Source organism: Podarcis liolepis (assembly GCF_965112155.1).
Source record: "Podarcis liolepis genome assembly, chromosome: 9".
In the NCBI taxonomy this organism is placed as follows: domain Eukaryota; kingdom Metazoa; phylum Chordata; class Lepidosauria; order Squamata; family Lacertidae; genus Podarcis; species Podarcis liolepis.
In genome coordinates, this window is record NC_139564.1 from 39,734,985 (window position 1) to 39,795,932 (window position 60,948).

At 44.6% G+C, this 60,948-nt stretch overlaps 2 protein-coding genes across 3 annotated transcripts; both read right to left on the minus strand.

Moving 5' to 3' along the window:
• Window positions 1-19,474: 19,474 nt before the first annotated feature.
• Window positions 19,475-49,654, minus strand: TMEM154 (transmembrane protein 154). 2 transcript variants are annotated; one of them, XM_083520164.1, is made up of 6 exons: window positions 49,502-49,654; window positions 31,940-32,257; window positions 26,681-26,708; window positions 26,222-26,307; window positions 23,300-23,357; window positions 19,475-20,224 (listed from the first exon to the last, which is right to left on the minus strand). In XM_083520164.1, exons 1-6 carry the CDS (start codon window positions 49,545-49,547, stop codon window positions 20,209-20,211), a joined length of 552 nt encoding a protein of 183 aa, XP_083376290.1. In that variant the 5' UTR covers window positions 49,548-49,654; the 3' UTR covers window positions 19,475-20,208. The 2 variants fall into 2 exon arrangements, with proteins under 2 accessions (XP_083376290.1, XP_083376289.1); XM_083520163.1 differs by lacking the exon at window positions 49,502-49,654 and adding an exon at window positions 41,022-41,310.
• A 7,104-nt stretch (window positions 49,655-56,758) lies between these two features.
• On the minus strand, window positions 56,759-59,806 carry TIGD4 (tigger transposable element derived 4; the record flags this gene model as incomplete). Its single annotated transcript, XM_083520059.1, has 2 exons — window positions 56,759-57,806; window positions 58,181-59,806. The coding sequence occupies one exon, from the start codon at window positions 59,804-59,806 to the stop codon at window positions 58,208-58,210; it is 1,599 nt and encodes a 532-aa protein (XP_083376185.1). The 3' UTR covers window positions 56,759-57,806; window positions 58,181-58,207.
• Window positions 59,807-60,948: the final 1,142 nt, after the last annotated feature.

Consider the following 60,948-nt stretch of genomic DNA (forward strand, 5'->3'; position numbering starts at 1 on the left):
TGGGGCCTCCCACTGCCGCACGATTTCTGTTCTCATCCTGAAGCAAAGTTCTTAACCTGAAGCACTATTTCTGGGTTAGCGGAGACTGTAACCTGAAGCGTATGTAACCTGAAGCGTATGTAAACCGAGGTACCACTGTATGCTCCCTGAGCGCCTTGTAGGAAGGGTGGGAATTTAATATAATTTTATTTCATTCATTTCTATTAGACCCGGAAGGATGGGGTAAAAATCCCTATAACAAATTTTAAAAAATTCTTCAGTGATACTTATGCTTGGAATGTTACAACTGCCTCCTGCCTTCTCAATGGGTTTTGCACGGGGGACAAGATCTGGATTTCTGCATGAAGAAAACCAGGAGGGAGAAATAAGCCGAAAGAAGGCTTCGAAAGCCAGTGTGGTTGTGTATCCTTCATAAATTATAAAGCAGCCAAGAGAGCATGGAGGAATATATTTGCCCTTGCAGGTCACTTAGGACAGCTGAGTCAATAAAATCAACGATCCTACAATTCCCTGACAAGAGGGGAGAGGAGGTGCTCCTTTCAGAGAGGCGGCATTCACGTTGGTTAATTCTCAGTCAGAAATGATCTCGCCTGCGTTTTAAGAGAACCGGCCCAGGGAGTTGAGTTTGGGACCCATTTCCCCAGCCGCCCCGTTAGCCGTGGGTTTTTCAGATGCCGCGTTGTTTTCTTCTCCCAAAGGGTCGCTGGATGTTTCCTAAGAAATGATGAATTATTTATGGCTTTCATAATTATTCCGTGGCTGCGGTTACTTCAGATGTTGGCCTTGCATTGTTCTGGCTTGTTAAAAATTTAACAGTGACAACAACAAAAAAGAAAGGCACCGGGAGTCAATTTCTTCTGCCGCGTAGTTGCGAGTTATGATTCCGCGAGGTGTTCTGTGAGGAGTCACCGACTATTTACACTGCTCCAGTCCCCTGAGACAACAACCAAAGGCTTACAATGCACCCATGCTCTGCTTCTTTTCTTAAAAAAAAATGTTTAGGGGTACTCTCATTTTCCTATTTGTATTGAAATACTGCCCCTCAATGAGGCCAAACTTAGATTCACAAAATGTTTAGGGGTAAGCACACCCCTGCGACCCCCAGAAAAAAGCACTGCACCTATGTGTGTGACCCATTCCATTCTGCACCTTCCTCAGCTCTCCTGCATACAGTGGTACCTCAGGTTACATACGCTTCAGGTTACATACGCTTCAGGTTACAGACTCTGCTAACCCAGAAATAGTGCTTCAGGTTAAGAACTTTGCTTCAGGATGAGAACAGAAATTGTGCTCCGGCGGCGCGGCGGCAGGAGGAGGCCCCATTAGCTAAAGTGCTGCTTCAGGTTAAGAACAGTTTCAGGTTATGAACGAACCTCCGGAATGAATTAAGTTCTTAACCCAAGGTACCACTGTAATCTGTTTGGGGTGTTAAAGCAGCTACATAGCTAATCATAAAAATAAAGAATAGGAACCCAGCGTGAGGCACTTTCCTGTCAGGGCACTGGTCTATCTAGCTCAGTGTTGTCCTACACTGACTGGCAGCAGCTCTGCAAGGTTTCTGAAAGAAGGCATTCCCAGCCCCACCTGAAGATGCCAAAGATTGAACCTGGAATCTTCTGCATGCAAAGCAGATGCTCGGCCACTGGGCTTGGACTTGTTCAGGTAGCCTGGATAACTTGGTTGGTTACAGCATGGTGCTGATACCAAAGTCCCGGGTTTCAAAGTCCCAGGTATGGGACAGGGGCATATTCTTGCATTACTGCATATACCAGAGCCAGAGACCAGGACAACATGTGCTTTCAAGGCTAACGTTCTAGGCTGCCATAGTTTTGCACTGCAGGTTTTTCTCTGAAATTCAGTTCCACTTGCCTGTGGCAGAGGCTTCACTCTTTAAACCTTATCAAGTCACAATAATTGCCGTTTGCTACTTATTGCTATATGGATAAGTAGTAAATAGCAAAGAAAAGGCACTTCCTGCCTATAAGGAAAAGGCGCTTCCTGCCAGATAAGACAGGATACAAAAAGAGGATATAACAGCATCTGGCTACAATGAATTGCTGAGCCTGTGCAGTGATTCAGGCATTAAAATCTGCCACTCTGGGCTTTAGGAAGGACCCAACCTGCAAACAGCATTCAAGTGCAGTTCAAATCTATTTTTATACAGCTTTATTTTGAAGATTTTATCTGGGTAATGTAAAATATAATGGAGTGGGATGGGATGTTTGAACCCTCCAAACCAACCGCAAGAAATAACATTCCAAAATATCATATATATTGTCTGTCATCCCAGTGTAATAGATTGCACCACCTAACTCCTCTTTCTATCTCGTTGCCTCTGCTTTGTGCTCTCCCCCTTCCTCTCCTCTATGCTTAATTTTAAACAGAATTTCTAGCTGTCACACCAAAATACCTACAGCACAGGAGCTGTCCAGGCCACCTAACACAGGATGTCTGGTTCTGAAGAAAGACTCCCTTGGCCCATCGGAGGCAGGGAGGAGTGGGGAGGCAGAATACCCCACAGGAGCCAGACCAGGTGGGTCAGAAGGCGAGAAGGCAAGCAAGTGGAGACCCAGAGGACGCCACTTCACGGCCCGGGGTCCTAAATATCAGCTTGTCTTACCAAAACATTGTGCTTGGACATAGTGCTTTTTTCCCTGGAGGGACGCAGGGGTACGCATACCCCTAAACATTTTGTGAATCTTTGTACTTTTGTCCATTTACTGTATTTATTTTCCCTGATTTGAACTATAAAATGGTGATTTTCTTGAGTCAAAATGAAAGTACCCCTAAACATTTTTTTAGGGGGGAAAAGCACTGGAGGTAACTTTTAACAGCTGTGAAGGGACAAAATGATTGCTGGAATGCTTTATTGTATTCATATGGAGCAAGTATGTAAAGAAGTAATGAGTCTATTTTCAAATATGGGCACTATTAAGGGCCGGTTGAGGGCCACATTTTTTGCACGTGACCCTGGATGTCCTGTGCCTTTCCATCTCCTTTAACTTCATTTTTTTAAAAAAAACAACACAAACACACAAGCACCTTTTTAAAGTGCAGTGCTGTTCACCCACCATCTTAATTTGCCCTGAGGGCCTATATATACAGCTTAGCATATGCAAATTCTATGCAAATTTGTGCCATTGGCCTTTGCCCCAAGCCCTTTACAGTACCTGGCAATCCCCCATGAATTTTAAATCCAGACGCTTCCTCTTATTTCTTTAAGCTCCTGAGGAAAAGTTGGTATGATCTAACATTGCATTTCTCTGTGGAGGAGTATCAGTGAAATAATTAATATAAGGAACATTGTACGCTGATGTAAAATCTACATGGATTTGGGGTTCTCATGTAAAGATTTCAGAGTTATTTCCCTAAAGAGTCCTGCTCGGGAGAGAAAGGTTTGTAGTGAGTTAATCTAGAGTTGCTAAAAACGTCTAACGAATTTTAAAGTGTTTACCTCTTTGACATAGTAGCTGCTTTAGATAATTATACATCAGATTAGCAAACAGCTGAATCATTTGTTTACTGTACCACAAAACACCCCAGTCCCAGGATCTGCCCTGGGACCCTCTGTTTCTGGCTGTGCAAACTGCTTAGATAGCTCAGTTGTTACAGCATGAGATTCTTAATCTCAGGATTGTGGGTTCAAACCCCACGTTGGGTAAAAAGATTCCTGCATTGCAGGGGGTTGGACTAGATGAACCTTGTGGACCCTTCCAGCTCTACAATTCTTTAATTCTATGATTCTGCATGAGACAAGGGTGCCCAACCTGAAGATAAGAAAATGTGACACTCCAGAACAGAGCTGCTTGCCATCTATACATCTCTAGCAACTGCACAGGTTCCTTAGCAACAGCAAAACTCAAGCACCAATTAGCGTGCCTCCATGTGATTATTCCTCAAGAGCACCTATATCTCTGATTATTATGAGGCATAAAAAGTAACCACCACAACAAATGCTCTTAAAACACACTGCTTCTCTTCTGCAATTTCCAGCTGAATGTATAAGACATATACAGTACACACACACACACACACACACACACACACTTTGGCACCTCAGGGAGACTTATTCAACCTGCAATCTCCATCTTGAAACTGGGTCTACAAGCTGACCTCATGACTTTGACATCCAGTCTAATATTTTGTACTCCGCACCCCCTTGTCTTCCCTCCCTGCCCCAAGACCTAGCTTGATGAAAAATCCCAGAGAGCTCAAAAGCATACCCCATTTTTGTGGTATTTGGTTGGTCCTAATCAGACGTGACCCGATACATTTTGGCACCTGAGGTGAACCACAAAATGGCATCCCCCTACCTGCCAGGGAAGAAGGAGGAGAGTGAAGTTCAACACCAGGAACAACGGGGAAATAAAGATCTGCCTTGGGATTTGCTTCCTCAGTAGATCATGCCACTTGAGGCTGTCATCTCACTTTGCCTTATGTGGGGAGGCCAGCCCTGGTCCTAATCATAAGATTGCCCAGCTGCATAGCCTCCAAAATTCCTCAGATGAATGACCTTTCTCACTCCCCCTCCCCTCATTGACCCTCCTCGACCCCCCATTTTTGGTCTCCTCCCTCGCAGAGCATTTCCTGTCAGAAGAAGCGCAAGTGGCACCGATACACAGCACACACAGCCTCCACCATCCTGAGAAAACCCCTTAATCCTGATTTTGTTTTATTCTTTGGTAGATTTACAAAAAGAAAAAACACACACCAATTGTTATGTAGTGTAGTTTCACCCTGGGCCAACAGGGGGATACTGTACAGTGGTGCCCCGCAAGACGAAATTAATTCGTTCCGCAATTTTTGTTGTCTAGCGAATTTTTCGTCTTGCGAAGCACGAAATCCCATAGGAATGCATTGAAAATCAATTAATGCGTTCCTATGGTCAAAAAAAGTCCAAACAAAGCCAAATTTGGTACAACAACAGTTTATTAACTGCTCTTTAAAGTCACACATACTGTAAAGAGCAGTTCAAAAATTTAAGGGAAAATAAATTAACTTTATAAACAAAACATGTCTTTGTTTTTAGTCAAAGAAAAAAAAGTCGCGAGACGTTTTCGTCTTGCGAAGCAAGCCCATAGGGGAAATTCGTCTTGCGAGGCAAATCGCGAACGGAAAAACCTTTTGTCTAGCGAGTTTTTTGTCTTGCGAGGCATTCTTCTTGCGGGGCACCACTGTATATAGTTTTCACTCAGGTCTGTAGATAGTTTTCACTCAGGTCCGCGTCTGTTATTTTAGGCGGGAACTCTGGGCTGTTGTGGTTACAATGTTGACAGCCGGCTGCCTATAAATACAGGCCGGCTGAGCTGTTCGCAGGCAGTTCTACTCCAGCTTACCAAAATAAAGAGCTACTTGAAGAAATCGCTGTGTCGGCTGCTATGTCAACCCACGACTTAACACTGGCGACGAGGATGGGATGGATGGACATCAGAGCACAGCCAGATGCGGCCAGCCTCTGAACTGAGCTGAATCACTGAGCTGAATCACAGAGCGAAATCACTGAGCGAAATCACTGGGCAGAACCAATTTAGAGCTGACTGTTCTGGCTAGAGCACTGTGTTCCATCCATCGCCCTTCACGCCGGCATCGGAATCATGGCTTCACTTGTGCCTCTACCGCCGTTTGCGCCAGCCTCTGAATCATGGGACTCCTACCTCGCTCGGTTCGACTGCTACCTCCAAGCCAACGAGCTGACAGAAGTATCACAGGAGCGGAAGCGGGGCCTATTCCTCAGCCTCTGTGGGCCTGAGGTGTTTGAGACAGCCCGAGCGTTGGTTGCGCCTGAAGCAGTCCAGGCAACACCATGGGACACGATCCAAGAGAAGCTCCGCAACCACTACGCACCAAAGCCGTCCAAGATTGCTGCCCGCCATGCGTTCTACCACCGGAACCAGGCAGAGGGGGAGTCAATCAACAACTACACCACCGCCCTGCGACAGGCTGCAATGCACTGTGAGTTCCGAGACTTAGACGATGCCCTGATGGATCGAATCGTCTGCGGGGTCCGGGACATCCATCTGCAACGGCGCCTCCTAGCCAAGCCAGACCTCACGCTACAGAAAGCCATTGAGGAGGCTGTGGCCTCAGAAGCTGCTGAACGCTCCGCCCAGGAGATCCGCAAGTCCAGCAGCCCGCATCTTGCTAGGGAGCCAGTTCCGGTGCATCATGAAGAGGCCAGCAGTGAGGAGGCATCCTGCAGTGAAGATGATGACGTGCACCAGACAAAGCGGGAGCGCAGGAAGTTCCAACAGAAGTCCAAGGGCCAACCGGAATGTGCTGGCTGCGGAGGCAACCATTCCCGTGCCAAGTGTCGATTCAGAGACGCCATCTGTAGGAAGTGTTCCAGAAGGGGCCACATCGCTAAGGTCTGCCGATCGGTTTCGTCTGACACCCCCCCTTCATCGACTCGCAAGTCCAAGTCTTCACTCCAGTCTGCCAAGGAAAGTTGTTTCGCTCTCACCAACTGCCGCTGCCCGTCTGGAACCACGATTGGCCAAACCGACTCGCCTACGCGACGCAAGCTGAACGTCACGGTGCTCATTGAAGGAGCTCCATGTGACATGGAGATCGACACCGGGTCTGCCCTGTCCATCGTGTCATGGAGCACCATCAAAAGACTGGTACCCAGAGTGTCCAAAAGGCAACTCGACTCTCACCGTGTACACCTGAGAGACTACCAGGGAAACGACATTCCCGTGGTAGGCGTTGGCCGGTTCCGGATGGCCTTCAAGGATTTTTCGGGCCTGCTCCGGTTGGTGGTGGTCGAAGGTCAGCGGCCAAGCCTCCTAGGGCTAGACTGGTTTGATGCCCTCGGCCTGGAAGTCACCGGCATCAACTGCATCTCTAACGCAGAGACTGAGGGTCTGGTCAAAGACTTTGCCGAGGTTTTTGACGGCACCTTGGGCCAATATACAGGTACGCCCATCTCCTTTAGCCTTGATCCACAAGTCGCCCCCATCAAGCTAAAGCCACGCCGGGTTCCCTTTGCTCTCAAGGCTAAGGTGGACGAACAACTGGACAAACTGATCGCCCAAGGAGTTTTGGAGCCGGTTGACCACGCAAAGTGGGAAACCCCCATCGTCACGCCTGTCAAGCCAGATGGGTCGGTGAGAATCTGCGCTGACTACAAGTGCACGATCAACAAGGCACTTCAGCAGCACGCTTATCCGGTTCCTGTTGTCCAACACCTGCTGCATTCCCTGGGTGAGGGTAAGGTCTTCGCTAAGCTGGACCTTGCCCAAGCCTATCAACAACTGCCAGTCGATGATGCCACTGCTGAAGCCCAGACGATCGTCACCCACCGGGGGGCTTTTCGTTGCCGCCGGTTGCAGTTCGGGGTGAGTGTGGCTCCTGGCATCTTCCAAAGCCTTATGGAGCGTCTCCTGCAAGGGCTTCCGGGCGTGGTACCATATTTTGATGACGTCTTGGTGTCTGCAGACTCACACCAGCAGCTGTTCGAGCGCCTCCGTGCCGTGCTGACCAGGTTCCAGGAGGCCGGGCTCAAGGTAAAGAGGGAGAAGTGCCAGATCGCCGTTCCACAGGTAGAGTTCCTGGGCTATCTTATCGATGCCTCCGGTCTTCATCCAACCACATCCAAGATCCGCGCTATCCAGCAGGCCCCCACCCCAAAGAACAAAACGGAGTTGCAGGCATTCCTGGGGCTGCTGAACTTTTATAACATGTTCCTGCCCCACAAAGCCACAGTGGCTGAGCCTCTTCACCGACTCCTTAGCACTAAGACGCCTTGGGCCTGGGGTCATCGGGAGACGGCGGCCTTCAGCGCGGTCAAGGCTCTCCTTTCTTCAGACAGTGTGCTGGTACAGTACAGTGAATCCAGGCCGCTGGTCCTTGCCTGCGACACCTCACCTTTTGGCATCGGTGCTGTCCTTAGTCACCGTTTTCCAGATGGAAGAGAAGCACCGCTCGCCTACTTTTCCAGGACACTATCTCCGACGGAACGGAATTACAGCCAGCTCGACAAGGAGGCATTGGCACTTGTGGCTGGAGTGAAGAGGTTCCATGAATACCTCTATGGCAGGACTTTTGACCTCATCACTGACCACAAGCCACTCCTGGGCCTCCTCGCCGGTGATCGTCCAACTCCACCGGTCCTCTCACCACGCATGCTGCGATGGACTGTTTTCCTGGCTGCCTACCACTACCGGCTCATCCATCGCCCGGGGAAATCGATGGGCCATGCCGACGCCCTCAGCCGTTGCCCTCTTCCAGCATTTGTGGAAGACCCGGCTCCAGCTTCATCGCTCCTTCTGATTGAGGATCTTCCGGCAGCGCCTGTATCGGCTGCCACTGTGGCCTCCGCATCTGCCCAGGATCGCACCATCAGCCGGGTGCTCAACTGGGTGTGGAGGGGGTGGCCACAAGGGCCTTTTGCATCGGAGTTCCAGCCCTTCGCAACCAGACAACATGAACTCTCAGCTCATCGCGGCTGCCTGCTGTGGGGAGACCGCGTCGTGATTCCCCAGGGACTCCGTCAGCGCGTCCTGGAGGCTCTGCACGTTGGCCACCCGGGAATTGTCAAAATGAAGGCGTTGGCTCGGTGTTACATCTGGTGGCCTAATATGGACGATGCCATCACTGCCTGGGTGTCCGCCTGTCAAGCGTGCCAGGAGTCGAGGCCTGCACCACCGGCAGCTAAGGGACACACCTGGGAGACGCCAAAGACACCCTGGTCGAGGGTGCACATCGATCTGGCTGGCCCCTTTCACGGCCGGACTTTTATGGTAGTGGTGGACGCCTATTCCAAATGGCTGGAGGTCGCCCTGATGCCCTCCACCACTACTGAAGCTGTCATCCGGGTGCTGCGAGGCCTGTTTGCAACGCATGGGTGTCCTGATGTCCTTGTCTCTGACAACGGACCGCAGTTCACGTCAGGCACGTTTGAGCGGTATCTTTTGGGACTGGGCATCCGCCATGCCCTAACGGCACCCTTTCATCCATCCAGCAACGGGCAAGCGGAAAGAATGGTGCGCTCGACAAAAGAGGCACTGGCGCGCCTGGACCGGGGAGACTGGCATGAGCGGGTCGCCGAATACTTGTTCGTGCAACACATCACCCCTCATGCGGCCACAGGGAGGAGTCCTGCTGAACTGCTTATGGGCCGCCGCCTCAGGTCACCGCTCGACCGGCTACACCCAGACTTTGCCGTGGCTGAACCCCCAGGCTGTGCCAACGCACCACGGTCATTTGTCCCAGGAAACCAGGTCTTTGCCCGGAACTATGTGGGGGACATCCCTTGGGTGCCAGCCACAGTAGTGGGAGTCACTGGACCTTGCTCGTACCAGGTGGCACTCGAAGACGGACGCTTGTGGCGACGGCACATAGACCAGCTTAGGCGCAGGGTTGGGGACTTGGACACTACCGAGGTGCCCCCAACTGCGCTTGCGGCTCCAGAAGAGACACGTACAGATGGCGAGGCCCCACCTACACCTCCCTCGCAAGCTGCCAGCGTGGAGCCGAACCAAGCCGTTTCAGAACAGACTCAGACCACTCCACTTGCGGAGGCTCCACCCACAGCAGCGGATCCAGGGGAGTTGGTTCCAACGCCACCTAGGGTCGCACCACAGCCTCAGCGAGAACTGTGTGGCCCTCCGGACTTGGCTACCAGTCCCCGGCGGTCTGGCAGAGTTTCCAAGCGCCCAACTTATTTAAAGGACTATGTTGTTGGACAGGTATCACTGTTGGTCTAAGTATGGGAAATGTAACCGATATGCTTTTGTGCTTAATTGAACCATTATGCGTAGTGCTGTATATAAGGAAACCATTACGATTGTAACTAACGCCTTATCTCGGTGGGGAGGGGTGTTATGTAGTGTAGTTTCACCCTGGGCCAACAGGGGGATACTGTATATAGTTTTCACTCAGGTCTGTAGATAGTTTTCACTCAGGTCCGCGTCTGTTATTTTAGGCGGGAACTCTGGGCTGTTGTGGTTACAATGTTGACAGCCGGCTGCCTATAAATACAGGCCGGCTGAGCTGTTCGCAGGCAGTTCTACTCCAGCTTACCAAAATAAAGAGCTACTTGAAGAAATCGCTGTGCCGGCTGCTATGTCAACCCACGACTTAACACCAATACATTTTAGAAAGGGTCAAGATTAGACGTGGACGCACAAAGCATTAAAAAAAAACAACCACACACAACGAGACTCCCTACACTCCACTGTGCTCCCTGTTATGTACTGAAGTTCTCACCCTGGGCCAACAGGCGGATACTGTAGATAGTTTTCACTCAGGTCCATATATGGAAATAAGGGATTGAAAGTGATGTTCAGGGATTGGATAGTTACAGAAAGTGGTTACTGTTGCCTTGTAGTGGAGTTCTATATAAGCAGGCTGGCTGAACCCTTCAGTTCAGTTCTGTTCTGGCCTGTGAATAAACAAGAGCTGTTTGAAGAATTGCTGTGTCATGTGATATGTTCACCCACAACTTAACACTCCCTCTTTTTTCTAGCCCAGGGCAGCCCTGCCCTCTGCCTGCCCCTCAGAGCCAGCACATCACGCGGGTCTGGGCACCAGCAGTTTCTTCTCCTCCGCACCCACATTCCAGGAGCTGCTACAAGTTGCCCATGGGTGGAGGCTGGCAGTGGCGGCCATGAAGAGGCCATGGGATGCTCCCTCACAACTGCCGTCACTCAGGACAAGTCCTGGGTCATCTTCCTCCCTTAGCTCAGCAGCAGCAGCACTGGCAGACAAAATAGGGACATCACAGAAGCAGAGACGGAGGGAGCAGGGCTAGCCCGCAGCAATGTCACAGCCCTCAGCGATGACACCCGGGGCGGACCGCCCCCACCACACCCCTCTTCCTCCACCAGTGCCTTTTGTAATTCCGGGGTTGTCCCTGGTAAATCAGGACACTTTGAAGGTATGCAGCGACTTATTCTGAAGTTATTTCTTATGGACTGTTTGCTTTTTGAACCTTGCAGTGAAGTGATTGTCCTTACTGATCTCTGAAACGGGAGTCCTGTTCAACACATTCTCCTGCCACGGCTTAGATATTGCAGGCTTCATTCAAGGCTTGCAGCCAGGATGGCAACAAGCAATCTTGCTGTAACAAGGATCGCCTTGCTGCGAGGAGAGAGGGTAAGATCACCAGGCTGCTGTCTCCCTGCCCGTTCTGTGTTTTTTTCTGTTTTTTGAATGAGATATGCACTAGAGCTCATTTTGCAAAGAGAGGGCGAAAGGAAGAAGAGCTGGAAGTGACTAGCCTCAAAGTAACATCTGGAGAAGCCTCTTGTCAGTTTCACTTGGCAGCCACTCAGGCTGAATCTGCAAACTTGCCTCTTCAAAAGCATCATCTATCTGCCCAAATTGCCTTGCGGCTAGTCAGTTTCAGGTCCTGGGTGAGCCCCATCTAATGAAAGATGCAGTTAAATCTTCTTCTTTTTTCTTCCCCTTTGCAAGCATAAGCCTCTCATTTACATTTGACTTTAGCAAGATTTTTCTTCCCCCCATCACCACACAGTTTTTTAGGTTTCCGAGAAAATTAATCAGCTATTGATTGCACCATCTTCCGCTTACAGTAAGTGACCTTTTGATATGTTATGTTTTAGACTGAATTTAAATGTTTCGCAAAACACATCACTCTGTTTTGTTTCTTCTAAGATTTAATGCAGACTTTTCTGCCTCTTATGCCTGCAATGTATCTACAGAAGTCTTTCTGTTTAGATGTGCAGTGCTTAATGTCAGGCTTTTTAGCAATATGGCACATTAGCTAACATTTTACATTTCATCACACTGAAACAAAAAGCTCATTTAGATGCCTTTCAGAGGCCCTTTTCAGTTGGCCTCTACTTTTAAGACTCTAAAGGAACAAAACCCCAGACACAGCCACTGAGGAAAGTGATGTTTGCTAAAGAAAGCTGCCCTTAATTTCTGAATGAAAGGTAGAGAAGTTCATGCTAGTCTGAAAGTCATCTCTTTTTTTATCCGAAAGCCCTTAGCACTAATAGTAGTGCTGTGGTAGTGCTGCTAAATTTAGTTTTCTTTGAATGTCCTGTTCATTCAAAACTTGTGTACACAGCGTAAATGCAGTGACCATAACAAAAGGATGCAATATTGAGAGTGCTCATAATGCTACATACTTATGCCTGTAATATGAGTAATGCATGAGTATGCAAATATATAATCAACACATGTCGGAAGCAAACAGGTACTCCTCTAGTACACAGCACTTCTGCTAACTTGCCTCAGATTTTGAGAGGGAGAATATGAACTATAAGGTTGACCTTTCATCAACTGCTGGCTTCCTCTTCCTGTCTCTTTTTTGTCAAATTTAAAGTGCAAAACTGCCTTCTATTTCTCAACCCTGCCTTTAGTTTAGAAGGCTGTCACTTTCCAAAGGCTGGAAAGTGGAACTGCCATTCCACTATATTGTTTGTTTATTCAGGCATTATCCCTAGCAGTAATCAATCAGACCTAACAAAAGAGCGTCTCCCAGCACCCAAAACAAATATATTTGTAAATATTTTTAACTTTGACTTCCATAGTTTCTCCTATGGTATTGCATAGTGCATTTTCTATTGAGACAGAGATGTGTCTATATTGCCTTTTTATATGATTAGAGTACAGTGGTACCTCAGGTTACATATGCTTCAGGTTACATAGGCTTCAGGTTACAGACTCTGCTAACCCAGAAATAGTGCTTCAGGTTAATAATTTTGCTTCAGGATGAGAACAGAAATCGTTCTCCGGCGGCGCAGCAGCAGCAGGAGGCCCCATTAGCTAAAGTGGTGCTTCAGGTTAAGAACAGTTTCAGGTTAAGAACGGACCTCCGGAACAAATTAAGTACTTAACCCGAGGTACCACTGTACTAAAAAATAACTTAATTTAAATAAATCCGTTTCTTTCAGAAGTGAGATGTAAATAGAAAAAAATAAATAAATCACATATGCTACAGTTCATATGGTTGCTACAAACACTTCCAGATGGCAGTCAAGCAGGCTGCCTTTATGCTGCGGCAGATGTTGCACACAATTTTTATTCTTTTTGGAGTAAAATAATTAAAGGTGCGGTTGAACTATCATCCCTTAAATAAAATGCAGCAGATCAGTGCATGTCACAGACAATTCAGGCATTTCTCCTCTCCTCAACATTTCAGTGAAAGATACACCTGATTTCCCCTGTCCTCTTAATATTTATTTGCCACATTTGTATGTTCCCTTCCTCCAAAGAGCTCGAGGCATCCTAAATGGGATTGTGCCATGCAACCAAACAATGAGTTTTAATTGAAAGATAGCACTTGCTGAAGGGTTACCAAGGGAGCTTCCTGGCTGCAGTTTTTAAACTAAATCTCTGTGATCCAGGTCTTGCATTCTTCCCACTAAAGGGGAAAAAAAGGTAAAGGGCCCCTGGACGGTTAAGTCCAGTCAAAGGCGACTTATGGGGTTGTGACGCTCATCTCGCTTTCAGGCCAAAGGAGCTGGCGTAAGTCCACAGACAGCTTTCCGTGTCATGTTGCCAGCATGACTGAACCGCTTCTGGTGCAACAGAACACCATGACAGAAACCAGAGCGCACGGAAACGCCGTTTACCTTCTTGCCACAGCAGTACCTATTTATCTACTTGCACTGGTGTGCTTTCGAACTGCTAGGTTGGCAGGAACTGGGACAGTGCAATGGAAGCTCACTCTGTCACAGGGATTCGAACTGCCAACCTTCCGATCAGCAAGCCCAAGAGGCTTAGTGGTTTAGACCACAGCACCATCCATGTCTCTATTCTCCTCACTGCACCAGGCTGACTACAGCTGCATGAATACTAGAAACTGAAAGCACATTTAAAGCATATCCCAACAGCCTTAACAAACTACAGTGCCTCAAATTCGTTTGGGGGGGGGATGAAATGTGCATTGAATATGCTTTAAAGGCATAGTGGAAATATTGTGGGAGTAAAATTCAAAGTTTGCTCCTCCTACAACTGCATTTAAGCAGCAAAACAAAACAATTAAACCTGCTGTGTGTAGCTTAGTCGAGGCTCCCTACTATGGGACCCATGGTGGGCCAAACAGCACTCCCAGTCACGTTGCATAATACCCACTTTGGGCCAAGTTGTTTTGGCGCCTGATACAGAAAATCCCACAAGCTTTACTGCCCGGGAGGTTAGAAAACATGCAATGAAATTATATAACTAGTTGTTTGCTGCACTTTCATGGCACCCAACATTAGCTGCTTTACTCTATCTGAGGGAAGGGCCAGCTCTGATGGGGCCAGAGTAGAAGGAGCACTTGAAACTGCCTTATAGCAGTTCGACATAGCCTAGTGTTGTCTCTTCCGGCTGGCTGGAGTTTTCCATGACCGTCACTCCACAGCTCACATAGACAAGTTTCGTGAGCTACAGTGGTACCTCGTGTTAAGAACTTAATTCATTCCGGAGGTTCGTTCTTAACCTGAAACTGTTCTTAACTTGAGGTACCACTTTAGCTAATGGGGCCTCCCGCTGCGCCGCCGGAGCACGATTTCTGTTGTTATCCTGAAGCAAAGTTCTTAACCCAAGGTACTATTTCTGGGTTAGCGGAGTCTGTAACCTGAAGCCTCTGTAACCTGAAGCATCTGTAACCCGAGGTACCACTGTATTTATTTATTTATTAGATTTCTATACCACCCTTCATCACAAGATCTCAGGGCAGTTCACAAGGCAAAAATACAAGGTAAAGCACAAATAAATAGTTGAAACAAAAACAACAAAACAATAACACACACACCCTCCCACAAACACGTTTAAAAGGCCATAGAATATCACATAATCAGTCAAAGGCCTGGCTGAAGAGGAATGTTTTCACCTGGCATCTGAAAGTATACAGTGGAACCTCTGCTGTCGAACGTAATCTGTTCCAGAAGTCCATTTGACTTCCGAAATGTTTGAAAACCGAGGATCAAAGGGCTGTCAGCAAGTTCAAGGGTGTGTGTGAAAAACTCGCCTCATAAGCTGTTCAACTTCCAAGGCACGTTAGAAAACGGAAGCATTCACTTCTGGGTTTTTGGCGTTTGGCTTCTGAAACGTTCAGCAGCCAAACATGTGGAAACCGAGGTTTGACTGTACAGTGGTACCTCAGGTTAAAAACTTAATTCGTTCTGGAGGTCCGTTCTTAACCTGAAACTGTTCTTAACCTGAAGCACCACTTTAGCTAATGGGGCCTCCCGCTGCCACTGCGCCACCACTGCATGATTTCTGTTTTCATCCTGAAGCAAAGTTCTTAACCCAAAATACTATTTCTGGGTTAGCAGAGTCTGTAACCTGAAGCGTATGTAACCTGAAGTGTATGTAACCTGAGGTACCACTGTATAATAAAGGCACCAGGCAAACCTCCCTGGGGAGAGTCATGGCAGAAAAGGCCCGTTCTCATGTTGCCACCCTCCAGAGCTCATGCGAAGGAGGCACACGAAGAAGGGCCTCAGCTACAGTTCCTTAATTCCCATAGACCAAGAGAGCAACAAGATGTGAACCTGAAAGTGCTGGGGTGAGGAATTGAATCTGCCCACCTGACTCCTGAGGTCCTTCAACTCCCACTGCTTTGACGGAAGTGTGGGGCTCCCTGCCTGTGTGTCATACGACATAAGGGCAAGGGAAGAGAGCTTGCAGCTGCTGCTGATCAGCAGAGGTGGAAAGCCCCACTTCCTATGCCTACACAGTTTGATTTCAGACCACATGGGCAAAGGAAGCATTTCCTGCTGACTAGCAGCAGCTGCAAACCTGTCTTCCTTTCCCCTGTACAATTTGATTCCATAGCGTACTGCAAAGGCAAAGAAAGCATTTTGTTTTCAAGGCTTGCAATAAACTCCATTCAGCTGATTGGTGCTGACAGCAAGACCTGCAGGGATTGATTGACTGTAACCAATCCCCGCTCAAAGGGGATCCGTGATAGCAAACCCCACTTTAGGCAGGGATTGGTTGCTTTCATTCAATAACTGTGGGCTTGCTGATTGGTGCTGGCTGCAAACCTCATTTGCCAAGGAACCATTGCAGCAAACTTGAACGCTTCCTCTTGTTGCAGCTGTGTCACATACGATGTCAGTTGTGGGGTGGGGTGGTTTGGGGAGAATACGACCCTGGCAATGCCATATTTGATCCACAGGCTGCAGTTTCTCTATGACAACATAAGTTGCACACACGAACAACAGTAGAATGGTAAAAAGCCTTTCCAAAAGTAAAGACAATATTACAAGATTTTAACACTTTATTCCAAAGTGCATAGGATATAAAATGGAAAGCGTAATGCTGGTGGTCAACAAAAGAGGTTTAAAGACCATCTCAAGGCAATTTTTAAAAAATGTAGTACAAACACCAATAATTGGGAAACACGTGCCTGAGAGCGCTCCAATTGTAGAACAGCCTTTACCAAAGGTGTCATGGGCTTTGAAGACACTCAAACTCAGGATGCAAGGGAAACATGTGCTAAGAGGAAGGCATGCTTGGCAAATCCACACCGTGAGCAACTCCCACCAATGTCCCCACTGTGAAAGGACCTATGGGTCCAGAATTGGCCTCCGCAGTCACTTACAGACTCATTGTTAAAACTGTGTTTATGGAAGACAACCTTACTCGGCTACAAAGAAGAAGAAGGAGGATATATTATTATTATACAAACTTAGAAATACTCTTCTGGAATATCCCTTTGCAACAAATTTCATGACCTATGCAGAACATTTTATGCTGTGTAAAAAAAAAAGAAGGGGAAAAGTAAATAATATATTTTCCATGGATTATTAATATTTTCAACACCATATAACATTTTTTGCTAGCTTCAATTTTTATTTTTATTTTTGCATTGCCCTCAAATCTGTAGGCAGGTATTCTGGATTGTGAATCTTCAAACACTGAAAAACAAATTCATCCTCTCTACAGATGCACTGTAAGGGAAATTAGAGAGATTATTCACTTAAATAAAGCCATTATTTACAGAACAAATATGCTGAGCTAGTATCCCTATATTTCAACAACACGTTTTTCGGGTTGTTGTTTTTTGCATTTTTCATTTAATAATGTACACCTGTGAGTTAAACCTCTATAGCTACACATTTTGGAGAGATGATTTTTTTTTTTAAATTCATATACTTAGTTTGCTATTATTACACAGGGTGGGTTTTTGTGTGAATAATATGTTTCCTTAATTTTATGGACCCTAATGTTGGGAAAGATTGAGGGCACAAGAAGAAGGGGACGACAGAGGACGAGATGGTTGGACAGTGCTCTTGAAGCTACAAACATGAGTCTGACCAAACTGCGGGAGGCAGTGGAAGACAGGAGTGCCTGGTGTGCTTTGGTCCATGGGGTCACGAAGAGTCGGACATGACTAAACGACTAAACAACAATTTTATGGGACAAGTAAATTGCTCGTATGAAAATGGACATTGATCCAATCTGATATCCAGAATTATTATTTTTTTTAAAGAAAGAAGAAGAAGCGGTATTTCTTGTAAACAGACCATGGAGTCTACAGTTCTAACATAATGTTTTATGCTAATAATTACTTTTACAAATTATAATCCTGATCATCCCCCAAAGCCATAAATATTTGCTGGAAACTCCAAAACTTTTAATAAGTAGTCCATGAATTCCCTGACGCTAACAGAAATTCAAATAATCAGAATTAATGTTACAAAAAAACCCAGTCACTGACACATTATGCTAAACTGGCAAGCCTTCTCGCTAATTATTACAGATACAGAAATGATATTCTGATGCTTCATGCTTGTAAGGTTTTTGGAATCTGCATCACTAATCATTTAATGTTCTCTGTGCCTTCATCCTCAAATGTGCTTTGCTAGTAGGAAAATACTTGCATACGGCATAATAGCAGATATGTTTTTGTTGGCTCATTCTGTGAGCAAATACCTTCCTAATTCCAATCAGCACTTGATCATATAAAAATTAAGCAGTAACCATAATGATGGGATAGTCAAGACACACATTCTCAAGATACACGATCTGCATGAATATCAGTGGCAAGTGGCAGGAAGTATAGCTTGTTGAATGGATAGCTAGATAGTGCAGTTGGTTAGAGCAAGGTGCTGACAACGCCAAGGCTGCAAGTTCAATCCCTGTATGGGGCAGCTGCATATTCTTGCATTGCGTGGGGTTGGAATAGATGACCCTCGAGAGTCCCTTCCACTCAATGATTCTATGTGATATGAAAAAAAATGGAGCAACCTTTGCCCACATCAGTAGTGACTTATTTAGAGCCTGAAAAGGTATCCTTTCAGTGGTAATGCTGGCATATCACATCTCTGTGTAGGACTGCCTAGTTAACAGAAAAGGTCTACACTTATTTGCACATGAATGGAAAGAATATAAATAGATGCTGAACTTTAAAAACATGGGGCAAATTAGCAAACAAAAGCAAAGAAGTTTTAAAACATGCCAGGTGGCCAATCTTTTTTTAAAAAAAGAGTCTTTCTCAGTAACAGGGCACTTAACATGAAATGCCCTCACTCCAGAAGTTCAGCTGGCTACTACTGTGTTATCCTTTCGGTACTTGTTCAAAACTTATTTAACTTCCTAAGCTTTTCAGGGTGGAGTTTTTATGGAACAACGCAAGGAATTTGTCGGCTTTATGGAATTCCATTGACCATTGGTTTTATCCGTTCCTCTTGTGTATGATTACGAGCTATATGTGTTGTTTTCAATACCTTTGCAACCCACCTTGGGATCAAGAATGGCCAAGGGCAAGATATAACAACAACAACAACAACAACAACAACAACAACAACAACAACAAATAATCAAGGAACTCTTAGTGTGTTGTCACCTGGCAATAGATTCCAAGCTAAGGAAGCTTTTCAAAATCGGGTCCTTCTCTTTTCTTGCCACCCAGACAGAGATGCACAGGTAGTCACCTGATGTTCTCTGTTGTAAAAGGAACCTTCCTCAGCTACTACAGAATCGCAATGAGGACCCAGTATGAGGAAGGCAAGGGGTCCTTTTTCCAAACTCAAGGTAAAGGAATGCTATGTCAGCTAGCATAGGTGCCAACTCCCCATGAAGGGGCCGGGCACCCACACATTTCAGTGCCAGGGCCATGCACGCTGCATGGCACCCACAGTTGTGGGGCCAAGTTAGCACTCCTGTCAGCTAGGGAGGAGCAGAAGGCATTTGGAAAGGTAAAAATGATTCACCCCAGGTATCTTGACACCACCTTTCCCCCCTGTGCTCTGGCATGTCCAAAGTTATGTTCAACCCTCTACATTTCTTCTAAGCAAGTAGTATTCAGAGGAAATATCCCACCATTGAAGCATTATTTATTTAAGGTCCCAGGCTAGGTTACAGCCTTAAAAACAATAATAAAAACAATTTAAAACAGCTTTCAAGAAAGTAAAGACAAGAGACTATCTTTCTCCGAAGGACTGGCAAGCACCATTGGAGGTAATTACAAGGTGGATAAACCTGCTCCTAAGATTTACAAGAGAAGCTTGGACTCCATGAAACCAAAAGTAGAACACTGTCATGGAAGACTTAGAGGGCATACTAGGAAGTTAGAAAAGAACTTTATTATATCACTTTAAAAAGAACAGTAACAGGAAATTCCTGGCTCGCTTCAGATACCAGTCCAGCACCATCTAGTGACTCAACTATATAATGACATCATCCATATCAACACAATACAAGCTTTTCAAATCTTGCAGTATTTCCTTGTCCCAAATCCTCCGACAGCTCCTGGTTGCTTGAAATGATGTCCATGCTACATTCATTTATAGAATGATTGCCCGTTTCTGTTGCCCTCATCTGTTCAAATCTGTGTGAGGTATCACCATCATTACCAGAAAGAAAATTAAATGCCAGTTCCTTGGATTGTATTTCAGAACTGTGATTTAAACACACAGGAGCAAAGAAATTCAGAACCAAGGACACAGTGTCCTTTGTACATAAAAAAAACATTAGTGTAATGGGCAACCTTACAAAATAATACCATAACGTGATTGATCAAGGGGGGGCGGGAATGAATTGCTCTGGGAAATGTCTGAAAGAGGATTGCACTCTTCCTATTCCTTCTGAATTTCACAGCAGAATTTTTTTCCCCAGGACCTTTGCTTTGCAGAACTGATGTCATCATGATGAGGAACAGAAGCAGCAGGGAAGGACAAATGCATTAGCATCCTTGACTGTTTCAGGTGAAGGAAACTCAAATCCAGATCATCCCAGATCTCAGGAATTATAAGGTTTGCTGTTTCTTCCTTCAATCCATACAATGCCTTCTTGATTTCAAGATTCGCAGTCACTGTGTAAACATTGTTTAATAAAATAATTAGCAGGTGTTTCCACATTTGAACATTGTACTTTCCTAACACACACAATTAGGTGGTTGTTTTTTTAAAAATGTGGTCAGTTCTTCCTTAGACCTGGGATCCCCAGTGTGACACCCAAGGGTACCTTCATATACCCTCTTGGCCCCCCAAGGCCCCCTGCCCTTCACATTTTTTATTTTAAAACTATTAAACCCCTGACCTAGATTGTTCCATTGCCACACGGTGTGCATAGAATGAGAAAGAGCACGTGTTACTATTGGACTCGCATCAAGCATTCAAATGTCTGAGTTACACAGAACCTAGTATCGTACTGAATTAAAAGGCTGTTAATTTTCTGCAAAAGTGTTATGATTAGGTTAAGACTGAACTGAAATTCGAATGTTTACACACTCTCATTGCAATATACGTTGGCACAATGAAAGAAATCCCCCATATCCTGATCTGTTGTGAGGTTGTTGTTGTTGTTGCCAATCTCTGATCTCTTCCCTTGCCGATAACCAGAAGAAACCAAGATTGATTATGGGCCAGCTCAAAACTCACAATCTCTGTGGGTCTGTGGCGCAATGTAATTAGCATGGGATTTCCTTCAAGAATCTATTGCCTGCAAAGTCTTTGATTTCATGTGCTGAGTGACTGATGATCTTTTCTTGCCAGCTTCCTTCCAGCACTTTATCTACCGTCCCTTGCTTTCTTTATACCACAGGTCCCTTTCTGCCTTTTTGGTCCTCACAATTTCACTGTCTGTAACAGTTGCTTTGGTGCCACCACTCCCAGGCAATTGGCCTGCAGGCCTGGGATGCCTCACTCACCAGTTGGGGTGAGTGGTTAAACAAGAAGATAAGGAGGAGCATTCCAGTCTGGTGCACACAGCAAGATGGGGGGGGGGGTGTTGAACGGTTTCCATCACAAGTCACACTTATGACCCACCATGTTGCACCCAACTTTGCTTCCCTGAGTCATTATTCTGCATCTGGATAACCTCGGAGGGGGGCGCATTCTTGTAAAATGCAAAAGTAGGTCCCACAAACCAGAACAATCCAAAAATTCAGTCCCACCACAGAATCAATTGGATGAGACGGTAATGGTTTGATAACCTTTGCTGGCAGATCCCCACTTCCCCAATCTTACTGATTGGTTGCTACAATCCAGCCTATCTGAGTGAAGAAAATGTGCTGACTGCTTACACTGAACTGCAGCAAATTACCCTGGAGGAAACGTCCACAGAAGTGTCCTCAGGGCACTTGATTAGACACCTTTGTTCTCGCATCTCACGCTTTAATTCTCTCAGGGGTGTTCGTTGTCACCTGAAGCTCTCTATGCCTTTTCCCTTAGCAAAACATATCTAATTTCAAGCAGCATATCATAAAGGACACAAGCCTACACTATTGCCATGATTCATAATAACGCAGAGCCATCTAGTGGTCCCAGTGATTCTTTCTCCTCCCCTCCCTCCCCGAAATCCACGCTGCTCTTTTATTTACAGAAGGGCGGGGCGAAGAGTAGATTAGGATCTACTGGCAGATCTCTGTGTGAGTCACAGTAAAAAGCTTTCTGACTTCCAGTGGTCTAACAAAAGCAAGTAAAATCTTCAAGTAACGCCCTTTCTATGTTCCTCACCTGTAAAATATTAGCATTTCTTGGTTTCCTTTGACCATGGCTTAGTGCAGCCCCACAGACTAGCTTTAGAGGTTTCTGTTTAGAATCCCTAATCTGTAGTAACTCAAGATGTTTATGAGGTGCGGTAGGCAATTGCTGTCCCTCCTCCCACAAAAAAGGAGGCTCTGTCCCCTGCTGCTATTTTGTACTGGCTCTGGTTGATGGACCTCAGTGGCTCCTGTCAAAATAAAGGAGATCCCTCAAGCCTGAAGTTTGCTCACCACTGATTTACACAGCCAGTTTTCGAGAGCGACCATCCAACGTTTTATTCCAGCATCTTGGAAATGCAGCAAAGGCAGGTGGTTTCAAATATTACCCTTCTCCCCACCCCCCACCCCCCAAACATGGATATTTTCAGCCACCCTAAGAACAAACATTGAAAGCATAGGAACCCGGTTCAGAACACTAGTCTCTCTAGCTCAGTATTTCCAGTTACAGATAGGTAGCCATGTTGGTCTGCCATAGTCAAAATAAAAAAATTCCTTCCAGTAGCACCTTAAAGACCAACTAAGTTAGTTCTTGGTATGAGCTTTCGTGTGCATGCACACTTCTTCAGATACCTGAAGATATCTGAAGAAGTGTGCATGCACATGAAAGCTCATACCAAGAACTAACTTAGTTGGTCTTTAAGGTGCTACTGGAAGGAAATTTTTTATTTTAGCTCAGTATTGTTTTACATTGAGTAGAAGCGGCTTTCTAGGGTTTCAGACAGAATATGCTCCCAGCCCTACCTGAAAATCCTGGGGAATGAACCAGGGACCTTCTGCATGGGAAGCAGATGTTATCCACTCAACTATAGCCCTTCCCCTTAATGTTTGTGGCTTGTGATAGGTAAAGGGGCAACCAAAAGGCAAATTCTAGGATATATTCAAGAAGAAACTGGAAAAAAGTGCTTTGGAAAGTGCATTCATTGTGTTAATTTTCTTTTTTTTTTTGTAGTTCATAATTACTAGAACAGTGGCTAATCGTCTGTTTAAAATGCAACCACAAAATGTCTTTGTACCTTCAACACATATATCAGCTACATAAGTCCATTGAATTTTCTTATTATACTAGCCACTCAGCAGGTATAGAACCAGTGAGCTGGACAGAAACACAACTCCATCTAAAGAATAATCCCTTCCAAAAAGATATATTGAATTAGCAGCGGACAGTTCACAAAATGAAGTTCCGCATCCATCTCACCAATGAGACTAATAAAACCCCATCTCTCAGTGGTGGGGCAGAAGTGGGCTAGCAAATCTATCGTGTGCCTCAAACAACAGAGTAATGTTGATAAGCAAAATAGATTTCAGGGTCATCTGCAAAGAAGAAGAGACCATTGTTCAATTTTGGATCTATTGAAGCTGACAGTGTCCCTTTCAGAAGTGTAATTGGAGAATCGCAAGTACCTTGGGCTGGCATTGCAGTCTTTTTCTTCTTTCACGGAAGGCAAATATTCACATTCAGCTAAGAAAAGATTGGAGACAGTGAAACTATTAGCCTGGGGAATTTTGTGAACGTCTGTTCAATTTGAATAGCAATGACTGCACTGTAGACTCCTCCAGGACCTGGACATCATTTTTATTTTTATTATTATGTCTGCAACCATTAGCCCATTTAAAACCCTTGTGGATAAGTCAGAAGCCATAGTAACCTTTGTTTTATTTATATTATATATATATGCGCAGAGCACCCATTTCTAGCACCTTGCCTTTGTCACAAGCTAAAAATAAGAGAGACAATAATAAATTGCCCATCATACAATTGTTTATGTCACGTCTGTTATTCTGCTGGATTACTCCAGCTGGTGAGTTTGTGTGCTGTTGTCCTTTTCATGCTGTTGCTGGGTAGCACCCATCGAGTAGTGGCAAACTTTGAAGACCCCTAGCAAGGTCAGGGCTTCACTTTTAAAGGCAGGCTCTGTGTCTTCTGCCAGGTAACGTAATGTCAGGCTCACCGCAGCTTACTGTGTCAGGCAAAGGACAGAGCGCCAAACCCACTGATGCCAAATTAAATGTGAACTAAGCATAGGTGCCTAGTCTAAGGAGGATGGCCATGTTCACACCAATAAACTTCTCCTATCTGGTGCTAGAGATTTAAGCACCAGGGCTCTTCACTCCAGTGTTGCCGTTAGTTGATAGTATTTCCATAGTACTGCACAAATCTGTAAAGGTATAGACCAGAGCAGGGGTTGCTAACCTGTGGTCCTCCAGATGTTGGACTACAGCTCCCATCAGCCCCAGCCAGCATGACCAACAGTGAGTGATGGTGGGAGCTGAAGTCCAGCAACATCTGAAGGCCCACTGGGTAGGCCCCTCATCTACATATTATGGATATGTAATGCTTTCCCAAAGTCATTTGATCAGCAGGCAAGGTATGCCTACCAATTTGCTTACCTGGAGGCCTTACAAGTTGGACATAAGGCATATGTGTTTAGTTGTATGGGACTTTACTCTACAGTCCCTTCTTCAAGAAGCATGACTTGGAAAAAATAGTAGTCTTAAGCTATGTGAAGGATTTTTTGAGGGGGTTAAGAAATCCCCTCCCCCATTATCTCCAAAAGAATTTGGGGAAAACAGAACAGGTTTTTTTGGTGGGCAGGGAGGATTCATATCACTATTTGTTGTTAATAGCTACGCACAAAAGTGATATACATGCTTACAGAAATTATTAGCGATTCAAACATCAAATCAAGCTGTGACCCCCCCCCCAAATGTCTGTAGGACATAGGGTTTCACCAGTCCAAACAGTGAGCAAATTACTCACTTTACGTTAACAACAATAGCAACCATAATAGCCTTGAGGTTATTCCAATCCACTCCTTTACCTTGCAAAGGTACATATCGGATCTTGTTGCACATAGAGCACCTCTAATAATCTACGGAGATCAGATCTCAAGAAAATAGCTGCTATCCTATGTAGATTACCAAAGCCATATGAGTGTAGAAGAGGTCCCTGTAATGTCAAGTAACAGGCATAGAGTGAAAGGGGAGGAGGTTCTGATGTGGATGTAGGTGACTTGCCATACTCAATATTTGTGTCATTGTGCACAGTTTTCCCCTTTTGCACAGTCTTTGAACCAGGCCCTAGGTATGCAAGGTCTTTTCAGCAGCTTGGTGAGACAATCCTCTGTTATCAGGGTATTGAGGCGCTAAGGGAGCAACTTGACCGTGATCACCTAGTGAGTCCTTTCTGAGCAGGAACTTAGGGTGCTTCCATACTGTCACTCTTTCCAGGTGGAATACAGTGGCATGTCAGCAAATTCAGGCTGTACAATTAAAGTGGAGCTCTTGCAGAACAAACCCACTCCCCCACCCCAGGAAAAAACAGACTTTTATCATTGGAAAGTAAGAGGAAAATGCAGTGGAAACTGTGGGATAGCAACTGCTTGATGAGATGTCATATAATCTCCCTGCAAGCAACTCAGGATGAATGTTCAATAAGCAGCTGACATTGTATAACCTTCCCGCAAACATTGTGGAAACCAATCAGGATGAATGCTGAATAAACAGGTCATCTGGAAGCAACCTTGGGCCCAAGCTTCCACTTGTACTATTCTATCCACTAGACCGCAGTGACTTTATGGCACTTTCTGTGGTCTGGGCACCTACATGCATTTCAGCCCTTTCTCTGGTTTTTGTGTCTTTCTTTTCCCCAGCAGCTATGTTTTGCGAACCTCTTGGAATAAGATATTGATACCACATTCCCTGTGCCAAGAAGCTTGATTTAATATACAGTGTTTGAGGCAAACAAGCATGCAGATTGGAATAAGAAGCCAGGAGACATAGGTTTAAGAATAATTGGATATGCCCAGCTCTCTTCCAGATTGGACAATAATCACAACTAGCCATCTGCTTGTGGAGAAAACAATGATTTCATTCCAGGTAATGGAGGAGTAGATAGCAAACCTAAAAAGACTGCAAGGAGGAAACGATGTGGTCATAGCAACACGCCTGTAAGATGATCCTGGAGACGGCAGTGAATAAAAAGTGCTAGGAGCCATGAGTCAATAGTGGTGAAGCATATCGCAAATTAATGCCAAAAAACACTCCTTAATACTAAAACACACACCACTCTCAGAGAAGCCACTTGCTATATTGAAATGGCTACAAATATTTAGGCTTTGAAATAAAAACTACATCACCTTAAAGGGACACACATCTATTTTTCAATCCCCTCAATATTTAAAGAGCAGTTATCGTCTGCTACTATTTTAGTATTTCAGATTATAGACTTAAATGCATTTTAGAGAACTTAGGCAAAGACGGTGGGAAGAGATGGGCTTGTTAGAAAAGAAAAAGGTCCAAGAGTAGAATGAGATCAATACATACTATTTCGTTTTAAGCTGCTCATCCATTTATCAAGCTCTTCCATCTCTATTTCCATTACAGAGGGTGTGTCTTCTTCAAAAATAGGACTGAGTAAGAAAACAAAAACATATTTTGGACCATGCAGTTTAGAATTGTTAGACAGATATTTTTAATACCATTTTAAAATCAATCCATGTGTTAGGCTGTATTTAAGTATTTAGCTGTCGGTGTGCTTAATTTAGAAAAGAGCATCATTGTGTGAGCTGTTGAATCAATAAATGTTACTAAATCTGGAATAAAGCTAATACAATAAACTACTAGTTCAGTAGATCCCATTGTTGCAATATGGGGGACATCGCCTAAAGACGATAGCCATTTTTTAAAAAATTTGATGTGGTTCTGTCATACTGAAGAGTCTATGTGGCCCTAGGCCATGAGAACAGTTCCACAACTGTTGATATGAACAGGAAGCAGTCTTACCTTTTACAGCTTTCACTTGCTAGTTCCTCTGAAATAAAATGAAATGCATTTCAGAAAGAAGTAAATGATTCATTTAAAAAAGAGATAGAGAGATGCACTGTGGGCTGGCAATTAAATATTGCAAAGTAGAATGCTCCTGCTCAAGATTCAACCCAGCTATACTCCATTCCCTTCCCCCTTTCCCTTGGTTATCCATTCTTGCTTTGTTGATTTGTGATGTCAGATGCTTTTCAATCCAAAATATCCGGAGGGCACAAGGTTGAGAAATAGTATGAGGCAAATTAGGCCAAGATTACATCCTTTACCTTCCTGAATAATTATTATGCACAAAGCGAAGAAGAAGAAGAAGAAGAAGAAGAAGAAGAAGAAGAAGAAGAAGAAGAAGAAGAAGAAGAAAGAAAAACATATGAACTTGGAGGCAGCTAGAAAGTAAAATGCAGTAAAATGTATATTAAGCCCAAGTTGAAATTAGTAGCTGAGGTAAATTTAAGATGTTGACTACAGCCAAGCTGCATTAATATTCAAATCAGAGTCTAGCGGTGAACAGGAGACTGGAAGCAATGAATTTCTTGAGGCTAACAGGTTCCAACAGTGAAAGCAACATAATGAGAAGTCAGCAACTGTGATAAAAATTGTTTACTTCCACACAGCCTAATGCTGTACATGTGCAGTGCACCTGTTTACGAACAGAGACTGTAGCAGATTACAGATAAGGGGCAAGATGAAAACGCAAACACACACAAACACCTAAAACATGGAGAGAAAGGCATTTGAGAGCACGGAGCAATGAAGGAAAATAAACCAAGGAAAGAGTAATTGCCAGGAGAGATGCAGGTGGATGAAACACCAGATGGAATAAGAGGGGAAACCACATCCATTGGAGGTTAGGATGTGGTATTTTTAAAGGAGGAAACTGTCTTCTGAACAACTGAAAGGAAATGTGTCTTTTATACCTAGCAAGGTATAGGAGGGAGGAAAGGACAGGGGGAAGGATGTAGGCACTGATTCACTTTTCCCAGCAGAAACATTGATGGGTTGGACCACAGACTTAACCATGCCGTTTCCACAATGCCTCAAGTTCTGCTGAAAGTTCCACCCCAAAAATATGCTATATAGGCTGCGCCTTTCGTCAGTACAAATGATTCACAGTTGGTATGACAAATAATTCACAGCTTGACCTGACCTCAAGCAAAAGCTCATGGGGTGTGGCGGGGGTACTCCACAAGGCAGCCTGGAGCAGCAGGACCTCGGAGAGCTCTCAGTGAGCCACTTGTTCCAATGGAAGGAGAAGGTGAATGGACCACTCTGTCCAGATTACTCTTCCTAGACTCCACTGCCTGCTGCCTGAGGAGTGTGGCTACTTAAAACAGGAACAGGAAACCTCAGGCCCAGAGGCTGATGGAATGCCTGGAGGGCCACAATCTGGCTCCACAGGCCCCAACTTCTTCCCAGGCCGCACTCATCTCGAACCCTGCCTACTATCCTCCTTGGGTGTTCTTATCTGGTTAGAATGTTTCCTTAAACTCCAGTAATGCCTCTTGCTTTCCTGGATGGAGGGTACTGATGGGGCGTGTGTGTAGAATTGCTCTGCCCACTATTGCTTCAGGCCCTGCCCACCACTGATACATTGCCCCCAGGAAGTTGCCTACAAAGGAAAGCAGCCCTCAGTCTGACAAAATTCCCTGGTGTACAAATGAGTGCATTCTCCTCTGGGGTTGCTCCCCGTACTGTTGAACAGGTGTTGTGGAGCAAGAAGAGCTTGGCTTCTTGGGTGAATTGGGTTCAGGGAGGGGTGAGTGTTCTGGCAGTCCTGGTGCAGCAAGTTCCTGTCTGCCAGACTCAGGTTCAGGATGAGGAACCCAACTGTGTTCTTCAGCCAGTGGTATGGTAGTCATGGACTTGACCACTTCAGTTCTCCTCCATCTGAGAATTCTGGCTATTGCTTGAGGCTCAGACCATAACAGCTGTATTCTATGGGATCCAGTCCCATGAAAGCATGTACAGTCGTACCTTGGTTCTCAAACGCCTTGTGACTCAAATGTTTTGGCTCCCAAACACCACAAACCCAGAAGTGAGTGTTCTGGTTTGCAAACCTTTTTGGAAGCTGAACGTCCAATGTGGCTTCCGTGGCTTCTGATTGAGTGCAGGAAACTCCTGCAGCCAATTGGAAGCTCCGCCTTGGTTTTCGAATGTTTTTGGAAGTTGAACGGACTTCCGGAACGGATTCCGTTCGAGAACCAAGGTACGACTGTATAGGATTGCAGCCTCAGTCATTGGTGGGAAAAGTAGATCGGGTTCTAATAGTAGATTTCTAAGTAATACACAGTGCTTTTTCTGGGGGCATGCAGGGGTATGCATACCCCTAAATATTTTGTGAATCTAACGGGAGAAGAAACGGAAAAAAATTTAGTTTCTTCTCTAGCACGGTGAATCATCAGTTCTGTTGCTACCCCCAATGGCGGCCTAATTTCCTGTCACGGTGTTTCCTGAGTCTCAGATGGAAGAGAGCGTTTAATGTGTGAAGTAGGAGTTGGAATCTAGCATGGTGATTGGTCAATTTCATTGTTACCACCTCCGATGGCAGCTTCATTTCTTTTACCAGTGATTTTATTGAGTCAAAAGGAGAGTACGCCTAAACATTTTTTAAAGAAAAAAAGCAAAAATAATTTGAAAAACAAGGAAATATCTCTCCCCCCCCCCCCGGTGAATGAAGAAAGCTGGGGTGGGGGCAGAGGAACTAGAAATGCGTTTTTGTGCATGGGGATTGCGAGTTTAGTTTTGGTACTGAAAACAAATTTCTGGGTTGAGAATGTACTCAACTACCCTGTTCCTTAATCTAGGTGTGCATTGCAGGGTTTGAGTCACCCTAATGTGTCTGCGTCACCCAGGAGATTGCAGCCACAGAGATAAAAAAAGAAGAGCTGCTCTGTTATCTGGGAAGGTCACTTCCTGGTTCTCATGGAGAAGCTGTTTTCAACAGAGCTCAGCAACGGAAGCATGTAGCTGTATTGAGACAGCACCAGGTGTTGAAATTTTGCACCCCTAACAATTTTTGTGCCCGGGTGGGCCCCCCATGCTATGCCACTGCATCCCGCTGCCCCCCATCCTAGGAACTGATGTTTAACCCTCATGGAGCTCCCAGCAGCCTTATCAAACTACAGTTCCCATGATTCTTTGGGGTGGGGGTGCCTAGACTGTGCTTTAAGGATATGGTGTACACTCAGCCAAAGTATCACAAGCAGGAGAAAAACACACAACCAAAAACCAATGCCAAGAATTCATGGCGTTGCAACTGAAAACATGCCTGTAGACAGTTGCCCTGTATGTTTATATACCAATACTCATAAGCTTCATTAGCCATCAGACTATTAAACCACTGCTTGTATATTTTAAATATTTGAATCTGTGCATGTCCAATCACCATCTTAAAGCTTCTCCCACTGTTACCAGCCCTTTATATTTCACTGTATATTTTCTAAAGGCTCTGCCCGTTTCCCCTTTCCATTGCATCATAAGCAGAATCATTGTCAAGGGAAACATGTCGTTTCCTGGATTGCATTATCCTTCTAGCTGGCGGATTAAAGACATCACAATCCCATGATTCTCCTGCAGCATGTTTGGATCTTAGCAAGCGGTAGGTGCAATTGCCACGTTTATCCTGGAAGACCTTTGTGAGGGGAAATGTGAAGAATAAAATTAATTTTTGAGGCAGCCTTATTTCCTCCTCTTTCTTTATTGGAGAGGCATAAATCCAATACTGTAGTAAGTATAAGGGCAAGTATAAGAAAAATGGCAAGGGGAATTATCTATGGCCAAACACCCTTGAGAAAGAGCCGAAAAGCCAAGAAAATCCCATTATAACTGTCCTGGACAAGAGAGATAAGCAGTGGGGACTAAGAAGCACAGTCAGACCAGGTTAAGTGGGATTTCTTGTTTGCACTGGAATTGTGTTTAGCCAAATAATAGTCTCCTGAGGAATTCAGAAATGTGCCTGGTTTTCAACAACACTGTTCAGCAGCATGGAATATACGAGGCACTGAGGGCTCAAAATCCCAGTGCTCAAGCATAGGCTGCAGAAATCATCTTCCCTTCCTTCCAGACCCTGAGCTTTGCCTCCTGGGTCTATTCCCTATCACAGTGAATAGAAAGTGTATTCTCTTTTGTTTTGGGGGCTGCAAGGAATCACACAGAATGCCACCCTGGACTGATTTGCAACAAAATATATGTCACCCCACAGGTAACCTGAGAGAAAATTGTTATCATGCATTATATACACATGCAATTGTATGAGCATAGGATCCAATCTTAACCTTCAACCCAATGGCCAGAAGTTAGAGGCAGGCCAGCTGCTGAAATCCCCATCTGTTGGATTTCTGTTTATGCCACTGTGTAGTTTTTGGAGTCACAAGACTCTGTCTACATTCCAGACTGTTGGAAGTCTCACGGGAGACGGGAGACGGCTGTTGATGTTACTGGTTTCCTGTTTCTTTGTTTCAGTTGTTCACTGGCTCTCACAGAGAGTAGATGCATATTTTTTCTGTCCTGAGTAGTTAGAAATAAACTTAGCGATACAGCACATATTTCAGCTCATACACAGTAAAAAGGTAAAGGGACCCCTGACCATTAGGTCCAGTCGTGACCGACTCTGGGGTTGCGGCGCTCATCTCGCTTTATTGGCCGAGGGAGCCGCCGTTTGTCCGCAGACAGCTTCCAGGTCATGTGGCCAGCATGACCAAGCTGCTTCTGGCGAACCAGAGCAGCGCACAGAAACACCGTTTACCTTCCTGCCGGAGTGGTACCTATTTATCTATTTGCACTTTGATGTGCTTTCGAACTGCTAGGTTGGCAGGAGCAGGGACTGAGCAACAGGAGCTCACCCCGTCACGGGGATTTGAACCGCCGACCTTCTGATCGGCAAGTACTAGGCTCTGTGGTTTAACCCACAGCGCCACCTCCTAAACTAAAGTTAGACCTAATTCAAGAGTTAAATCCAATTCAGACAGTTACCATGTGATAGCCAGTTGTCTCCTCTGCATAGTTGCCAGCTCCCCGGGGCCCTGAGTGCCCAAACACCCACAAAACTCCCCATGAAGGGGCCGGGCACCCACAAATTTCAGTGTCCAGGCCATGCACACTGCATAGAACCCACGACACTGGGCACCCACGGTCATGGGGCCAAGCTGGCAATCCTGCTCCTCCATATATATATATAATCTAATATGGTCCTTCACACATCACCCAAGAAACTTTAATATCTACCTTGCTTGGGTGGTTTCTGCTTCCGACGTCTTACAATGAAGACAACCAGCAAAACAATCAGGACTAGAAGCAGAGCAGCCGGGACTCCGTATATCAAAGCAGACTGTAGGTCTTCCATTTCTGCAGAGGCCGTGGTTTCCATTTCCGAATTCTCTGCTTCTGTGGATGTAGCGGAAGTTTGCACACCCTGGTCACCAGTTGTCAAAATCATAACAGGTGTAGGTGATCCCAGTGTATTCAGTACAGGTACTTCTGTGGTAACAGGTGATGTCAAGCCATGCCCTGAATATTCTTCATCTGCCGGTGCTGTTGTAGAGCCTGCCAAATGGGGGGAAACAGGGCTGGGTTAACCATTAAGCAAAATGAGCACATGCTTAGGGTATCAAGGGAAGGGGTCACCACATAATTTTTCCATCAAAAAGAGTAGGAGAACTTTCCCCCCCAAATATAAATAAAGTGAAAGTACAGTGGTACCTCGCAAGACGAATGCCTCACAAGACGGAAAACTCGCAAAACGAAAGGGTTTTGGGTTTTTTGAGTTGCTTCGCAAGACGATTTTCCCTATGGGCTTGCTTCGCAAAACGAAACATCTTGCAAGTTTGTTTCCTTTTTCTTAAAACCGTTAATACAGTTGCGACTTGACTTCGAGGAGCAACTCATAGCACGCGGTGTGGTAGCCTTTTTTGAGGTTTTTGAAGACTTTGGTGATTTTTGAAGCTTTTCCAAAACTTTTTCGACACCGTGCTTCGCAAGACGAAAAAAACCGCAAGACGAAAAAACTCGCGGAACGAATTAATTTCGTCTTGTGAGGCACCACTGTATAAAAAATAAACAGTATTTTCTATCTTACTGTAGGTTTTGTTTCATATCAAAAACATAACATTTTATTTTACGGTTTATTATTGTTTATATTTTGAATATATCTATGGGCCCCCCAAAATCTTTTAAGTGCTTAGGGTTTCTAAATGTCTTAATCTGGCCCAGGGTGTGTGGGGGGGGACACAAGTATATATCACTTTTGTCTGGATAACTGGAACTGATTTTTTTTTTTTTTTAGCAAATCAGCTTCTTTAAAAAAATCCATTTATTTTCTGATGAGGTACTCAAGAAGCATCCTTGATGGCATGGCCGCTCAAAAACTGTTAATGGCAATGGGATCTTAGACTTGGCATTTCCCTTGTGACCCAACTCTTCTGATTACATAACAACTCATGACTGTGTCCTTTGGATCTATAATGGTTTCCACAGAGATTTGTTAAACCCAGTGTGTTGTAAATCTAGAATCAGGGCATTGTAGTGGAGCACTGAGTTTGCAAATCACTACAAAGCATTTAGGAAAATAAAGTTGGTTTGTTGGGTTTTTTTGGTAAGAAAAGGCAGTATATTTATGGTTTGCTTTATGAAAGCTACTATTATACAATCGTACATAGTATTCAATTCACAAAAAAATTTATGAACAAATATTTACAGCGTGATACGCTCACAACGAAAAACGTGTTCTTCCAAACAAGGTATACTGAAGATGCAGCACAGAACAGCCCCAAACTTATACAGCTGTTTGGAACAAAAGGGAACAAAAGATTTTTTTAAAAAAATCCTAAATCTCAAAAGCAGAATAAAGTTGAGGTGCTGTACTGAGCTTTAGGCATACAGCTGTATCTGGAAGGCTGGCAAGCGAATGGCTGGGAAAACCTCAGTTAAATAAGTACAATGAAACACACATTAAAAATGAGAGGTGTGTGAGACAAAGCACTGTTTGTTTTTCATTTTAAAGTTTCATTTTAGTTTCTATTTGTCAGAATTGCATCTGTTCAGTTGTTTTCAGTGATTGTAATGAAAACCCCACCTGTTTTCTGCTGCTTGTAACTTCTGTATTTTCTATCTAAGGGATAAGACATTTGCTTGCATTCTACTTAGGAATCAACAAATCCGCTTGTCAATTCACCACGGGCAACTGCCCTCTGGTGATCCGACCATCGAGCACCACACAAATCCCTGCCCTGCAGATCTCATTTCCATTGCATTTCCCCCAATCAGGTAAGAAATAGCAGGATTCCTTTCCAAACAGCAGGAAAGATTTCCATTCTTCCTTATCCTCTCCATAACCCACACAAATAAGAACAGACTCTGTTTCTCTCCCAAGTTCTCTGTGAATGCCAGAGGATGCATGGGAGAGGGCTGGTAGTTACCACAAATACTGTAATGGCTGGCAAGGGAGCCTAGCCAACGTTTGTGGATCCCTGATTTTATTACCATCACAAACAACAACACCCCTTCTCCATCCTCAGGCACCAGACTAGCCAAATTTCAGAGAGATTAGACAAAGGGACCACACTTTAAAGGAAAGTAAAAATGCGCAAACTAAAGGAACAAATTTCCCTTAATTTTGTTTTTCATTCAGATATGATGGATTACTATTTCCCATTCATTTATTCGCATGACAATGAAGAAATAAATGATGCTTATTCATTCATTATTAAAAGGAATTAACATCTCTATTGAAGAATGAACATCCGGACTACAAACAGGTGGCTTCTGAATTAGCTGTGGCTACTCCAGAAAGTGATCTTGGAGTCATGGCAAAGAGCACAGTGAAGTGATCCAAATTTGAGACCTGGCGCCCTTGAGAAAGTGAGTTCTCTTACTGAATGGAAAGGCAAATCTTTTTTATATGCACACATGCATTGACCAATAAAAAGGAGGTGATAATAGATCATTCTCCCCCCGGTATCAAATTCAGAAGGCATTCCGAAAGCTTGATGTTATGGTTGGTGAGATGTAAATATTTGTTCCTGCCTTTGAGAGCAGCACATACTTCAGACGCTTTATAAATTAATTGCTCCCAAAATAACTTCAGTCTAAGCCATTTCACTCTCCCAGTTGTGCTGCCAGACTCCTAGGGAGGGATGGGGACGAGAGATAAAAATAAGCAACAGTTGGCTATGTAACATACCAATATTGCAGTCAAATATCTCAGAAGTCTGCAATCCACATGCCTATGCTAGTACCTTTCCCCATCTTTACTGGACAGAGATGTCATTGTGTCAAATGGGGTCACCAAAAAGTATGAAAGGGAAATTTCACTGAAAGTGCACTACAGAATTTTAGCTGGAGGATTCATCATAGTTGTTGTTTAGTCGTGTCCGACTCTTCGTGACACCATGGACCAGAGCACTCCAGGCACTTCTGTCTTCCACTGCCTCCCGCAGTCTGGTCAAACTCATGCTGGTAGCTTCGAGAACACTGTCCAACCATCTCGTCCTCTGTTGTCCCCTTCTCCTTGTGCCCTCAATCTTTCCCAACATCAGGGTCTTCTCTAGGAAGATTCATCGTAGTAGCATTCAGCAAATCCGCTTATACAGATGCCAGCATGAACTCTCTGCAGCAGAAGTAGCCAGTGGTGTGGTGGATTACAACTTGCAGCCAGGGCCAATCCTACCACTAGATAGAGTGAGACGCTGACCTCAAACAGCAGGTGTTGATGGGCAGAAAGTAGACAGAGCTCTGTGAACCATGGGGCCTGCCCCCTAAGCTAGGCCACTGCCCTCAAGTATGTGGAGGACTCTGCCTCATCACCAGTGTTGAAGTGAAAGTCAAATGCTAACCTGGTCAGCATTTGAACATGGAATGGGAGGGGTGCCATTGTCTATTTCACTTCGGGTAGCAAAATGTCTTGGGCTGGTCCTGCACCTATCAGCCTCAGCTAGCAAGGCCAGTGGTAGGCATGCTGTGAGTTGCAGGTAGTCCACAGCATCTGGAGGACTTCATGTTGACTACTCTTGCCCTTGTGGAAAGCTGAATAGAAATGTAATCAACTGGTCTTACAGAATAGCTATAAAAGGTTACGCCAAGTACTTCCAGGGAAGAAGAGGACAAACTAGCATGTTGGTGTGTGCTTTAAGGTTATGGCAGTCAGGTGAAATGAAAATCACATTGATTGACTGGTAATAAAATACCCTTGAGATGACAGATTTCCCTGAGGAGGCCAAAACCAATACATTTTGCTGCCTAGGATTGAATGGCAAATGGTATCCCCCCCCCCAAAAAAAAATCCTACAAAGGCCTCTCCCTGAGAGTACAAATACAAGAATAATTAACTAAAAAGGTAACGATTTGCTGCCCTTTCAAGACCCCCATACTCAAAAATCTGTTACCTGAAGAAACCACCTCTCTAAAATCTATGAAGGGCTGAATCACATGAGCAGGTAGGTAAGCAAATGCCATTTTCTCTCTTTTTAAATTACTTGTAAAACTGTATCGATTCAATCAGCGTTTTTGTTCTTAAAAGGAAAGGAAATCACTACAGTTGCTGTGGGATGCCCTGCAATATTATGTTTGTATTAAAGTAACAAGTAGAAGGTAAACGGCGGGAAGGTAAATGGCGTTTCCATGCACTGCTCTGGTTTGCCAGAAGCGGCTTAGTCATGCTGGCCACATGACCTGGAAGCTGTACGCCGGCTCCCTCTGCCAATAAAGCGAGATGAGCACTGCAACCCCAGAGTCGGCCACGACTGGACCTAATGGTCAGGAGTCCCTTTACCTTTTTAAGTTAATGAAACTTTCATACAAGTAAGCATTTGTGAGATTAGGCTACAATTTGGGCTCAGTTAGGAGAATCCGAGACAGAATGTGTGTTATATGCATTATCAACCAACTATCTGGATGTAGTCCCTTGAAGAGAAACAACTAGGACTCAGGAGTCAGTTCCTAGAGAGTTGACTCAAAGGTGTGGCCTGTCTGGAGAAGTTATTACTATTTTCTGCAGGCTCCTAAGCCTCATTAAGGATATTCTAACTCAGCTTGAAGTGAATGAGGATGGGGAGAAATTTGATTCAGTTTGGATTTTAAGGTTCACCTTACAAAATTCTCACTGTCTGAAACAAGATGTGAACAGAAACACAGCCATCCTTTAACATTCACACTTTCTTTGAACATTGCAATGCGGTTCTCCAGCCAAGCAACATGTACATAAATGCATGTATCAGGGTAAAGTGTGCATATAAATGCACATATTAGTGTAAATAACAGGACTTTGGTCTGATCCAGCGAGGAGGGTTCTTCTGACATTCTTATGAGTGTCAAAGGGTTCAAACACCTGAGGAGTCTTGTGTTTTCAATTCAGTCTTTAATCATGATCAGGTATTTGGAGAGGATCCAAACAATGGTATTATTTTAATAATCGTTGGAAATTTGATACGAAGACAAGGCAAGCAATGCTGCCAAAACCAGGAACGTTTTCCGAGCCTGTCGTCAACAAGCCAGCTTGTGGGTGAGTTTTATCCAGCACTTGGCTATTTCACAATGAGAAATCTGCTTTCGTTTCTCGAAAGCCATTTCTATCTAAAATGCTCATATATTTTGTCCAGAGGCCTAAGCTAGCATTTGATTTATACTTCAAGTTAATATGCTTTAAAATATTTGGGTTTCTCTTCCTTGAAACTTGTCTGAGCAAGAAGCCGCTTCAGACTTTCATTCTTCTTCGGAAGTTGCCTTTCGCAAGAACTTCCTTAGAGATTTTTAAAAGTTCAGAAGCTTAGCGTCTCAAGCTGTTGCAAGAAATGGCGGCAGTCAAAACATTAATACACCCAAAGTTCTTAACAGACGACGTCTCTCTTACGGACTGCTTTGCAAATGCTACATGATTGGGAGGCATTGGGAGGTAAAATCCAGAGAGTTCCCTATGGCAAAGGAGACTCCCCACCCTGTGGTTCTTCTATGACAGGTGGATGTGTCCACCTATGAGTCATTTGATGGTTTACAGATGGGTGACCCCACATCTGTAGGGTAAGGGGAAACAAATGGTGGTCTCACCCAGACCAAAAGGGTACTCCACCCATGTCATAAACCATGGCTTACCACACACAAGCAAACTGCCCCTACTTTGCTTCTCCTTGATCTTTCCCATTTTTACTGGGAGCAGACAAAGCACGATCCCTGGCCTAGCATTGCATTCTAACTCAGGATTGTGGCTTGTTTTGCTCCAATAACCACAATCGGTTAAGCCACGAATAAACCTTGCCTGAGGTTGGGAGCAAAACAAACCATGATCCCTGGTTCAGGCATAACATGAAACTAGGCATTGTGATTTGTTTCCTGCCAGTGATTACCAGTATTTATTTATTTATTCATTCATTCATTCATTCATACATACATACGTACGTACATACGTACATACGTAAGGGACGTGGGTGGCGCTGTGGGTTAAACCACAGAGCCTAGGACTTGCCGATCAGAAGGTCGGCGGTTCGAATCCCCGCAACAGGGTGAGCTTCCGTTGTTCGGTCCCTGCTCCTGCCAACCTAGCAGTTCAAAAGCACATCAAAGTGCAACTAGATAAATAGGTACCACTCCGGCGGGAAGGTAAACGGCGTTTCTGTGAGCTGCTCTGGTTAGCCAGAAGCGGCTTAGTCATGCTGGCCACATGGCCCAGAAGCTGTATGCCGGCTCCCTCGGCCAGTAAAGCGAGATGAGCGCTGCAACCCCAGAGTAGTCCGTGACTGGACCTAATGGTCAGGGGTCCCTTTACCTTTACCTTTACATACGTACATACGTACGTGCGTACATACATACATACCCTGCCCATCTGGCTGGGTTTCCCAAGCCACTCTGGGTGCCTCCCAATAGAATATTAAAAGCATGATAAAACATCAAACATTAAAAACTTCCCTAAACAGGGTTGCCTTCAGATGTCTTCTAAAAGTCAAGTAGTTGTTTATTTCCTTGACATCTGATGGGAGGGGGTTCCACAGGGCAGGCGCCGCCACCGAGAAGGCCCTCTGCCTGGTTCCCTGTAACCTCACTTCTCGCAGTGAGGGAACCGCCAGAAGGCCCTCAGCGCTGGACCTCAGGCTGAACAATGGGGGTGGAGACGCTCCTTGATTATTGATTGATTATTTAATTTCTATGCTGCTTAAAATATTAAATATATATTGAATTGGTGTACAGGAAACAACAGACAACTTAACAAAGTATTACAAAATACACAGTTACAGATAAAAAATTATATTAACACAAACTTACTAATATATAGAAATCAATATCAATCCCTTTGCCTTCTGACACACCCTCTTTCTCAGCCTCTGGGTTCTGTTCCAGCCTCCAAAAAACCCAGCTGACTCACAGAAGGCTCACAGTGAGAAGAGTTCCTAGAAACATGGACATCACCCTAGCCCATGGGTAAGCAAACTAAGGCCCAGGGACCAGATCTGGCCTAATCGCCTTCTAAATCCGGCCCATGGACAGTCAGGGAATCAGCATTTTTTTACATGAGTAGAATGTGCCCTTTTATTTAAAATGCATCTCTGGGTTATTTGTGGGGCATAGAAATTTGTTCATATTTTTTCCCCAAAATATAGTCCGGCCCCCCACAAGGTCTGAGGGACAGTGGACCACCCCCTGCTGGAAAAGTTTGCTGACCCCTGCCCTAGCATCTCACTCTAGCCTTGCTTTTTAGGCTCAAGGTGCATGGCACTTCCTCAGGCTGCCCACAGCTGTTTCCCTTTCAGCTGCTCTCTCTGCACCCAGTTCCAGGTGCAGCAGGATTGTTGAATTTTCAAGGGGGGGGGCAAAGGGTGGAGAAAAGGCCCCTCTCCACTCACAGCTCTTTCTTCCCCCTCTTCTCCTCTTCCCCCTGTGCAAGCAGGGAGCAGCAATGAGGACCAATGCAGGCACAATTTCCTTGTGCAGAATAAGTCATCGTTTATAGCTTACCATAGCTGGTGGGCAGTCGAACTGCCATTCTCCTGTGGCAACAATTTTCTTCAATCTCTGTGGAGCTTGCAGACTTTTTTTCTTCTCTACCAACCTCAGCTTTTATTAAAAAGTTGCCTGTGACTAAATTCTTCCTGTCTGAAACCTAGCTTTACCAGTCTAGGGTTTTACCAAGATTTGAATTATATGAATAATAAAATCCCACAATAACTCGCTAAGTCACTCTTCATATTTTATCCCACCATCCTCAGGTCAGGTACAGTTGCAGTTCAGACACAAGGGAGGAAGCCCACAGAAGGAGGAATGAAAACTTTTCATATTATTATAAAGTACAAGCAGGAACAAACTCACTGGGTAATTTAAAGCAATGAAAGAAAAACAAAGCAAATACAGGAACTCTTAGGCTTGTGGTAACCCAAACCTTTGTGGAAAAACTTTTTCACTTTCTTGACAACCAGTTATGAATATCAGCAAATGGGACTTCTGCTTTTGAGGTAAATTTGCTGGGTTTAAGTGCAGCATGCTTAGACAACCCTTTTACGATTAAAAGAAAAAACAAAGAACTTCTACCCTCTCTGTCTCTCTTGTACAAAATGTGCATGTTTAGACACTTTAAATAGTAGTCAACCATTTATTAGAGTATACCCATTGAAATGAATAAAGATGACCAAGTTAGGTCCATTAATTTGAGTGTCAGCTCTGACTGAAACTTAATCACCAATGGTCTCAAATATATGAAGATAAAACTAGGACAATGATTCCACCCCCAATTATTTTTACATGGGAAGAAGAACACCCCAAAACACGTTTTTTGCTGTGCCGCCCTACAAAAACAAATTGTCTGGGGCTGACACTTAAACAGCACCACATGCTCAATATTTCTAGGAGCTTACTACCCAGTAATTTGATACATTCAGCTATCGCGATAACAATGAGAGTGTGGATTTATTTGCCCATAAAATACCGATATTACAAGGCAGTCCTTGCCTGTCTTCTTAGAGAAAAGACCCACTGAGTCTAGTTGTGCTCATGCCAAGTGTGCACAGGACTGCAGTCTTAGAAGCACAGGACTTAAAAAATAAATACACAAAAACTCACACGGCAGAACCAGCAATGACTCAGAAACAAAGGCTTCACGTACATCTCAACACACTTCAGATCTGTAGCTCAAGACGGATCCATGGAAAGAAAAGACAGCAAACTGTTGGGAAGAAGAGCTACAAGACAGAGTGCAAGTTTGTACAGACAGCCTTTGCAGGGACCAGATTTTCTGGGTGTGACACTTCAAAACAGTTCCATAGCCTCAAGCATAAAACGTGCCTCTATCGTTAGTTCTCCTTAACAATGCAGAGAGCATGTTACTTCTACTTACCACAGCAAGCAGGTCTTTCGCTGAGCAACAGAAATAAAGGCAACATAAAGTTGTGTTTCTGCATGTTGGCGTCTCTGTGATCAGGTACGAAGTTTGTTTCATTCTCCCTTAGCTGTACAGAACATGTACATTTCCTGTTTCCTGCCTCTGTGGTTGGATGTGTAAGATGCCTTAAGGAGATGCACTATGTCTGATTGCTCGTAGGAAGTGATGCAATTTAGTTTGGGCCTGTCAAATGAGCAACGATTGCTGATTCAGCTAAAGAAACCACCAGGAAAATCCACGTGTGAGAATCTCGCAATCCTCTCTTGTTTTCAAGATCTGACAGTCTCTTTCCCACCCAGACAAGAATGCCTCAAATATATCTAGTTCAGTGATGAAGTACATGCCTTGCATGCAAAAAAGTTTGGATCCTTATCATCTCTAGGTAGGGCTGGGAAATACTCCTGTCTGAAATCCTCAGTTGCCACTGCTAGTCACTGTGAGTTTGATAGAGCAACAGTCTAACTTGCTTTAAGGCGGCTTCTTATATTGCTTTTAAAAATGAAAGTCTGCTTCTCAAACTATCTGATGTGGTGGACCAGCAATTCTTCACACACACAGTGTGCCAGGAACTGGTACCCAGGGCCAGCCCACCCATGGGGGGGTGAAGCACCTGCCTCAGGCAACAGACCCCCTCCACTGTTGGTACCACTGCAGACACCCTGTCTATACCACCACTTCTTCACCAGCGGGATCTCACTGGAATATCATATCTTAGCAGAACTCACCATTGTTGCTGCTTCACAGGCGCTGCCACCAGACCCAGATAAGGGAAGTTTTGGCAATTAGGCTGCGCCTTCCCATTTTGCCTCAAGCAGCGAAATGGGACAGGCTGCCCCTGACAGGACTATATTTGGTCCCTGTACCAGCTGACCACTAAAATGGGACTTTTTAAAAAATTGCAAAAAGCTTTACATGCTACCCCAATCTCCAAGCAGGGCGAGATTCCAGAGGTTCCAGGCACTTACCCAAGATTTGTGTTACCTTTGGAAATGAGGCACAGCTTTATGTCTTTATGATATATGGCTTACTTGCACATCAATACCACCTGAGCCTACTGTGGAGGGGTTCCCAGCATTACACTCCAAGAGGGTCTCTTGCTTCTCCCATAGGCACAGTGAACTTGGATCCAGCAGAGAAATCAGCCATGCCCTCTGTCTCCTTTTTACAGCCTCTCACAGTTTTTGCCAGCACATCACTGCCAACTACCATTCTGAAAACTAGCTCTCTACATGAAGGAGAGGCTCACACTCCTATGCTGTCAGTTGCCCATCTCCCTGCCCCTGTTTGGTTAATGATTTGGCCGCCATCGGGCTTTGTTCCCCTGACACAGGGGTAGGCAACCTAAGGCCCATGGGCCACAAGCAGCCCATGGGGGTTGTTTAACCGGCCCACGAGCCGCCCCTGAACGGAGCTGCCCGCTTGGCGAGTCCCCACGTGCTGCGCTAAACCGGCACAGCGCGGTACGGGGACTTGCTTCCGCAGCGCCAGAAAAATTGCATCTGCGCAGACGCAGACGCCAGAAATCATGGGCACACGCAATCCAGCCCACAGAGGGATCTCTGCTGGAGTGAACCAGCCCAGGTGAGGTAAACCTTGCCAACCTCTGCTCTAACAACTCTCATTGAGCAAGCCATCATCAGGTTGGCCTGGCTAGTATCTCTAACATAAGCTGTTGGGCACAGTATAATTCCCCAAAACCTTGATTAGTTCTCACTTTTATTGGACTCTAGAAACTTAGAGTGTCTCACACCCCACAAACTCATAACACTATTTTTGTAGACATATAAAAAAATCCAGGAAGGTTGAAAGCTCATACACTGTTTTGTCCCAAAGCAGCACAGAAAACCCATGACGCATGTGAGTTATGTCTCATAAGCTCAGTGGCAGAGATCACAAGCTCCGCTTTCTAAAATTCCCAGGTTCAAGCCCACATATCTCCAGGAAGCATTGAGAAAGACTCATGTCTGAAACCTTGAAAAACCTCTGTCAGACTGAGCAATACTTCTATGGTAGGGTTGCCATATTTCAAAAATTTCAAAGTTGTTGAGCTTTTTTTTAAAAAATGAGTTTTTGGACACTGCTTCAGACTGCAATATTCCGGTTGTGTCCAGGAAATTCCAGACGTATCACACCCCTAGCTATGATTCTATGATTCTACAAGTCCTGTCTCGATATGAGGCATCTTCCTACGATCCTCTCCATTTTCACATCAGAAATAGAAAAAACAGACCCATATCCTTGCATACAGATAGATAGTACTGTTTGTGCATAATCCTGAGGAATGTTCCAACACAAAAGTGCATAGTGTTTTGAACATTTTGTACAATGTCAAAAGGCAGAGCCGTTTTTAACATATCCCATGTGCTTGTCAGGCTCATCCTCATTCAGCAAAAATAGGTGATGAGAAACTATTCTTTGTGGCAGTATCGTCTCCAGGGGAGTACTTGTGGGCAATTGCGTGATGATCCATATCGATTTAACAAGCTGTGCCGGCCTTAGACATTTTCACACCCTGCTCTTTTATTTTTTTTAATGACACAGGGAGGGAGGGAGGAAAAGAGGGCGGGAAATTGTGCTGCCTAGAAAGCGGCTGTGCACCAAGATTGATGCAGCTCCCTTCATGTAAGGCCTGCCCTGTTAGTTAGGAAATGCAGAGGGGGAAACTGCTAGGATCACTAGGCACCTCTTGGCACATCAAGTTGCTTCTTCAGAAAGAGAATGCAAACAATGAAGGTGCTGGTTTTTACAATGGATAATTACCAGTAGTTGAAAATGTTATGGTGGATAAAGGATTATCTCTATAACTTCCTTTTTATTGCATTGACATACAATTCAGAATACAGTTCATATCCACTGAAAAGTGCAGGATGAATTTTTTTAAAAATGCTCATCCTATTATCAGTGTTCGGAGTATTTTAGATGGTAACCCACACTACTGGACGCTAGTTCCCTCCCCTACCGGCCCCAAACCAATTCACACAGCCATTTTTTAAAAGCAATTTTCAGGATGTAAATAATCGGCAGTTTTTCCACCCTGGATGTTTCCCTTGTGCATAGTGGAGGAGAGTGGAGTCGAGAGATTTGGATTCACACACACACACACACACACACACACACACACTGGTGCACATACACACAGGTGCACAGACACATTCAAAACTGAGATTACAGATTATAGAAGAGTTTGGATTTGATATTCTGCTTTATCACTACCCTAAGGAGTCTCAAAGTGGCTAACAATCTCATTTCCCTTCCTCCCCCACAGCAAACACTCTGTGAGGTGAGTGAGGCTGAGAGACTTCAGAGAAGTCTGACTAGCCCAAGGTCACCCAGCAGCTGCGTGTGGAGGAGCGGAGAGGCGAACCTGGTTCACCAGATTACAAGTCTACCGCTCTTAACCACTGCACCACACTGGCTATAGTCTTCATTCTTTCATTCACTTACAATCCATCTTTCCTCCAATGACTCAAAGCAGCCTGCATGGTTCTCTCCCTTCTGCCCTGTTATTCTCACAGCAGCTCTGTAAAATAGATAAGACTGAATGGCTGATACAGAGCCAATGCTGAGCTTCATGGCCAAATGGAGATTTGAACCCAGGCCTCCTTAGTCCTACTACAAAGTTGCATTGTGTGAGTTTGTGGTGCTGCAGTATTATTATTATTGAAAAAGAAAATATACCCTAACTTCTCACTGTGAAATCACAGCCGCTATGTACAATTTATTTATCCAGTTCACAGTTACAAGGAAGCAAGTAATGTTAGGAGCCATTCATACAATACATTTAGACTCACAGTCACACATGAAAACTAATCTCAAGAGCTGTTTATGTCGTTTTGCCCTCCAACAGTGCCAGACAGATCCTCGGTTATCAGAGCATGAAGCACAAATGCACAGTGTACACATCAGACACACCCTCGGTCTGAATCAGAATTTGCTGGCTGACAAAGGGAGAGCAAGTACGTGCATTCTGGGGAGCCTTGTTCTGTGATTGGTAGGAGCCCAGGAGGTGGCTAATATATCTTGGCTCAGTCTGCTGCAGCAATTAATCTTTCTTAAAAACATGGCTGCTTTTATAGGTCATCAGTTACAGTTTCTCAGCTATTATCTCTGAGAAATAGGTCAATGATTCATTTACTGGCCAGCTTGTTAATGGGTTTACAATGCTAGTATTAATCTGCTGGCTAGCGATGGAGCCAGTTGTTGGTTTGTTTATTAGTGGCTGTGTGTTTTGGAGTGCTCTACTTAACAGTTATCAAAACACAAAAACAAGGAGCCTAGCTGGATGGAAATGTAGGAGGCGGAACTGAAAGTACTAAAGAAGGGATCAAGGTTTGCTGCCAAAGTCACATCTAACAAACCAATCTTCCCAGACGGTAGCCAGTTTAAGCCAATAACCTCACACTTTCTCCAGGATACGAATAACGAAGAAAGTAGGAATTTGGCCGGAGGTTAATCTCAGCCTGGCTTCACCAGATCTGCTTTCCAGCACTTGTTATGGGGATCAACTCTGGAATATATTATGATTATGATTAGATTTCTTACCTACCCTTCACCATGAGGTCCTAGGGTGGGCCACAACCATTTAAAAATATGATATAAAATCAGTTGAAGCAAAGTATAGTCAAAGGAAAAGGGTGGGACCTAAATATATATCCATATATGTATTGACAGGTATCAAAGTTCAGGATAAAGAGCCTTCAATAAAGGACAAAAACTACATAGTATTTATAATGAATGTGAATAAATACTATATTAATAATATTTATTTATTTATTTGTTTGATTATTTATTTCTCTGGTTTCTAAACTGCCCTCCATCCAGTATAGATCCCAGGGCAGATCACAAAAACTTTGTAAAAGCGACAACCACATACCAATTACTAGGGGGTTTTCCACGGCTACCGTACATTACTCATCAACTCCCCCTTCTGCCCCACCAACCCCTTAGCAGGGGAACTTTAGTTCTTACCGCATGAGCCAGCTTTGCCAGGTGGGTGGGGCAATGCACCTGCCACTCACATGACATTGTTATCCCACCGCATGGTTGGTGGGTGGGTTGTCCCGCCCACCTGTCAAAATCCATTGCGGGGTTCCCTGGCACCCACCGTGAGAAGCTGGAGAGAAGCCGGCATTTTTCCTTCTGCATTGCTCGCTTTCTGCAGTGCCAGCAGTGGCAGCAGCAACAGCCTTCATTCCCCACACTCCCACTTTCAACCTGCAACACCAGAGGTTGAAGGGGGTGGCGAGAATGCAAGAAAGGGCTTTGCAATCTCCCGAAGCGCTTCTCCTTTGCACATCTGACGCTGGAGGTGGAGAAGTGTGGGAGGCTCACAAAGGACTTTCCACCTCTGATGTCAGGTAGGAGGCCAGAGGCAGCAGCCAGCCAGCATTGTGATCTTCCTCTGCCACAGGCACTTCATCTAACTCTTGATTCTACTCAGTGATGGCAGCAATGGATTATGAGGCTGGGTGGCCACTGCTTTTGGCTACATTTCCACACTTCTAATTGGCAGCGGGGGCAGAAACAGCTCCCCCAAGCTCGCTGGGGAGGAGGTGTCCAGTAGCAGGGCTGGCAGCAGCCCAGGGTTCTATATCCCAGGAACAGAGGCCCCAGGGTTGGAAGGTGAAGGAGCTTTCATAGCAAGGCTGCTGCAGCAGCCTGTTCTGTTTGCCTTCCTATGGCTTGTCTAGGCTGCCCATCTACCACCTCTCATCTTACTGCAGTTTACAGTGCCACCTGTCTGTGGCCCAGTGAAATACAGTATGATGCCATTCTTCCATTTTTTTTATATGGTGATGGAGCTGGGTTTCTGGGTTTTGAGGCTGGAGTTGTCTTAGAATCCTGGGGAAATTAAACCTAATGTTTTATTATTACAGTGGTATCTCAGGTTAAGAACTTAATTTGTTCCAGAGGTCCGTTCTTAACCTGAAACTGTTCTCAACCTGAGACACCACTTTAGCTAATGGGGCCTCCCGCTACCACCGTGCCACCGCCGCGTGATTTCTGTTCTCATCCTGAAGCAAATTTCTTAACCCAAGGTACTATTTCTGGGTTAGCAGAGTCTGTAACCTGAAGCGTCTGTAACCCGAGGTACCACTGTACTGTTCTTAATCTGTGCTGAGAACTGCTCAGAATGCAATCTGTAGAAGAATGTGGTAGAAATCCTGATCATAGAAGAGAGCCAGTGTGGTTTTGTGGCTAGATGCAGTCTGGGGAGACCTAATCACAATCTTTCAGCCTATGACATATGCTACTGAGCACGCAGACGGCTGAAGGTACAAGTTCTAGCAAGACTGGGACCAGAGTCAGGGTGGAGCACTGAAGCAGATTAACTGGAGGTTCACTCCAGAGTCATTTGCTGACTAGGAGAGGCTGAGCTGAAAGGGTCTGGAATGAGGATTCATAGGAAGGTCGGCCAGCAAAAGCACAGGCAGGCAGTCACAAACATGAGGAAGAGCTAGAGCTCAGTCCCAGGTTCAGTCTCTGGCATCTCTAGATAGAGCTGGGTCACTGTCTGTCAGTGTAGTAGACAATACATTATGCAATAGATGGACCAATGATCTGACTCTGTAGAAGGCAGCATCATATTGTTGCATGCACCCTGATCTTTGAGCAATAAGAGACTCCAGTGACTCCAGAGCTGACCAAGGGTTTGGTTTCCTTGGAAATGAAGGTCAATGGAAACTGTGGCGTCTTTCGGATATATGCTTTTATTTACACAAATATACTGCTTGAGCATAAGGGACGTGGGTGGCGCTGTGAGTTAAACCACAGAGCCTAGGACTTGCCAATCAGAAGGTCGGCAGTTCGAATCCCCGCGATGGGGTGAGCTCCTATTGCTCGGTCCCTGCTCCTGCCAACCTAGCAGTTCAAAAGCACGTCAAAGTGCAAGTAGATAAATAGGCACCGCTCCGGCGGGAAGGTAAACAACGTTTCCGTGCACTGCTCTGGTTTCCCAGAAGTGGCTTAGTCATGCTGGCCACATAACCCGGAAGCTGTACGCCGGCTCCCTCTGCCAATAAAGTGAGATGAGCGCTGCAACCCCAGAGTCGGTCACAACTGGACCTAATGGTCAGGGGTCCCTTTACCTTTACCTTTACCTTTACAGCCTGAGCATAGGGTTGAGGGGCTCACAGCACTAACACTCCAGCAGATCTTGCTTCCCGATTTGGCTTCAGGTGAAGCCCCAAGTCACAGCTCTTCGGTCCACCTGTCTCTGTGTCTCCAGCTTCCAGCATCTGTCAAATTCACACACAGAGAACCTCCTCTGGCCTTTTTTTGTTACCCATCCTTGGATGATGATGTGGCATCCAGCAGGTGAGGTGGGAAAAGGTTTGCCCATTTGTTTCTATGTCAACCTCTTATGGCATGTACAGTAAATGCCAGAACTTTATTGGCCATTCCCTTGACAACAGAACTGGCTTGGTTGGTTTCCTCTCATAAATTCTAACCTTACATACATAGGATCACAGGTTTGGAAGGAACCCACAGGTATCCTCCAGACTGACACCCCCCAAAAACCCATAACAATATGTTCAGATATTGGAAAAACTGATAGGAAAAACTGGTAGACTGGAAGCCAAAAGCCTGTATAATGAGACCAGCTCAGGATAGACAAGTTAAATGCCATGGAAATGCAATAACATTCAGTTGTCTAGAATCAGTTTGGAAAACTTTGCTTTACATAGTCCTTACTTAGCAAAAGCCCAACTTCCTTACTGAGCAAAAGCCCAACAAGGTTCACGTTACCAAATGCCCAACTTCCAAACCAATAAGCAAACCAAAACACAGCTACCTTTTGAATTTTGCACCACTCCAACTTTTGTGACGCAGTTCTCCAACCCCAAAGCCTGCACAACAAATGCCTGCTTTAGTGAACACCATGTATAAAACTATAATAGTGGAAATGGCTTGCAAAAATGCTTATGGTATATTAAGGGAATTTGTGTGCACACAAAAAAGCATATATTACTGAAAACAATGCACAAACGCATATGAATTTTTCTGCAGTCCCTTTTAAAGATAAATTTGCAAACTGATGCACAAATATACATGCCTGTGACACCTAAAACTGAAATACAGAGGAAACGTCCCAAAGAAACTGCCTACCAAAGTTGTTGGTAAGTCCCCTCCTATCGCCTTTACATTACAGTTAGCTATAATTCTCAAGCTCACAGATCTCACTGAGGCAAGCAAAGAATCTGGCATAAAATGTATTCCTTTAAAGGTGACTGCTGATTTTGTCATGAGGGGAGACTGCAGTTCCTCCATGTGATAGGCAAAGCAGTCTTCACATGCCCCCAAATACTCTGTAATAATATTTTTTCCTGCTACTATGCACTCACTGGGCTAGTTAATATTGTGGTGCCTTGCTGCAAAATAGTCTAAATGGCATCAGTGTTCATAGATGTGTACATTATACGAAGTTGACTTGCCGTTCAGTGTGTCGCTTGCTTCACTGCTTTTGTCATCTGAAGCCATCTGTTTGCAGATATATTTTAGTTCCTGCTTTCTACTTGCTGCTAGGTTTCCTGACTCTGACCTTAGCACCACCCACTCATGCACAGGAGTATGATCTCTCTCTCTTCATCTGTGAAGTGTCGGGGGGGGGGGTTGAGGAACTGGGACCCAGCAGCACAATAGTTCCCCTTTCTTCTTCCACTCTGCAGCCTCCAAGTAGCTCACCGCAAGGATTGCAGACTTCAATTCCAGACTAACTGCTGGTGATCCTGACACAGACACTCTGCCAGGCAAATCTGGTTTGAGGCTCCACCCTGGCAGATAAATGTAACCCACATGCCCAAGTGCTGGAAATGGTAAGCAACTGCATATTAGCATAATCGTTGTCCCCCAGGCTGTACCACGCCTAGGGAGAGAGCCTCTTCGCCTAACCAAACAGCATGATTCACAGCACGACTTCAAAAGAGAAGCCAGTTGCCTTTGCAACCGCCCTACCCTCTATATTCTATTTTGTTGGAGACTGAAACCTAGTGGGGAAAGGGACACACACCAAAACAGGCGAGCAACACAGAGAATGAGACTAAAGAAGATACCAAACCATTCACTGATATTTTTGAAACGTAATTCTCTGAATTCCCAAAAATCTCAGTTTCTTCGCAACTGTTTAGAATACACATATACACAAACCTGTCACACTGCAGATCCATGGCGGATCAGTGTCAAGAAGTTAGATGGATCAGTGATCTAACTTTGTAGAAGGCCATTTTCTATGTTCCTGTGTAAGTCAAAGCCAATTGCGAAAGTTATCTTTCCCCTACCTGCAGAGCAGAAACCCAAAGGAACCATGCCCAGTTTGAAACAGTCAGAAACAATTGGGCAGGTAAAGCTGATCAGGGATATCTGACTTCCAGTCTTCATCTCCATTCAACCATAAGGTTCAATGGGTGGACTTGGGCAAGCCTTATTCTCTTTGCTTAGGGTGTTTCCAGACTGCCACTATTTTCCAATGGGATTCAGTCATGTATGGGCAGATTTGGGTGTCATGATGATAGTGGCTTAGGAGGTCTTGCATAACAAACCCTGCTTCCCCCGAATATCTCATAAGGAAAGTGATGGGGATATGCACCAGAAGTGTGAAAACAACACTTGCTTTGATGCAATGTCACTTGGCCTCCTCTCAAACAAAGCAGGATGAATGCTCATTGAGCAGGTTGTCTCTGGAAGTGACCTAAAGCGACCTTGCAGCATTTGCCAATGCCATAAAATGGGATAATCCCAATTCCCCCACTCTGAACTCCTTAGAGAATGGGTTGGAAATAAATGTGACAGATATCAGAATGAAGATTGGGTCTGGCATTCAGAGTGTGCTACCAAAATAGCTACATTTGATCCCTTTGCACGTGCTCTTAAAGATATGGTGCACAGCTCCAGACACACCAAAAGCACCCTACAGACTTTGGTTCATAAAATGAATGTGCAAATGCACCCGCAGTTACTCCTCCTTCGCAGACTTCCACATACTCATATACATAACTCTCACCTGATCTTAAAAGGCTCGGTGCCAAGCAAGAAGGTATCTCCCTCCATCTTTTGGCTTGTTATCCTGGACACCTCGCTAAGTACACAAAACAGAAAGCAAGCTGGGAAAGCACGCAGAGCATTGGCATGTAGATGTCGACACCCAGCAACAATATGCCTATAAAACATATTGCCTGGTGCTTTTGTGGCAGCAGCTACCAGCCTGGCACAGAGTCAAAGCATATGGTTTGGGTTGAAGCAAAGCCTTGTGTTCTGTTCCGTTGCAGGCCATCAACTGCTGGGGACAAGATCGTGCCATTTTTAAAGCCCTTCGTTCTACCTTAATAGCTGGTAGAGTTTCAGTTCATTTGGTTTTCAACTCATTGCTAGGACTACCAGACAACAGCAAAACATGGACGGGGGGGGGGGGGGATTAAGACAATAAAGGTGTTTTTTGGCTCCATGAAAGCACAGGGTACGCAGAACCATGGCCTCCAAGCATAAAGCCTCACTTTGTTCATTGCTTTCCACTTGTATAAGGGAAGGCAAGCCTGATGTGTTTGGTATGAAACGGAGGCTTGATGTGCTTCTGCTTTAGAAAAAAGCATTACTCCTCAGCATGCTCCTTGAGCACAGAAGGAGCAGGCCCAAGACATTTTGCTGCCTGAGGCAAAGGGCAAGATGGTGCCAGCCTTCATGTTCAGAAGGCGAAGGGACCGAGAGCTGACTCAAGCTTCAAGGCTGGCAACAGGATAGCAGTATTCACCAGCACAGCTGAGGGATACTGGGTAGTTTAGGGGGTGCAGGGCAATCTACCTGGCACACCCAATTCTGCCCTCCAGCAGAGAGGAACAGTCAAGGTGTTGTTGCTGCTGCTGCTGCCACCCCTCAGCAAATGAAGCCTGAGGCAGCTGCCTCCCTCTGCCCAACGGTCACGTCAGCCCTGATCAGAAATGCATTACCTTCCTCACCCTTGACTACACCAGGTCTTTCTGCCTGACGTGGTATTGAGGCACGGAGTTCAACTTTCAATTTTTTAAAGCAATCATCTTGCTTTATTTATTCATCTCTCTAAACACCACGCTTCCTGTAAGGTGCTTCCTGTGGCATAAATAGCTTTCCCCTTTATCCTGTGAGGTACAGTAGGCTGAAAGATAGTAGTGACCCTTAAATATCACCCAATATCTCAGATGTGTGTGTGTGCTTTATATATATATATTTGCTTGTTCAGGTTTGCTCCCTGCCCTGGTTATGTGTCCAAAGGCTGGGTTTTTCCTCATATATGAGGTACCGCATTGCCTTAGAACTGATATAAATGAAAACTTAAAAATAGAACTTCACTGAAGATCCTGCAACCACAATATTTAATAAGTACACAAGGTAGAGAGACCAAATATGTCTAGGTCCATTTAAAATTGAACAAGTTACAATATGCAGAATACGAAACCACCAATATCATTTTAAACCTTTGGCTGGGTATTTTTGTGGTTTAGTTCCCACCCCACACCAAACCACACATATATTCTGATTACTGCTTTAGCAGCGCCCTCTAGTGCCCTGCTATGACCTGCTATAGTTTACAGAAAGGTTTTAATGTTAACAGCAGCAGATGTGCACCTTAAGGGCTTGGAGTGTTTCATTATTAAGGTGGTTTTGAAAGCTGAACCTAAATTGGTGAAGGTAAATGCCTGGGGGGGTGAGGAATATGTAGACTCAATCTTTGCAATTGCTAGAACAAAGCTGAGGCTGGTTCTTTTTAAATTTTAATGTTAAAACTTTTAATTCTTTTAAATAAAACTAACCAGTTTTGTTTGTTTGTTTGTTTCTTAATTCTAAAGGTTGCTATCATATTCTGCCTAACTCCTTTGTAAATGCACAGGAACAACATTGCTGTAATTTAGATCAGACTTCCCAGCTCAGTGCTTGGCAGGTTTACTTGGAAGCAATGTCCTTTATGTTCAATGGAGATTATTTCCAGTCAGTGTGCATAGGATCACATCCGATATGGAAGTAATGGAATCTATTGGTAGGTCACTACGTAATCTGAAGTATTTCTGATTCCCAACCACTTAACAATGGCAACAAATACCATTCCATACACCCTGCCCAAAGAAAATAGTGTTGCACTCCAGCCCATTCTCTGAGCACTGCGAGATTCCAGGGGTTCCAGGCACTTAGAATCATAGAGTTGGAAGAGACCACAAGGGCCATCAAGTCCAACCCCCAGGATTTATGTTTCCTTTTGGAAATGAGGCACAGCAGAGACTGTGGTGTCTTTATGATCTATGGTTTATTTACACATACAGTGGTACCTCGGGTTAAGTACTTAATTTGTTCCGGAGGTCCGTTCTTAACCTGAAACTGTTCCTAACCTGAAGCACCACTTTAGCTAATGGGGCCTCCTGCTGCTGCTGCGCCACCGGAGCACGATTTCTGTTCTTATCCTGAAGCAAAGTTCTTAACCTCAAGCACTATTTCTGGGTTATCGGAGTCTGTAACCTGAAGCAGATGTAACCCGAGGTACCACTGTATATACAACCTGAGCCTGAGATGGAGGGGCTCGCAGCATTAACACCCCACTTGTTTCTCCCGTAGCCACAGACTTGGATTCAAGCAGAAATCAGTTCTGACTCTCTCTTTGCCTTCACAGCCTGCAGCTTCTTCCTCTCGGTCACATCACAGCAAACTCTGCTCTCCAACTCAGGCTTTGTCCTTCTAGCTATCTAAGATCTGGAGGAGGGGCACCACCCCTTTGGCATCTGACACAGAGCCCCCTTCCTTTTGTTCTCTTAATGACCCATCACGCAGGCAGTAACATCAGGAAGCTTGCCTGGCTTAAATAGCTTGCTAGGATTAAATTCATAAGAATATATTGCTGCAATAAAGACACCTTGGGGAAAAGGTATGGAAGGACTGTGAATTCCATTTAGTTCTAGCACTCAGACAAACTCTTGGGCTCAGAATTCTTTAATTTTAGATGTATCTCTTTTGCAGTTTGTTCCAGTTGGAGGATCCTGGGAGTTCTTTTTGTTGTTGTTTAGTCGTTTAGTCGTGTCCGACTCTTCGTGACCCCATGGACCAGAGCACGCCAGGCACTCCTATCTTCCACTGCCTCCCGCAGTTTGGTCAAACTGGGAGTTCTAGTACTGTATAAAAACAACATGAATCCCTCAAGCCTCCCCTCCTTTTGGCTATAACTGTGTGTGCACTCTACTGACCAAAGCCTGGCTGCAGGCAGGGTTTTTCCAAAAGTAGTTTTGAAAGTAGAGTTTTCAAAAGAGTAACTATATTTAGCTTCTAGGCGTCATGAATCCCAGAATATGCATCTCCAAAGAGCACCAAATTTCATTAAGAAGCAATAAATCTTTAAATGACTTTTCTTTTGTTATGTCGATGCCCAACAGTTTCTCTAAATTCTTTTACTTCTGCTTCCACTGTTTGTGTATCTGAACTTGCCAAATATAGGTTTATTTTTCTTAAGGGGCTTCATGGTCCACTAAGTTCACCTTTTAAAGTCACCCAGGTAGGATTTATGAGCAAAACTACATTTTGCAGGGAGGGGAAAGTGCTGTCACACTGGATCAACAAGGCCTAGGGGCAACCTGTGAGTAACCTGTGGCCCTCCAAAAGTGGTCGGACTCAAATTCCCATCAGCCCCTGCCAGCATGGCCAAAGGTTGTTGGACCACAACCAAATCTGAATGGCCCACCCTCAAAACTACAGGAAGCAAGAGCTTTATAACAGAGGGGAAGAGCAGGGACATTGCTAGGGAAGGACCAACACTACCCAAAAATAAAATAAAATTACAGAACAAGTAATACAACTGAAACTTTGTGTGATGCATTTCGTGAGCAGTGTTATGGTAATGTATTTACCTTATCCCTAACTCAAATAGTAATAACGTAATTTTCTTTTCTTCTTCATCCAGGTGTGAAAGAGTGTCATTCAATGACTGTTTACTCAGAAAACAACATTACCATATCCCAAGACATACAAAGCCATACCAAGACATACAAATCCCAAGACATACAAATGAGGGAACAGCAATGCTCTCTTTCATAAGTGAAATTTATGTTAAACCATACCACCATAAATTTACCTTGTACAGATTAAGGCAGTGGGTAGGTATAATACCAGTCTTCAAATATCTGGGTGGCTGTCATGGAGAAGATAGAGCAGACTTGTCCTCTGTTATTTGAGAAACTACATCATAGACGTGGATTGCGACTAATGTCACGTGTACACGGTTTCGAAAACCAGCAGTGGGAGCACTCTGGAGCCAGAATAAATGCAATGTGTGCATAGCCTTCGTTGTTGCCCTGCCAGTAAACCTCTAAGTTGCTCTCTGGCACTCTTACATCCTTAAGCCAAAGTACATACTCAGGATCACTTTCCACAGATTACATAATTTGTGTATTTTTTGCAAAGTGCCTTTGATCCTGCCCCCTTTAAAGATGAATTAAGCAACGTAAAGAAAAGAAAACCATCAACCAGATGGGCAGAGTAACATATTTATTTATTGAAATATATATATATATAGTATGTTCTGTAGTACTGGGATACACGTTTTAGAATACTGCCATAAATAGTACTGCTGAAATTATATCATGAGATCACCATCATGTGCTGTAGCGGTAAGAATAGTAGTCAGAATCTTTTGTGTGTGTGTGTGTGTGCGCGCGCGTGCGTGCGTGCACACACACACACTTTTATGTAAGGCACTGTAATTTGCCAGCAGGAGCAAAGTAGTAGAGTTTTAAAGTCAGAGTGAGCCAAATGGGTTTCCTTAAGGCAGTCAGATTGCAACTCCCATTATTCCCATCTGTTACCCAGGATGGCTGGGGGTCATGGGAGTTATAGTCTGAAGCATCTGGAAATTTCAGGCTTTGTTGGAAGGGTTTTTTGTTTTTTGTATGTATCCAGAACACCTCAGAAAATATTTAGCTGATATTTTGGGTGGTATGCTCCTTGGAGTAGACGCACTAAAATTCACAGATCTAACTTGGTCACGTTCATTAATTTCAGTGGGTCTGCTTTTAATAAAACATAGTTGAATACCACCAGTTATTTGGATCGTTTTTTTGCTGCTGTCTGAGATCAGCTCATCTTACTGGAGTCCAACCAGGCACAGAGACCAAAGTGCAGGCAAAATTGTGGCACAAAGCAAAGGGAGATCCAGTCAGGAGCCAGTGCAAGAATGAACAAAAAAACAGGGCAAATATCAGGCACACACTCAGCTGTTTTATGCTAGGAAAGCCAGGCCATTCTCTTTCAGATCACCAACTGGGTGCCAAGATGCACCAGTTGCCCACCTAAGTATACATTTTCTAAGCAGACCTCTGGTTCTTCACCAGTTCTGTTTCTTCCTCAGGTTTAGGGAGATAGGAGGTTAGGAGAGGAAGTGGTGGAAACCTGGATCTGCAAAGGGGTGCAGAACTGATCAAAGCCCCCCTGCCCCGAACGAGGTGTCTGAATGACAAGGTGAGTTGGACTGCTAAACAGGTTATTCAGGTGTGTCAAGGCTGTCAGTTTGGTCCCAGTCTGAATCCTCTGGGTCTTAACATCTTCCTAATCTATTGAGCTGCTATAAAGGCTTGAGCATGTGGGTATATATTGTTATCTGTTAATATTACTTGATTTAATTCATAACAAAATAACTTATTTAGTCTGCATCATGTGAAACAGAGCCAGTGAAATGTTGTAAGTACATTCTAGTCTTAAATATTTCATTTATTTTAGTGTTTTCTTCACACACTTTGCGTAAAGTACTTCATGCTGGCAGCTCAAGTCACATTTTACATCCATGTCAAACCTGACCCACTTTGCTGCTATGCATCTCACAGTTAGTTTTGCAATGTGATCTCTTTAGGGGTATAATATTAGATGTGTTAGATGGTGGGGAGTCGCTTGTCAAAGCAATATGCCAAGATTCCACTCAAGGGCTACTGACTGGAAGAGCCGGGGAAGCATCTTCAGCTAAAGAAACAGCAAGCAGTAACAAAACATTATACCTCAGTTTATGAACTTAATCCGTTCCGGAAGTCCGTTCTTAAACCGAAACCGTTCTTAAACCAAGGCTCGCTTTCCCTAATGAGGCCTCCTGCCGCTGGTGCCACTCCACCATTCGGATTCCGTTCTTAGACCGAGGTAAAGTTCGCAAACTGGACACTACTTCTAGATTTGCGGAGTTCGTAAACCGAATAGTTCATAAACAGGGCTGTTCGTAAACCGAGGTACCACTGCATCTGTAAGTTGCTTTGAGTCCCATCAAGGGGAAAGACCAGGTATAAATAAATATCTAATCATAATAATAAATGCAGAACGAAAAACTACTATTTTAGGATAACTTGCATTAACGTAAACTAGTTGTTATACAGCAGTGCTTACAAAGATACATCTCGATCTCTTGCCATAATCTACCTTACAGGGTTGTTGTGAGCCTCAAATGCTACGCTGAATTCTTCTGGGGTGAGAAGAATACAATTGTAACCTGAGAGCGTAGAAAGAATTATGGATCAGGGTAGCACCATTGCAACACAATTCACAAAATCTTGCATTGTTCATTGGGCCTGTCCAGTTTGTGACCTGCAAAGGCAGACACAATCCACCATCCATGTGGTGGGCATTTGACAGCTCTCTGAGTTTTTGCAGTCCCATGGAGGCAGCAAAATCCCCCATACATGGCTCATAGGCCGGGTCTAGCTTAATAGGTCTCAAATTTTATAGGCCTGTACTATATGATAGAGTTGTTGTTAAAACGAACTAAGCAAATAGTAAAAAGGTAAAGGTATCCCTGCCCGTACAGGCCAGTCTTGACAGACTCTAGGGTTGTGCGCTCATCTCACTCTAGAGGCCGGGAGCCAGCGCTGTCCGCAGACACATCCGGGTCACGTGGCCAGCGTGACGAAGCTACTCTGGTGAGCCAGAGCCGCACACTGAAACGCCGTTTACCTTCCCGCTAGTAAGTGGTCCCTATTTATCTACTTACACCCGAGGGTGCTTTCGAACTGCTAGGTTGGCAGGCGCTGGGACCGAGCAATGGGAGCGCACCCCGCCGCGGGGATTCGAACCACCGACCATACGATCGGCAAGTCCTAGACGCTGAGGTTTTACCCACAGCGCCACTCGCGTCCCACAAGCAAATAGTAGTTTCCATGAAATACTTATTTAGATGCTGCAAGATGAATAAAGTCCTCCAGAACCGTGAAGGAAGTATGAAGAGATTCCTTCAAATCTTGATGTCTAAGAAATCTTCGAAGAGTATCTAAAGCAGTAAGGGCCTCCTTCTTTGATGGCAAAGGGTGTTTACATCCTGGAAAGTCATCACCTTCATCTTTCTCATAAGTTCCACTTGAAGTGCATTTTTTAGCCTGTGATATTTCAGTATTAGGAGGCATTTCACAATTTATCAAGTCATCATTGAAAGCTACATATTCCTCCAAAGACAAGCCTTTTGGAAACTCAACTCCTGCTGCTGATGCATATACAGCCAAATCAAAATTAATTTCCGTTTCTGTGTTCTCATCAATGTTTTCCCCAGTTTGTGATCTAAACCCTTCTTTGCTATGACTTTTAACAACTGTCCCTGGAGATGCAGCCCTCCAACATCGGTATAACATGTCAATGGCATCAAGCAAAGTCAGTGTGAATTCCTTACCACTTTCAACACAGTCTACAAATCTCTTGAGAAGAAGGCACCGGTATTTTACTTTCAGACTCTTGGTGATATTTTGTTTCACAGCTGTAAATCTGGAGGGTGAGCAAGAAGGGAAGGATACAAGTCTGATAGACTTCAAATTCCTTACCTCTGGGTGAAAAGGGAAAGAGTCCACAAAAATAATGATGTGACGCTTCTGCATTTGAAATCTCTTGTCAAGTTTGCTCACCCACTGATCAAACAGCTCTGAAGTCATCTGTGCCATAGTAGTTGACTGATATTCCACAGGCAGTGAACTGACACCCTGACAGCAGCAGGGAGTTTTGTTCTTTCCTATAACAAGCAACGGAAGTTTTTCTGAAGCATCCATATTTACGCCAACCACTACAGTTATTTTTTCTTTGCCTAATTTTCCCAGGGAGCATGTTTCTCCTTTAAATGTAAAAGTAGGACTAGGTAACATCTGATAAAACAATCCTGTCTCCTTCATGTTAAATATATCATTTGGCTGATAAACCTTTAAATAGTAAGACAGAATATTTTGATGCCAAGCGGTTGCTGAATCCTCTGTAGTGGTAGCAGTAGTGGTACGAGTAGTACAAGCAGTAGCTACAACTGGCTGAGATCTGAATGCCAGTCCATACCTTGCTTTAAAACGATCTAGCCAGCCATTGCTGCATTTAAAATCATTATGTCCAAGTTTCTGTGCAAAATCATTAGCTTGGAAGCGTAGCATCGGCCCATTCACTGGTATATTTGAACACTGAGCCATTCTGTACCACTTCACCAGTGCCTCTTCCAGATCTGTATGAAATGCAGTCCTTAACCTTTTTCTTTTAGGGTCAAATTGCCACGATTCAAAGGCTTCTAAAACTTTCTCTTTGTTCTTCATGATGGAGGACAAGGAGTTTTTCTTTATACCGTATCTTTCTGCAATGTCTGTCTTCTTCTTGCCACTTTCTATTGCAGCTATTATACTAATTTTGTCCTGGATTGATAAGCTTTTCTTCTTCCTTACTGCAGGCAGAAGTGAGGGAGCATCTGAAGACTCCGCCATGGTACAACCCCCAAACTCCCTCAGAGGCTCAAATGCATCTAGAGACATTCGTTCTGTCACCTCGCTATCCTCAAGTGCTTTAATTAGATTGGCTTTCAAATGAGTACCCTGATCTCATGGTATAAACGTCACTGTGTTAATAAATAAACGTCACAGAGTAGCAATGCCATGGGTATATTCTTGTATATCACAAGCACACAGCTAAGGAATGAGCACAAACAAGCCTTTCTGGTATCTTTGCCCAATAAGAATATTTTCCATAACTTCTCTAGACTGAGTTTCAAATATGTGGACTAAAGAGTTGAGTACTTTTCAACTAGGAATCTTCTTACCTCACATCAAAATAAAGTGTGAAACGTAACTTCAGCTGTATTATATGTAAAACTTGTCAGTACTGCTGCTTTAATTTGAGAGATCTGCTGACAGATGTGTCTATTTGTTGCAGTAGCTGTTTTAACATGGATCTTTGGCGCCCCACTCTATGCCTGGCACAGGGATAGGGAACCTTATTTCAGCTCAAGGGCTGCTGTCTATTCTGAGCAGTTTTCTGGGGCCACAGGCCAGTGGGGGGTGAAGTCTGAGGCAAAAGTGAGCAGAGCAACTAACTAGAAGGCTAGTTTCTCCATATACTCATGCTTTCCTCTCTATCCTGCAATGTCAGAGTTCAAGGGCACATTCTAGCAGGGCAAAACACTCAAGGAGGGTGTTGAGTAGGCCTGGTGAGGGGTGTGGCCTGTGGAGAGTCCTGGGGGCCAAACAGAGAACCCTGTAGGGCCAAATTTGGCACAAGGTTCACCACTTGTGCTCTAAAAGTAGAATCATGTCCTATCAAGCATTCCACATGGAGATTTGATGGGAGAATGCACTCAGCTGAACATGCTTTGAAATTTTATTCAGGCCTTTACGCTGAATGCAGAAAAGTCAGGAGTGATCACAGGGAAAGAGCCTGTAATGGGTGAAGTGTGGAAGCTGGGCAGGTGGCTTAGTCCAAATCCTACACTCACTCAGCCATTGTTTCCACCATTGCCATCAATGTAACTTTACTCCCGAAAAAAGGAATACAGCACATTATTCCACTTCCTCTCACATCAATAGAGAGCCCAGGTGACTGCCCCTCCCAACCTATTCCAGCCACAATATAGACTTTGATTCCAACTCACATTCTTCACTGAACTCTATTTAGCCCTGAT

Excerpts from the sequence above, each read along its gene's own strand:
- TMEM154 (XM_083520163.1), bottom strand. The coding sequence starts at position 41,085 with ATGCAGAAACACAACTTTATGTTGCCTTTATTTCTGTTGCTCAGCGAA. Across the intron at positions 32,258-41,021 it reads CGAAAGACCTGCTTGCTGTG|GCTCTACAACAGCACCGGCA; the intron begins GTAAGTAGAAGT and ends CCCATTTGGCAG. Across the intron at positions 26,308-26,680 it reads GCAAGTGAAAGCTGTAAAAG|TCCTATTTTTGAAGAAGACA; the intron begins GTAAGACTGCTT and ends TTTCTTACTCAG.